Source organism: Delphinus delphis, chromosome 3 (assembly GCF_949987515.2).
Source record: "Delphinus delphis chromosome 3, mDelDel1.2, whole genome shotgun sequence".
NCBI classification, from domain to species: domain Eukaryota; kingdom Metazoa; phylum Chordata; class Mammalia; order Artiodactyla; family Delphinidae; genus Delphinus; species Delphinus delphis.
The window spans coordinates 60,391,404-60,462,093 of record NC_082685.1 but is presented as its reverse complement, the minus strand read 5'-3'; the positions used below and the strand labels follow the sequence as shown (position 1 = coordinate 60,462,093).

The 70,690-nt window shown below is 49.6% G+C and overlaps 1 protein-coding gene across 7 annotated transcripts; it reads left to right on the top strand.

Annotated features, from left to right (window-relative positions):
- The first annotated feature begins 19,138 nt into the window (after nucleotides 1–19,138).
- SLC25A48 (solute carrier family 25 member 48) lies at nucleotides 19,139–62,499 on the top strand. 7 transcript variants are annotated; one of them, XM_060008803.1, is made up of 8 exons: nucleotides 19,139–19,342; nucleotides 23,784–23,827; nucleotides 27,270–27,341; nucleotides 29,325–29,583; nucleotides 45,053–45,310; nucleotides 47,841–47,974; nucleotides 57,972–58,101; nucleotides 61,272–62,498. In XM_060008803.1, exons 1-7 carry the CDS (start codon nucleotides 19,297–19,299, stop codon nucleotides 58,092–58,094), a joined length of 936 nt encoding a protein of 311 aa, XP_059864786.1. In that variant the 5' UTR covers nucleotides 19,139–19,296; the 3' UTR covers nucleotides 58,095–58,101; nucleotides 61,272–62,498. The 7 variants fall into 7 exon arrangements, with proteins under 7 accessions (XP_059864786.1, XP_059864781.1, XP_059864782.1 ...); XM_060008800.1 differs by lacking the exon at nucleotides 19,139–19,342 and adding an exon at nucleotides 26,488–26,626 and having other exon boundaries at nucleotides 23,793–23,827; nucleotides 61,272–62,499; XM_060008798.1 differs by lacking the exons at nucleotides 57,972–58,101; nucleotides 61,272–62,498 and having other exon boundaries at nucleotides 47,841–54,113.
- The last annotated feature ends 8,191 nt before the right edge of the window (nucleotides 62,500–70,690 follow it).

The following is a 70,690-nucleotide window of genomic DNA, read 5'->3' as shown; positions in this document are numbered from 1 at the left end:
TATGGGCCCACACATCTATGACTGAGCTTTGACAAAGGTGCTGAAGTATTTCAATGGGGGAAAGGAAAATCTTTTCAACAAGTAGTGTTGGCATAATGGATAGCCGAATGGAAAAATCAATCTTGATCCCCACCTCAAATCATGTCAATTAACTCAAAAGAATCATAGCTCAAAATATAAAAGCTAAAGCTATAGAGTTTCCGAAGAAAACAGAAATAAATCTTCACAAGATTGGGATAGCAAAGATTTCTTAGGATTCCAAAAGCACAAATGAAAAAAAGTAGATTTCATCAAATTTAAAAACTTCTGTTCCCTAGAAAGACATTGTTAAGAAAATGAAAAGGTGAGACACAGCTTGGTAGAAAATATTCACGATACATATTTCTGACAAAAGACTTGTGTCCAGCATATATAAAAGCTCTTACCACATAACAATAAGACAGACAACCTTACAAAAAAGATATTTTGAAAAGGAGTTTCCTTTTCTAGTGTGATAATGTAAGGTCACTATCGTTCATTCCTCCCATTGATTATGACTAAAGATTCTGAACAAGATACAAAAACCAACTACCTGAGAACTCTAAAAAGCAGATGAAACAGGTTGTGGAGGAGAGTCAAAACTTGGACAAGTGATCCATGCAGGGGTAGTTTTACTAGGTTCCTTCTTTTTCTCTCTGTGTCTCTGTGTCTGTCTGTCTGTCTCTCTGCTTTGCCTAGAGGGCCAACTCCATGGCCACAGTATCAAAAGCAACAGTGGAAGGAAGGGGACCCTGGAAGGACAGAGAGTGTGGGGGAAATCCAGGAGGAGAGAGAGCCAGAAAAGAGGTCCCTTAACTCTTCAAACCTGCATACAAGTGTTGACCTAACCCCTGAGCTACACATGAGTGGGACAGACCCAAACCAGCACAGCCAAGCTTTGAGAACCAAAATCAGGTTTAAACCGTGTGCATAAAAACTTTTTTAAATGAGTTATATGATTTCAGAGACCCATATTTTTAGCCTAATCACTAAATAATGTAAGTTCAGGACAGACCCAAACCACCACTACAACACAACACAGCAAAGGCTTAGAAAACTGAACTCAGATTTGAACCACTGCATACAGAAGGTAAGACAGAACGTGCAGCTTGAACCTAACAGAGTTGATTGCCTTCTAAAACAAAAACATCGACTGTCTCCAGAGGATGCTATACAGGACCCAAATCTACACAACGTAATAGTCACGATGTCCAGGACATTTCAAAATTACCCAGCATACAAAGAACCAGAAAAATGTGGCCACTTCTCAAGGGAAAAGACAAGAGATGCCAGCTTCAAGGTAACCCATATGTTGGAATTATCAAAGACTTCAAAGAAGCTTTAATAACCATGCTCCATCAGGTTAAAAAAAAAATTCAGAATGAATAAAAGGGTAGAAGTTCTCAGCAGAGAAATAAAAACTATAAAAAAGAACCAGATGGAATTATTAGAACTGAAAAATACAAAATCTGAAATTAAAAAGTTCACTGGATGATTTCAACAGCAGACTGGTGATGACCAGAGGAAAAACCTGTAAACTTGAAGAAATGAATAGAAATTACACAATCTGAGGATCAGAGAAAAAAGAAAATTAGAAAAAAAATGAGCAGAGCCCCAGGGATCTGTGGGAAAATATATATTTTAAAAATAACATATGTGTCATTGGAGTCCCAGAGGGAGAGGAGAAGTAAACTGGGAAAAAAATACTTGAAGAATATTTGGCCTAAAGCTTCTCAAATATGGTGAAAGACATAAATTGACATATTCAAGAGGCTCTACCAACTCCCAAAAGGGTAAGGATATGAAAAATAATCTCTAGTGACAGCAGGTCATAGTTGCCTGGGGATGGACCTGGAGGGAAGGAGAGATTACAGAAGTGCCAGAGGAAATTTGGGGGGGTTGATAAAAATATTTGTTAACCTGACTGTGGTAATGGCTTCTCAGGTGTGGACATAAGTGAAGACTTATCAAATTGTACACTTTGAATAGATGCAGTTTATAGTACTTTAATGATAATGAAGTTGTTAAAATGGGCAAAACATTTGGACGCTTGCAAATGAAGATACATAAATTGACAACATGCACGTGAAAAGATGCTAAGTGTCGTTAGTAATTAATGCAAATTAAAACCATAATAACATACCACTATATACCCACTAGAATGGCAAAAATTTTAAAGTGATGGCAAGAATGTGAAGCAACTAGAATGTTCATACATTGCTGTTGAGAATGTAAAAATGGTACAACCATTTTGGAAATAGTGTGGCAGTGTCTTATTTAGTTAAACATGCACTTACCATGTGATCAAGCTACGCGATCCAAGGTATTTACCTAAGAGAAATGAAGACTATGCCCACATAAAGTCCTGTACCTATTCAGAGCATCTGTATAATGGAAATGACGGAAACGCCTCTACACAGATGACTGGATAAACACACTGTTATGCCGTACAATGGTGTACTGCTCATTGATAAAAAGGAGCGAACAGTGCCACAACAGGGATGAATCTTCAAATGTGGAATAAAAAGCTTCACACAAAAGAATACGTATTGTGTGATTCCAAAATGAATCAGTAGCATCAAAAAGCAAATCAGTGGTTGCTTGGGGTTGGGAAGCAGAGAGAGGATTACCTGAAAAGAAGTACTTCTGTATATTAATTCTGGGGTTGTTACATTAGTGTATAGATTGATTGGTATTGGTGAACCATATACTTTTTAGTGTATGTAAATTAGACCTTGATAAAGTTGATGTTTTAAAAGATGACTGTATAACATGAATTGAAATTATGATAAAACTAAAGAGATCAAAACAATATGGTATTGGTACAAAGAGAGACAAAGAGAGGGACAGAGCAATAAATTCGAGAAACTGACTTGTGTTTGAAATAGTTAAGAACTTAGAATGTGGGTTTACTTTGGTATTTCAAATCAGGTTGGGGGAGAAATAAATTATTCATAAATGATGTTGAGTCAACTGACTAACCATTCAAAAGATAAAATAAAATTAGAGCCTTATCTATTACCACTTACAAAAAATCACTTCCACATGGATTCGAGAGTTAAGTCTATTAAAAGAGAAAAGTGGGCTTAAATGGCCCAGCAGCCCATGGGTCCCAGGGCAGAGAGATGGGGGAGACCCGCCTGGGCCCCGGGGGGTCTGCTGGGTCACGCTTTGCCTGGAATCCTGCACTGCGGAAGCCTGAGGTCCTGGAGACGCCCAGACCTTGTGGCTTCCCCATGGTGGGCTGGGGCTCTCCTGTCTTGAGCCCTCAGGCTAAAGTGTAACTCTGAAGTCCTCTTCTCCAGGCTGTCCTAGTGCTGAGGCTCAACTCTCCAATCTGTAAAATGGCCTAACAGTGATGCACTTTCTGACTTGAAAGTCTGTAGTGAGGACTGCATGTGGGAATCACCCAGTGGGTGGGACACTTGGGAGGCGACCTGGGAGAGAAGCCAGGGCTGCTGGCTCCATGGGAGAAAGCAGGCATTTGGCGTAATCAGTCCTTCCACAGCCGTCTCACGTCGTGCTCACTGGTGACCAGGGAAGGACAACACAGGAGGGGCTGCTGGGATGGAGAGCAGAGATCCAGGTCTCGGCTGCATCCCCGAGGGGACTGGGGCCCCCAGGTAAGGAGACGTCCAGACGCCCTGGGCGGCAGTCCTTGGGACTCCTCCTCACCTCCTGCCAGAGGCCCTGGGGGACTCCACAAGTCTCGGGGCACAAGTCCCTGAGCAAGCTCACTGGCCCCGTCGTGGAGAACTGATCTGATTACAGAAGATGTCCGCCTTCCCTTTGTCCCCCTGAGTCTCTGGGGGAGAGCTGGATTAAGCTGAATTAAGAGGCAGGTGATGAGCCCAGGTGTTGGGCGCTTGGGCAGGAGTCTCCATGGTAACAGAGCCATCTGGCTTTCTTGCCTGGCACCAGGCCTTGTGACTTCACGATGGAATCTTCTCTGACAGGCAGAGGGGGATTTGCTAGGGGGAAGGGGAGGTCAGGAGGAAGGCACCTGCTGAGGAGGCTCTGTCTTTTCAGCCCGACTGTGAAGATGAGACTTGATCTTGTCATGACTTGGGGCTACTGCTGACTCTGGAACGGCCTCTGGAGGCGGTGTCCCAGGGACAGGGCAAGCAGCATTGTGCGTGTGCCATTTTGCCGAGCCCCTCTGGGGACCTGGAGGCACACCTGGCCTCCTTCAATCCAGGCCTGGATGGTGAAGTGGAGCCAGGACCCAGGCGGGAAAGGCTGCGGTTCAGGAGAGCTGCTGGCCCCCGGCAGGGAGGTCCACGCTGGGCCAGCACTACCACATGGCAGGAAGGGTAAGGCCTAGGTGAGCCCAGCCCACAGAGGGGGCTGCCGTCATGGCGATGGGCCTCTCCCCACAAGCTGCTCGCCAGGTGGGGCTGAGAGAGTGCTGCCAGTCTCCATCCTTAGGCCAGATCCCTTTATCCACGCAACCAGCCATCCAGCCAACCTGCGTGAACTAGTGTCCTAGGGCTGCGGAAGCAAGTCACCACAAGCTGGGTGGCTTCACACAACGCAGATTTATCCTCTCACAGTTCTGAGGTCTAGGAGCGAAAATCAAGGTGTGGGCGGGGTTCCTTCCTCAGGGCTCAGAGGGAGCACCTGCTCCTTGCCTCTCTCCTGGCTTCTGATGGCTGCTGGCGATCCTTGGCATTTCTTGGCTTGTGGCAACATCTCTTCAGTCTCTGCCTCCATTGTCACGTGACATTCTCCCTGTGTCTGTGTCCAAATTTCCCTCCTCTTATAAGGACACCAGTCATTGGATTTAGGGTCCACTCTAATCCAGGATGACCTCATCTTAACTGGGTTCCATCTGCAAAGAGCCTATTTCCAAATAAGGTCTCATTCACAGGTACCAGGGGTTAGGACCTCATTTCCTGTGGGGGACACGGTTCAACCCACGATACCGTGTAAGTCACAGTGAGAAGACCACAGGCTTCAGAGCAGGGCAGACTCAGGCTCAAACCCCAGCACTGCTGCTAGTCTCTCCTGTCTCTTTGGCACAACCGAGCTGGAAAGGCAAGTCTCTCCTCACAGGCCTCTTTAGGATTCCCGGAGAGAGAGGACTGCACAGCGCAGTGCCCATGGGGTGTCTGGGGAGTGGTAGAAACTCAGCAAAGGTGGCGTGAGCGAGACACGTGGAACTCAGAAGAGGGCCTGGTACCCACTCTCCAGGAAGTTGCAGTCAGCAGGACAGCAGGCATTTAGCAAGGGTTAAGACTTACGATGGGGACCGTGGGCTCAAGCTGCCCACAGGAGCGTGTGCCACCACGTGGCCTGTGGCGAGGGAGGGGCACTCAGGCCCGGAGTCCCCATCAAGCATCAAGAAGGCCTCGGCCAGACCACAGTAGGTCCTTCCTATTGGGAGGGTCCTCCAATAGGGGCCCAGAGGCCACACATATACCCCACGGACCCCACCATGTACTCGTGGCCCTGACAGGCAAAGGTGGAGCATGGGCTGGCTTTTCACTAACAGGTGCTCTGGGTCCCTATGTTCCCTCAGGGCCTGGGAAGTAATTCCTCGTTCTCCACCCCACCCTCCCCACAAGAAATGGCTTCTCCCTCCTGTCGACATTGAGTCTGGCAAAGACTTTGTTCCTGGCCAAGCCCAGTTCAGTACTCTTTCTTTCTTCCTCTTTCCTTCCCTCCAACCTTCCTTTCATTTCTTCCAATATCTGGTATCTACTGTACGCCAGGGCTCTTCTAGGCTCCAGGGATATGGAAGACAGATGGGCTTTGCCTTGGTGGACTTTATAAATTGTAGGATGAAAGGCATTAATCAAGTAATCATGCAGACAAATGTTTCACAGCAGAGGACTGGGTGCCTTGAATGAGAGGAATCAGGATGGGGGGAGTCAATGGTAGAGTGATGCAACCAGACCAGGGGACTACAGGAAGAGACCTTAAGCCAAGAGCTGGAGAAGTTGTCAACTAGGAAGAAGGAGAGGGGAGAGATTCCAAGCAGGAGCATTAGCAAGTGCAAAGGCCCTGTGGCAAGAGGATGCTTGACAAGTAAGAAGCACCTAGAGAAGATCTATGTGGCTGAACTGGACAGAGTGAAGGGCATATGAGATGCATTGAGAGCAGACTAGACTGATCATTTGTTGGAAAAGCATAGGCTGAGTGCCTACAATGAGCCAGGAACACCAGACAAAGACCACCGCACACACGGAGCAGGCAGACCACTGACTAAGAGAAATGCTTCAGTGCAGAAGTGAAGGGCGAAGTGATCCGGAGTCACGTGGGGGAGGCAGGGGCTGGGAAGGCTCCTCTGAGCTGAGAGTCTAAGAGAGTCTTTAGAGCACAGGCTCTAAAGCGGGACCTGCTTGGTGTGACTGACGAAGGGCAAGAAGGCTGGTGTGTCCCGCGGGCACCTTGCAGGTGAGGCTTGTGGGTAAGCCGACCCTGGATGGGAGCCACCCTGGGTTGTAACGAGGACAGCCGCATTTGGAAAACCCCTCTGGCCTCCAATGTAGGCAGGAGCTGGGGTGGGAGCTGGAGAGGCTGGGGGAGTTGGGGGCAGTGACAGACGGAACTCCCTTCTCTTCCCAGACGTCCCAGAAGAGCTGCGAGGCTGAGCCCAGAGTCTTGCCCTCTCAGAGCCTCCTGCAGGAGGACGACCCAGAGCCCCCGTCCCAGCAACTGCAGGCCACCGGTTCAAGGGGCAGTGAGCCCCGCAGCAACCTTGACCTCTCCCGTGGGCCCCTGGTGGCCTTGGAGTACCTGCCGTTCTTTCGCACCTACGGGCAGCTCCTGGCTGAGGAGGAGCTGGCCCCGCGGCCCGAGGTTTGCAGGAACCGAGGAGGAGACCAGAGTATCAGAGCGGAGGACTCAGAACCACCCAGTGGCTTCTTCCCTTACTACCGCTCCAAGGAGGAGCGTTTTCCCAGCCTGGCCCTTCCTGGCAGGTGGTGTGCAGGCTCCCGTGACCCGCCCGCCTGGAGGGAGCTGCAGGCTTGCTGCTGCTGCAGGACGACAGTCAGCGGCAGGTGTTCCGTGAGTTGGGGAGGCCACAGAGGGTGCAGGGTGCACTGTCCCAGGGCCCCACTCCCCAGGAGGCTTGACCAGGCCCCCGAGGTCGGCTGGGGCTCCTGGAGCAGCGTGTTGTTAGGTAAGGGCACAGAGCCTGGAGGCAGGCTGCCTCAATCCCAGCTCGGCCACTTGCTCAGAGAATGTGTTTTAAGCCTCATGACCCTCAGTTTCCTTATACGACAGAAAGTAATAGTAGCTACTATTTGTTTAGTCCTTAGGCTCCCAGACAAATGATTCGTGTGTGTCATTTCATTTTTCCTAGTAATAGTCCTATGAGGTAGGTCTTGTTATTTATTCCCATTTTATGGAATGAGCCTTAGAGAAGTTAAGCGACTTGGCCAAAGACATTGCTAGCAAGAGCAATCCTGGGATTTGACCCAAAGCCCGTGCCCTCCAGAGTTCCTAAAGCCACTCCAGCCCCACAAAGCCGGCAACTTGCCCTGTGACTGTAGGATGGAGGAGGTGGGATGCGTGGGTTCTAATCCCAGCTGGGAGCCCTGGGAGGGCTGAGTGACATCACATCGCCGAGTGCTTCCCTTCTGTAGAAGGTACGGCCCTGGCTTCTTCCCCTACGCTACTGTGGAGTGGAGGCACAGGCCAATCCTGGGAGCCTGGCTGACCATCTTGTCTCCTGCTGACCCAGGCTGGCCCGGCAGGCCCAGACCTCATCTCTGGGCTCTCTCACTCGCCGACTCGCTGCCCCACCCTGCTGGCCTCAGCGGGGCACTCCTGTGACAGCGGCTTGGATGGGCTTGTCTCCAGCGACGTCGCCTTCGGGGGCCAGGCCCTGTGTGCTCCAGGATTCGTGCCTTACTACAGAAGCCCTGAGGAGTGTCTGCGCACGAGCCCTGGGCCTCCCGCCTGTCCACTTTGGGGCCAGGAGTCCACAGGGAAGCTGCCCGGGCCTGGTGCAGCCTCACTGCGCCGGAACAGGTGCTGGGGGTGGCAGGGACGACCGAAGAACGGCCCCCAGCACCTGATGATTAGCACACAGGCGGTGAAATGGCTGGCGGTGAGGTTACCAGAGCTCAGTTCGCCCTGGACCTGGAGCTGGCCTGGGACTGCAGACTTCAGGCCTTCATTTTCCCCCCGGCGGGAGGACTCCAAGCCCCGGCAGGCTCCCCTGTTGGGCTGGAAAGAAGACCCTGCACCCTGTTAGCCAGTGGCTCTACCCTGGGTTGTGACTCAGCAGAGGGGAGACCTCAGCCTGTACCCTACGTTCAGCCCCACCCCCGGGAAGTGACCCTCCCACCCCAGCTGCTTCCACTCAGCTATCCTAGCTGGGATACCTGCCCAGTGGAGAGCAGCTGCCCCAAAAGTGCCTCCACTAAGCAGAAGGGGCAGGGCTGGCTGGACACCTGGGAGGCGCAGAGAACAGAGACGAGTTTGTAAATAAATCATTCGACTACAAGGGTTGGCGTTGGTGCACTAATTTGATGCTTTGAAGTAATACCTGTGGCTTCCGTGTATTGAGCATTTACTATGGACTAGGCACCTCACAGAGACCGTCTCCATAATCCTTAGGGGCATACACTTGTGTCATCGCCATTCTACAGTTGAAAAAACAGGCTCAGAGAGGTTAAGTAACATGCCCGAGCTCACACAGCTCACCAACAGAGGAGCTGGGAGTCACACCCAGGTCTGTCTGACCGGGGGTGGGGTGGGGGGGCTGAGTGCTTGAGCCCTTCCCCACATGCCCCTCCTCCGTGAGTCTTTACACGGCAAGGACAGAGCCAGCTGCTGCCTGCCAGGCTCCCTTGGACCCACCCCCAGCTCTCCTTTCCTCACTGCCCCTCTGCCTTTCCTTCCCCAGCTTCCTCCTCTTTGGAGCAGCAGGCAGGACACAGCGACACAGCACACATCTACCGAGGCCCTGCCTTCTTGGACTTCGCGCATGTGCTGTCTGGTGCCCCAACTCCAGGTTCCCCCCACGCACCACAGCAGAGGGCCCTGAGGCTGAAGCACATGGGATGAGGACACATGGGTGTGTCCGCCCACCCCACCCACTCCTGGGACTGAGCACACGGACGTCAGCTTCTGTTTGACACTGTCCTCGAGTGCCCAGTCATACACGTCATGTCCCACCTTCACAGCCAGTCTGTCCCGCGGCGCTGATTCCATGACCCACACGCCCCTGATGGCTGATTCCTGTTCCTGCACCAGGGCAATGCCTGCACCTCCTCCCCACTCTTCCTGAGGATGAGGAAGTTGAGGAGGAGGGGAAATAAATCAGTCGGTCACACTTCAGGTACGTGGAAGAATTTCTTCTAAAAAAATCCACTTTTTGATATTTCCTGCGACTTCCCTTTGGGCTGGGGGACTTGGGGTTGGGAGTATGATGGACGAAATCTAGGTGCCCTTGCTGGAAGACTCCTTGGCTTTGCTCTTGGAGTGGGGGAATTGGCCTGGTCCCTTGTGAGTTCCTCAGGGCCGAGTCTGGGCTGGGTCTGTGCTGGCTGGCATCCTTGAGCCCTCACTGCCCTCAAACAGTTGGGAGGTGTCTGGGTGTGAGTTAGAAACCAGGGCGGGGTGCCACTCTTTCTTCGTGTTCTCCGAGCTGGGTCCCAGGTACGGCTCCCTCGGTCCGTGTGTGGGGCTGGTAGAGAGCACAGGTAGGGCTGGGAGCCCTGCAGCCAAGCGCCAGGGCTGAAGAGACCCTGGAGCTTTGCAAGACTGAGAGCTCTCTTGAGGGAGTGGTTTGCAGGAAGGATCTGGGGCAGAGAGGTCCTGGGTAAGCGGATGGGCTTCTCTGCAAGAGCAATTTGCTTCTCATCCATTCAGCTGGCACTGGCCAGGAGCTGCTCTGTGCCGACTCAGACGTGAGCACACGTGAGGACGCAGAGGCCGGAACAATGGTGAGAGTTAACTTCTGTTGAGCGTTTACTGTGCACCAACCACAGTGCTGAGCACTGTACATGATTTAACACACTGATTTTGACTTTGCTTAGGTACAGTTAGCAGCCCCATTTTACAGAGGAGGATGTCCAGGCACAGGGAGATTAAACGGCCAACCAAAGACTACAGAGATGAAAAGCTTTAGAGCTAGGATCTAAACACTATCTAGCTCTGGAGTCCATGCTCTTCACTATTATGCTTGTATTAGATGTCTATTTCCTTGTAATAAATTATCTCAAAACTTGGGGGCTTAACATAACAATGAACACAATTTCTCACAGCATTAAGGTTCAGGAATCTGGGAGCAGCTTGGCTGGGTGATTGTGGCTTGAGATCGCTCGTGAAGCTGCAGTTAAGGGGTTGGCCAGGGCTGCAGTCATCTGAAGGCTTGACTGGGCCTGGAGGATCTGCTTCCTCCCTCACATGGCTGGCAAATCGGTGCCGGTTCCTGGCAGGAGGCCTCAGCTCCTCACCTCGTGGGCCCCTCCACAAGGCTGCTTGAGCAGCCGCGCAACATGGTAACTGGCTTCCCCAGAGCAAGTGATCCCAGAGACCAAGACAGAAGCTGTAATGCCTATTAACAGCTGAGCCTCAGAAGTCACCTATTTCTACCTCTGCCATATTCTGTTGGCCACACAGGTGAGCTCTAATTCAGTATAGAAAGAGACCCCACAGGGCATGAATGGTGAGAAGCATTGGGGACCGTCCTGGAAGATGGGCTACCATATGCTCTAATATAAGGTATAGTGCCAAATTCTGGGGGTTCGTGGGGAGAGAGGGCTCATTCACCGAAGCAGGCCCTGGAGTCGGGGTGCGGCATCAGAGGGAAGTGGCATTAACACTGTACTTGGGAGGGATGTGCTAAGATAACACATAACCCAGCATTATGCCTAGTTCACGGAGATACTCAAGCATTCATGGTTGGATGAATGGATGAGGCATCAATAAGGGCAGAAAAGGGGCACATTCTGGTTTTATGGGGCCTAAACTTAGGGGAGGAGTGGAGGAAGGGGGATGGAAGCCTCCTTGGTCATTCTGAGGCAACTTCGGAGGCTGCATGCAAGAGGAAAAAGGTGGAGCTCCTCAGGAGAAGGTGGAGAGGGGGCTGGAAGAAGTGACAGGCAGGGGCAGAGCCGGAGCTCGGCTGCTGTGCTGGGAGACCCGGCTGCAGCAGAACCGTGTAAGGCATGAGGCAGTGGGCAATCTCCCTTCTGCACGCCCCTCCCCAAGTGGACTGGTACCTCATTTAAGGCTGGTTCTCCTCAGCCTTCTCCCTGGCTACAGATTTGTCACATAGGAAATCTCTACTTTGGAGAAAATTGAATCCACATGGTTTTGAGATTTTGTTCTTTTAAGTTTTTGCTTTGTACTTGCATCAAAAATGAGATGTCCTTGGAGTCCTTTAAATCACCCCTCTCTTAAAAACAGGAAGTTCCTCTTTGCCATGTTCACACTGACCCTGGAGCAGAGAGCAGTGGTTTGGGGTGGGTTCCAAGCTGAGAGTTTTGTCACCCCGTCTCTTTCTTTGAGGTGTGGGGTCTTAAGTCTGGCCTTTCTTTTAATAGATGGAGAAACTGAGGTCGGGAAGGAAGAGTGCATCCAGAGACGCAGAGCAAGTGGGAGGACCTGTGCCATCTCTGCGGACGGAACGTGTTGCTGGTTCTCGTGCCCACGCCCCACCCTCACCCAGAGGCTGATGAGTGTGCTGTGCGTGTGCTGGGTGAGGGGAGCGAAGGGACACCACAGCCCTTCTGAGAGGCTGGACCAGCACAGGCCTCAGCCTCCCCAGGCAAGCCCGCCAGGTTCCCACAGAAAGCAAGGCTGGTGTGCAAGGAGCCCAGGCCTGCCTCGGGGTGGGCCAGGGAGGTCTGTCCAGGTGAGATGCAGCTAGCCCCCAGATGGGTCCTCCGTCCACTCACAGGGGCAGCAGGAGGACTGCGGACCGCCGATAGACAGCAGATGCCACCGCCCACGGAGGCACCTGGCCAGCCAGGGCCCTGGAGCTCAGACTCCAAGCCTTCAGCCTCCTCTCCCACAGCAGGCGAGCTCTTTTGGCTCCCGTGCTCTCTCCTGCCTGGGGTCACTCCGCTCTGCCCTCTGCCTGTGATGTGATGGATGCCCTCTCTACTGCCTCCGCAGGCCAAAATCCAGATCGTCTTTTTAGGACCAGCTCCTTCCTGAGACTTCAGAGTCTGGCTCCTTTTCTTTTCAGCTCAGGCATGAGAGGAGGTTTCCTGGTCTCCCTAGAGTTCTGCCCCTGAAGTTTGAGCCGGCTGGTGGAGGAGACTCGCCACACAGCGGCAGAGATGGGGTCGCCATTCCCAACACAGACTCCTCTCTCACCATCCGAGTCACCAGCTCTCTGCGCCCCAGGCAGTTCAGCACACAGCTGTGCTCAGCAGGGGCCACTGGATGTGACCTCAAGAGCTGCAGTGGAGTCCCCCGGCCATCGCCCACCTCACGCCCCTCTTCTCCTGCGGAAATCCCTCAATCCCAGATTTCCTGGTCCCCGACTTGCCCAGCCTCCGCTTGTCCTCAGCACAAGCCCGCTTATGCCCATCAGCTGAGAAGGAAAGGGCAGGCTTGCCTTGTTCTCAGATGTGCACAGAGCCGTCTCAGGCCACAGGACCCTGGCAGGGAGGCAAAGACTGAGGGCAGCCCGGGGTGCTCCCCTTGATTCCTGAGACATCTGCTCCAGCAACTCTAAGAATGTGAGCGTAGTTGGCAAAGGTTAATACCATCTCCCTGATGGTGGAGAAGCTGAGTCAGAGAAGTTAGGACATTTATGCACGGGGGCCAGGGCAGGGAGGGGGCAGGGCTTTGGGGAGAGTCACCTCCACTTTCTGAGGCTTGACCAGGAGGCAGCACCTCGGTTATGAGCCGGGTCCTGGAGTCAAACAAAAGGTGTGAAGCCTTAATCCTCCACTCACGGAGGTTTTGTGTGGTTTTGGAGAAATTGCTTAACTAATCTGAACTTCATTCTTCTCACCTGCAAAGTGGGGAATTGCCTCACAGAATTTGATGAGCTAGTGTAGGAGGAACATATAGCACTGGCCCAGCTTGGAGCCCTGAGGTGGAAAAGAACCTGGTAAATCTGAGGCCTGGATGAGTCAAGGCAGGTGAAGAGATGGAGGTGTCACCTCTCCTTACTGGGGGCTCTCCCTCCAAGTACAGAGTCAGCTCCCAGGAAGCCTCAGATGGGTCCACATCAAGCCCCTCAGAGGTCCGCTCTGGCACCCTCAGACTCCTCCTGAGCCTCCCGTGTCAGCGCATCTCCCGTTGCCCAAGTGTATACTGGCTCTGACTCTGCCAGCCCAGTGCCAGGGAAACTGGGCCAGGAACCTCTCCCCCTGCTGCAGCCAAGCCTGTCCTTTCCTCCTGGGAGTTCCAAGTGCTGTGCCGCAGCGCCCTCTGCTGACAGATCTTAAGAAGACACCCACAGCCGGCATCTCCATGGCCCAGAATTTTAGACTTCTCTGGACACTGAGGAGGCCCGTCTCTACTCTACAAAAAGCAGAGGGGAAATTGAGCCCTGGACTTGCCCAAGGTGCCCAGTGAGCAGCAGCACCAGAAGCAGAGCCCAGGCAGCCCAGCCTCCCAGCAGCTGCTTTGCCCCCTCACTTCACAGCCACTCGCCTCTGTTACTTGACTTGGAGCATCAAATTGAAGGGGCACTGGACCAAATACAGAACATGCTCTGAACAGACTCTCTCAAAGAACTGTCAGTAAAAGAAGGAATCCTGCCCCAAATGAGAAACTCCAGCGGCACCTTCAAAATCACTCATCAGAGTCAGGGAAGGGACCCCAGAGCTCCCATTGTCTGAGGCCGGCACAGGAGTGATGCAGCAGGTACAAACACCCAAAGAAGAAAGACAAGACATGCATGTGTCCCACTTCATTCATTCATTCGCACTCAATCATTAGTCATTACCGTTCATCTGCTCTGCAGCAGAGGCTTAGAATGCAGCAGCAGTGGACAAGGCGGACAGCTCCTACCCTCCTGGGCCTCCCAGGCATTGCACAAAGACTGACCAACACGGTGAGGGCTGGAAGGAGAAGCAGGGAGCCTCGAGAGGGGCAATGAGAGAGCCCTCTCTGCAGAGGATGTTTCAGCTTAGTCCTGAGGGAGGTAGAGCTGGCCTTGAGGATGGCAAGAGGAGGGAGCTGCAAGCAGAGGGAGCGATTAGTGCAAAGGCCCTGAGCTGGAAAAGCATCTGGAACTTTTGAGGGCCTGCAAGGAGCCGGGCTTCTGTGACATGCCAAGAAAGACCCTGGTCTCTTCTGCTCTGCCTTGTATCTAGACTCCTTCTTTGACTGCCAGCAGTCAGCAGACCCTTCAGACTTGGTCTCCATGGCCTCCCCTTTTAAGTCCCGCTGAGCAGTGATGTCCATCGGGCCTCTGCCAGGCTCTGCAGGTCCAGAGGAGAATAAGGCAGTGCCCTCTTCTCAGTGTGTCCACAGTCCTGACGGGAAGGCAGACTGTAATCCGTAGAGCGTGACGGCAGTGCTATGCATATGCCTGGAATGTTCTGGAAATACAGTTGAAAGATAGCAGATCCAGCATGGAGTGGGCCGTGCTTCAAGGAAGGCCTATCAGGAGAAGCTGAGCTGAGTTTCAAAGGAGTAAGGTGTGAGGGTTAGCTAGAGAAGAAGTGGGGAAAAGGGCGTTCCCGGCAAGGGAACATGTGGGCGGGCACACATGTGAAAAGCATGTGGGGCGCCCAGCACATACTACGCAGCTGGGGCTTTGGCCCGAGGGGAGGGCTGGGGTGGTAGGAGGTGAGAAGTGGAAAGGCAGCCGGACCCAGGCCCACAGACCCTCACATGCCAAGCTAAGGAAGTGGAAGTAGACTCAAGGCCGTGGGGAGTCATTGGAGGTCTGTCAGCCGGAGAGCAGGAACAGATTCAAGGTCTCAGAAGCTCACTGTGGCAGCTGCTGGAGGGACAGAGGATCGGGGCAGAGGGACCCAGGGGCTTCTGTCCACCATGATCCAGACAGGCAGAGGCACAGGGCTGGGCTGAGCCACATTGGGAGACGTCAGAGAGGGATGGATGTTGGGGCCAGGGAGGAGATGGACCCTGGACTTCACAGCTGATGGAATGAGGCCTTGGGGGAGAGAGCTGAATCGAGGGTGATGCCCAGCGTCTGGTTTGGGTGGCCAGCTGGGTGGGGCACTGGAGGGATAGTTAGAGAGTTAGTTAAACAGAGAGTCCATAAAAGGATGTGCTGAGTTAGAGATGACGTGGGGCCATCTACTCCTCAAGTAGAGGAGTTGAGGAGAGGAGAGACAGGTAGGAGATGAGGTGTCGAGGTTGTGATCTGAGAGGTGATGGGTGTGGCTGGGAGAGGGTCCAGGTGAGGGCCCTGAGAGTCCCCAAAGAGAACGAGGGGTGGGAAGTGAGTACTGTGGACAGAGAGAAGGAGGGAGAGCGCAGTAGTCAGGGAGAAAGGCCGCCCCACCGGGTGAGGGCAAGCTTCCAGAAGACAGAGGAGAGCAGGGAGCAGGGCCGGGTCTCTGCCGTTGGGGTGTCAGTTGGGAGCACCTGGCCCAGGTGTAGCAGGTGGGGGACCTGGGCTTGGCCAAGGAGGTGGAACCATGGGGCTGGAGAGACTCAGGGTGCAGCCAGGAGGCTGCAGGCCGGGAGTCGGGGGCCGGGGGGAGTGGGGGGCCTTCCCTGACTGCTGACTGACACTTGACTCCCCTCAGTGCTCTCACAGCCGCCCCCATGTGGCATCTCAGGCAAACGGTCCCCTCTCTGCCAGAGCCCTTCCCAAGAGCAGAGACTGACACAGAGTAGGTGCCTGGGAAACTCTTTACCTGAAAGGGCAAATGAGAAATGGGAAATGCGCCACTCATCATCAAAGACTGTCAGCATCGCCCATCTGCCGATCCCCACTGCGGTGGAAGATGCTCTGGGGGTTATCTTTGGGGAAGGAGCTGAAGGAGAAAGGAAATTGGGTTTCCTTCTGACCCTAGCAACCGAGGGAGTTGATCTCCTGTGCCTCCGTTGCTTTACCTGCTCTCTCCCAAGGGCGGAATACAAGTGTGCATGGCAGGCAGCACTACAAATGCTGCTCCAAAGCGGGGAAGCCAGGCACACGTAGCGGCTCAGAGCCCTCCCCAGAGCCAGCGTTCTGCTGGGTCTAGGATTCTCTGGCCGGGCCGTTGGCTGCCACGAGACCAGACCTGGGTCCTCCCCCTACCTCCCTTGTAGGTGTGCCTGCTGGGCAGATCTGTGGCCCACATTTGGGAATGGAGCACAGAGATGCCTTCTGGAAAGGAGCCCACACCCTCCGCTCTGCTGCAGCTCATTAGCAGTTCAAGCAGCCGCTCTCTGGGCCCGGGAGGCTGTCCCAGGGCTCCGGAGCCTCTGCCTGCCAACTCAAGGCTTTCTTACTTGGTGCCAACACAGGACTGAGGGAACGACAGTCCGCCTGGCACCCTCTAGGTGGTCCTCCAAAAGAGCAGGCAGGCCTTGGTGAACTGGCAGACTCTCCACCTGTGGACTGGCTTCAAGGTGAGTTCACACAATGACCACTCTCTGGAGACCTTTCATTTCTCATAACTGTCCTGGCACACGTCCCAAGCATGGCAGGGCACAGCATGGTGAGGGGGGAGAGGTGCTGCTGGTAGCCCCACTCCTCTCAGCCCTTTTCAGATCAAGCCTCAGTGGCAAACTTTGTCTTGCTTTGGAAGAAGGAGCCCTGGGCAGCTTCCACACCATGATGGTCTTGATGATGTGACATAAATGTGCCAGTGGGAGAGGCCCCTTCCTTCAGACATTACCCCTCACCATTTTTTGCAATCCCAGGTGCTAAGGCTGGGTCCCTGCTGGAAACTAGCAGGACACTGAGGTACACCAGTCCTCCTCCTTCTTGGAGGGAGGCCAGGGAGCTCTCACTGGACCAAAAGCACCTCCACGTAGCCAGGTCACATTTCCCAGCAAGCATGGACCTCCAGCTGGGACCTGGCTGGGTGCAGGGCTGCCTACAGAGAGGAAGTCTGAGAGAGAGGTGACCGCCCCTCTGCCTTCCTTCCGGGCTGGCTCAGGCTGAGCCTGGGCCTGGAGGGAGCTGGGCCCCTGCAGAGTCAGACCCTGGCCTTCCAGGTCTTGCCTGCTCTGGGGCCAGGGCCTAGGATGTGGCTGGAATGTCAATAAACATCACTGCCTGGGGGTGAGACAGGGAAGAGAGAGCCCATGGCTGACGGGGGTCAGCACAGGCTCAGGGAGACATGGGCACACCGTGAAGCACCATTTCAGGACAAGGGGCGGGATAGGAAAGTGGAGGGCGGGCTGAGAAGTGTGTGGAGAGAGGTCCAGAGCAAGGCTGTCTCTAGAATTCCTCCACCAGCTCACAGCTGGGGGGCATGAGACCCCCTGACTGGTTAGGGTTTCATGAAACCTCCCTGAGTCTCCTACGAGCCGCTTCGTCTCTATTTTACAGGTGTACACAGTTAGGGTTCTACCAGAGAAACAGAAGCAGAGGGAGATTCTATGTTACATAATTGTAGGGTCCGGCTGGGCAAGTGTGACATCTGGAGGGCAGGCTGGCAGGCTGGAAATGCTCATCCCACAGGTGGCATTTCTTTCTCAGGGAAACGTCCATTTTGCTCTAAAGGCTTTCGGCTGACTGGACGAAGCTGACCCAGATTATCAAGGATGAGCTCCCAGACTTAAAATCAGTTGGTCGTCACCTCCACAGCATCCCTTCCCGGCAACACCTGGATGAGCGTTTGATCAAATCACTGGGTAGTGTCACGCAGCCAGATGGTCACACATAAAAGTGACCATCGCCGGGATGACCCCCAGTGCCTGCTCACAGCTGCTGTGAGGGGGAGTGAGGAAGTAAGACTTGGCACAGACTCTGGCTTGAAAACATCCTCAGGGCGAGGCAGCTCTGGCTCCCTGTGCTTGTCTGGGGCGTGCAGGGAGTGCGTTTGCAGGCTGGTCAGAAGTGTTGGAGCCAAGGAGGCTGAGCTGGGTTTGGGTCTGCTTGTCTGCAGGGGGTGGGGACTGGCTCAGAGAGCCCTGGGGGCTTTGTGGGTGGGGCATCAGCGGCTTCGGGGAGCTTCAAGGCAGGCACTTCCAGGGGCACAGCGTGCTGCCTGGCCACCCAGACCTCACGCCGAGGCAGCTCTCAGAGGAAATTTCCAGGCTAGCCTAATCCCTCCTGAAAGCCTGGCCAGGGGCAGGCTGAGAGTTTTCAGGGCTCTGGAAATTCCCACCTGGCCCGGGGTGCTCTCAGCAGGGGGCTGTGTGCCCTCAGCCGGGGGTGCTGCAGGACCTTCAAGTCTGGGTGGGGTCTCCCCTGGGCTCTCCACCGTGGCAGCTGGATCTCCTGGGAAAAAGCTCAAATCTGTCCTCACACAGCTAAACCTACAACTCATGTGCGACAAGTTTCGTCTCCTAATCTGGACCAGTTTTCTAAAAGATTAAAATCTATGTGTCATACAATCATTTCCCTAGGAATGAGGATAATAATAATACCCATCTCACAGGGCTGCTGTGAGGGGTTAGCCCAGGTACAGTGAAGGGGGCCCGATGTCAGTGCCCAGGAAATGTTGCACATTATTAAGAGCGAGTACTTACTTAGCGCTGATTTGGAGACTGCCCCTGGGCTAGGTGCTTTCCACACATTATTTCAGTAATTCAGGAATAGATAGGGTCTTGAAACCTGGGGGCTAGAGAAAGGTGTGGAGTGCAGGCGGAGGAAGAGCCCCTGACCACTAAAGTTGTTATGGAAGATTGTGTGTCCTTTGTATTTTATAGAGAAACTGTCCATGGCTTTCAGTCAGCTCAAAGAATTGAGAACTTCTGGTTTAGTTGATAGTTGGACATTCAATTATAATTATTTCAGCTCTGTTTTCGCTAAAAAGAGGATGTGTCCACCCAGCTAAATAATCCTATCACAGAGAGACCTTGGTGTTTGTAATCAAATACTTCTGGACTTCGGATAAAGCCTTCCTCTGTACCTCTTGTCATGAACTTTGAGAAATGTCCCTGAAATCATTTCCAGTGTCTCGGAGGAGATGTGAAGAACTACCATAACTACCGGTGCACACTCCCTCGCCTGGCCCGCGCGCTGCGCCTTTAAGGTCTACTGGGGGCGTGATGTCAGCTGCCCGCGGGCACTTGGAGCGCGAGCCCGGCGGCCCGCGCGCTTCGGCGATTCCGAGCCATTCCGAACCCGTTGTGGAGAAGGACCTGCCTGCCGGTAGCTCCGCGTCCCTGACTTCGCCCGTCCGGCGCGCTCGCCCGTGGGCCATGACCAGCAGACCCTGAACGGGCACCGACCCGGCTCCGGGAACGCGAGGCTCCGCGGCCCCGGCCATGGGCAACTTCCAGCTGGAAGACTTTGTGGCGGGCTGGATCGGAGGTGAGCGCATCCCCGGATGGGAGGGACCCCCAGAGGTGAGTGCGCTGACGGGACAGCCCGGCCCGAGAGGAAGAGAGCGAGTCAGCCGGGAATTGCGCAGGCGGAGTTTCCACGCCGTGCCGGGTCAGGGAGCTCCGCGCCCAGGCGCTGCCCACACGCGCTCTGGGTGCTCGCTGCCCGCCGCCCGGCTGGTCTTGCCGCTTCTCGCCTGCTGCCGCGACCCCGGGGGAGATTCATCCCGAGCCTGCGATTTGCCTCAAAGTTTGGGTCCTCGGAACTTGATCCTGTAATGATTAAACCAATGGTCAAAGCGGACAGCCAATGGAACGTCCCGGCGCGTACACACCCTTCGGCGCCCTGGTGCGCACTTGAGTCTGGGGACTCTGGGCTCACAGGAACTCGTGTGTGAGGGTGGCGTTTGACCGCCGCCCGCCCCCGTGCGCGGGATGCGGAGCCCGGCCTGGCGGTCAGGCCGGCCCTTGTGGCGTCCGGCTGCGGGGAGCGGAGCGCAGAGCTGGGAGCCCAGCACCGGCTGCAGGTGTCCGCTGCCAGATAGGAGGAACCCTTCACGTTTTCAGCCACAGCCAACTGTCATGCCTCTCCTCGGGCACTGCTGGGCCCGCCGGTCCCTTCCTACCACTCCTGGAGACGCTCTCTGCTGAGCCTGGGGTGTGTTTGCTTAGGCAATAGTCGCATCCATTGCCTTGCTTCTCCATTATTCTCTTTCCAATAGGTCTATCCCTCCTCTTTGCTCAGCTATTGGGGGGGGGGGCGGGGGTGAGGGACTTTGCTTATTGTCAGATATAGCCTTTCTTTTGGCTCCATCTAAGAGGACCATCAGAAAAGAGCTGTTGGCGAATGCAGTCCCTCCCCAATGTAAAATCCTGAGACGCTCGCTCAGGTAGAGGCTATGGCTAGCATGTTTGTGCCCCACTAAGTGTTCTAGGTATGGAGACCAGGAGATTTGTAGGAAAGGAAAAAAAAACAAAAAAAGCAACTAACCAGCTAGGATCCCGGGTGGTTCCCCTTCTGGTGGCACCCTCCCACCTCCTAGCAGGAGTCCATGTCTGTCCCCCGCAGGTGACAGGTGGCTGCAGGGCCCCTGCTTCTCACCCTCCCAAGCAAAGGTGATTCCTCTCCCTGGGGGCAGTTCCATTGCACAGGCTCCCTTGGGTAGGGCTGAGACCTGCCTCTCCTAACTTTGCCAGTCAGGGGACTGTGCCCAGGGACCTGCCAGGCACATCCAGACCCTCTTCGGACAACCTTTCAGCCGTCCGGAGGGGGAGGCTTTCCTCGGCTGCCCTTTAAATAGTCAGACCAACTTCAGTAGGGCTGCCAGGGGCTTGGTTTGAGAAATGTCCTGGAGGGTAAGACTGTCAGAGCAGCTCAAAATCTCTGCTGACACAGAGACCCTCCCCAACTCACACAGCAAGTAGTGGGTTGTCCTTTATTCTGAGATTGCCCTTACTTTGTTGATGTCAACATGGTTTTGTTTGTTTTTGTTTTCGCTTCCATGAAATGAACACGAATGTAGTAGCAGTGAATGCTTCATAAGTGTCAGGTGCTGTTTAAATGCTACATGGATACTTTTAAAGCAACTTTATTGAGGTTATTTTACATATCATAAAATCCACTCATTTCAAGTGTACAATTTAGGGATTTTTAGTAATTTTACCAAGTGTTGCAACCATTACCATAAACTAGTTTTAAAACATTTCATCCCCCAGTAAGATCCCTCATGCCCATTTACAATTAAACCCCATCCCCTCCCTCTCTCTCTGGGCAACCACTTTCAGGCTCTATAAATTAGTGTTTTCTGGACACTTTATATAAACAGAATCATACAATATGTGGTCTCATGTCTACGTATATTTCTTTATAGCTCTAATGAGGTAGCTACTATCATTACATCCCCATTTGACAGATGAGGAAATGGATACTCAGAGAAATTCAATGACTTTCCCCAAACCATACATCTAGGATGAACATGAGGATTCCAACCCAGACAGTCTGGTACCAGGGCCATTTTAAGCCCTGTACTCATCTATAGCTGTTTTCTCTCTCAGTGACCTGTCATGATAAACTTTCACCATTACATCCTTCACATCTTGCTTGAAATTTTACTGGTCTGTAATATCCTAAGGTCTGGAAACCACTGACCTGATAATTCTGTTTCTTATCTTGTATCCCTGCTTTCAGATGGGTGGACTAATGAGTGTGCAGGGAGATAATGGCCCAAGGCTGGGTCTGGGGCTGCTGCCCTGGGCTGAGGGATACAGCCAGAGCCTGAGGACCAGAGCTCCTTCCTTCCCCTGAAGGGAGGGGTTCCTGTAGAGTGAATGGCCCGGCTTTCCGCCGCCCACCATCTTTCTGCCTCTGCCCCGTTCTGCGGGAAGGAAGGGTTGAGAGGGGCCTGGAGGTTCTAGACCAAGGGAACATTTGTTCTGGAATAGCTGGTTTCTCTGCCCTGTAGATATCTAATGTTCCAGGACCCCTGGTCTGCCCTACCTGGTGCAGTCACTCCTGCTAGCAGAGACACTGCTTCCTCATCAGCACGGGGAATGGGTCTCAGAAGGATGGCTCCTGCTTCAATCTCACAATCATTGCCTTCTGCGGTACGGCCTCAGGGCGGTCTTGCTTGCCTCCAAAATCGTTCTGGCCTTGTGAAGGTGTGTGTGGATGGGCATTTTTCATTGAAAAGATCCAGAGATCCATCACCTTTTCAAAGAGGCCTTCTTAAAAAAAAAATCGATAGGGATGGCAGCCCCTTTGAGCATCCTGTAAGTGCCAAGCTCTGCTGGCCCTTTACCTTTTCTACTTCAGTTCATTCTTAAAATGGAACCGTGAGGTAGGTGCTAATGTTATTCCCACTACACATGCTACAAGGGAGGCGTAGAAAAGCTAAATAACCTGCAGGTACCTGAAAAGTTTCTGGGTTTTCTCTTCATACCCTCCCTCTTTTTTTTTGAGGTGAGATTCACATAACAAAATGAATCACTTGAAAGTATACAATTCAGTGACATTTAGTACATTCACGGTGTTGTGCAACCATCTATCTAGTTCCAAAACATTTTTCTCACGCCCAAAGGAGTTTCTGGACCCATTAAGCAGGTACCGCCATTTCCCCTCCTCCAAACCCTGGCGATCACTAATCTGCTCTCTGTCTCTATAGATTTACCTATTCTGGATAATTCCTATAAATGGGATCATACAGGATGTGACCTTTTGTGTCTGGCCTCTTCCGCTTTGCGTAATGTTTCCCACGTTCGTCCACACTGCAGCACGTGTCAGTACTTCATTCCTATTTATGTCTAGGAATAGTCCATCGTATGGATACACCACATTTTATTTAGCCACTCATCCAGCAGTGCACATTGGGCTGTTTTTACCTTTTGGCTTTTTTGCATAGTGCTGCTATAAACATGTGTGAATATGTACTTGTTTGAGGGCCTGTTTTCAGTTCTTTTAGGTATATTTCTAACCGTGGAATCCCTGGGTTATAGGGTAATCCTATGTTTAACTTTGTAATAAGCCAAACTGTTTTCTACGGCAGCTGCACCATTTTACATTTCCACCAGCAATATATACGAGTTCCAATTTCTCTATATCATCACGAATACTTGTTATTTTCCTTTTCTTTTCTTTTCTTTTTTTTTATTATAGCCATCCTAGTGGGTGTGAAGCAGAATCTCACTGTGCTTTTGACTTGCATTTCCCTAATGACCAATAATGTTGAGCATCTTTTCAGGTACTTGGCCGTTTGTATATCTTCTTTGGAAAAATGTCTATTCAAGTCCTTTGCCCTTAAAAAAGTTTTTTTTTTCTTTTTAGTTGTTAGAGTTCTTTACATATTCTGGATATCTGACCCTTATCAAATGTTCGATTTGCAAATATTCCCCCCCCTTCTCTAGGTTTCTTTACCTTCCTGAGAGTGTTCTTTTATGCACAAACGTTTTTAATTTTTATGACATCCAATTTATCCAGTTTTTCTTATGTTGCTTGTACTTTTGTTGTCATATGTAAGAATCTGTTGCAAATCTCCATTCGTGGAGATCTCCCCCTATATTTTAGCATATGATTTCTGTAGTTGCAGTGCTTCCATTCAGGTCTTTGGTTCCTTTTAACTTTTGTATATAGTATGAGGTAGAGGTCTATTTATTCTTTTGCATGTGGGTACCCAGTTATCCCAGCACCTTTATCTCCCTTTTTTTAGGGTACTTGTTTCTTGAGGCAGGACCCAGGTTTTACTCCATTTTCTTGCCTTCCTCCATGCGTGAGCCTGTGCCTAACACACTGGGTGGGGGTTGTCCCCTCTGGTGACTGGGCATTGACTGAATAAGTGAATGTAAGCGTCTGAGTCCTCTGTTCTGTCCTAAGAACCAGCCAGTACAAGCGAGGAGTCCAGGGACTGAGTAACCAGGACGTCCTCTTTGATCCACAGGTGCAGCGAGCGTCATCGTCGGCCACCCTCTGGACACAGTCAAGGTACGGTAGCCATGTTGCCATTACCTTTTGGAAAGGGGCCTGGAGTGAGTCTGACTCCGGGAATGTGCCTGCTGTTTCTGACCCCCAGAAAGCCACCAGCGCAGGGCAGGCTCTCTGTGCCAGTCCACGGGGGTGGAGCGCTAGGAGGCCCAGCTGGAATGCTCCCCCGTCCTTGCTGGGCAGTGATTTTGTTTTTGTGAAGCTCCATTTCTGCCTCCAGGCTCTCATGAGCTGCAGGGGAGGGATGGGGCACTGTGAGTGCTCTCCTGCAAGCCTCTATGGAGCGAAGGAACCAGAATCTGGGCCCATAATCTAAGCTTGGGCCATTGGAAAAGATACTCCAGGCACAGAGACCGGCACGGGCAAAGACAGTGAGGTGGGGACACCACCGGGGGGGCCGTGCTTTGGAAGGGCCAACATGGCCACTTCTGCTGATGCATCAGGTTTCTGAAAGCAGCTACGGATCAGAATCCAGGACTGGTAGGTCGGCACTCAATCCTTGGAGGCCTTGACCTTCAGGTTAGGACTCTAGACTTAGGTTGGGAATGGGAAGCTGTTATAACTTGACGGAGCCAGCAAAGCCACCTGGCATTGGGGTCATCCACGCTTCTTGTTCTACACGTGTGGAAACTGGCCCAGAAAGGGGAAGGGTGTCACCTCAGGACATACAACAAATCGAAGCATTGAGGAGTGAGGTGTTACAAAGGGACATTCTTTGGGTCCACCCCTACCCCTGCCACCTGTCCCCATGGTGACCAGCACTCACAGCTGTACCCTGAGAACGTGGCCGCAAATAGCGCCTCCTCACCCTGACTTCCGCATTTGTATCTAACGCTGTGCCAGGGTCGTGCACAAAGAGGACCTGCCAGGCCCTTCTCCCGTGGTCACTGTGGTCCCCTTTCTCCCCATCTTCCTCCCTGCGTGGCCGTGGGCCCCTCCTCAGTCAGAGCCCAGGCCTGCTCTCTTCTTGATGGGGAGGTCAGCCTATGTGTCTAAATAGTTAAAGGTACTTCCTGGCCCCTCACACAGGCCCAGCCTTCTGCTCATACCTCAAATGCATCTTGGATGCTGTCTCTGTGCAGGCACTGTGGGGCTGGCAGGGCAGCAGTGGTGGACAAAGCAAGTCCAGTCCTTCCCCGGCAGGCCTAACAGCCACATTTCTGACCCAGGCAACCAGTGTCTCTCCCTGGTAGAGCATCCTTCCCTCACCTGCAGCTTGGTTAGGGGAGGGTAGAGCTTGTTGGAACCCCCATCCTCATCCCCTGCCCCTGGCACAGGAAAGCCTGGCCACCCTTTGCCTGGCGACATGTCACCTGTAAAGACCAGGACTCTCCTTCTTTTCTCCACTCTGCCCCCTGAGCCTCTGCAGGGAACCTTTCCTGATACATAAAATCTTGTCTCTGTTCAGCCCGAGAACCTCCCTGCTGAGGGTCCCAGCCTAAAGATGCTGGCTTACATGGCTGGCCTCTGGGTCCAGCCCGGGGCTGTGGCCTGGGGCCCTTGTTTCTCTCCAGAACATCCTCCTTCATTCTGGCTGGCATTTTCTCTAGAGTTCCTGTTCACTGAGAAAGGTCTGGGCAATAGTCTCAGAGTCAGAATAACCTGGAGTACAGCTCCAGCCTCCCACATACTCTCCTATGCCTAGGGCACAGCACTTAACCTCCCCAAGCCTCGATTTCCTCGTCTGTAAAATGGGCAAAGAGCACCTCCCTGGTGGGGCTGTCATGAGGATTGTCAAGTGGCAGTGAGGATAGAGCAGTGAACGATCCCCTCCTGTCCTGAAGAATACACACATTAGAGTGTGGGGAGGCAGATGAGTGACTTGTTCCTGGTTCCCAGGGTCGCCCCTGGGAGAGCCAATCTAGAAGGATCTGGGCTGCTGACCTGGGTCAAAGACTCATTCCCTGCCTGCAGCTGCCTCACCACAGGTGGGAGAGCCAGCACTGGCTACTTGGTGGCAGTAGAGCTGGGGTCAGGATGCACTGCTGGCTCCAGGCACAGCTGGTGCATTTAAAGTTTATGTTTGATGCAATGTGACCAGGGTTTTCTACTCAGGGCTCAGCTCTCTACAGCCCAGCTAGAGCACTATAAGAGAATACATTTGCATTGTTTTAAGCCACTGAATTTATCGTAATTTGTTACAGCAGCAATCGGAAACATGTACAGGGAATCAGCTTTCTTCATCTGTGAAGTGGGGATAGTATCCATGCCTCAGAGCATTTGTGGGATTCTGTGAGAAAAGTTCCATAAGATTTCCAGTGTTTTCCCAAGTATGCAGTTGGTGCATACTAAATGCTAGCTCCTGTTGCAATTGGAGTCCTTAGAGGCTTGAGCTGTGCTGCTGGCCTCGGTGGCAGCTTCCTCAAGAGCTGACAGACTTTTGCTCTGGTCTAGACCCAGAGTGAGGTGTGCCCTGGGCTCTTCTGTGGCTTTTCTCAGACCCTCTGCCGGTCTACGGATGCCCCCAGTCACCAGAGCCAGCCTCCATTAGAGGATGCCACAGTTTCACCTTCCGGCCCCTCGGTTAGCCAGTGCAAAGGGCCGAGTGCCACAGCCACGCTCGGCTCCGGGGACGAGAGGGAAATACAAGACGGCCCTGCCCCAGAGGGAGAGCCCAAATAAACCCTAAGTAAACAGACAAACAGATCACATCATTGCAGCATGTAAGCTCAGACCCAAGAGATGAGCAGAAGCTGGAGAAAGAGCCTTCCAGGGGAGGAAAGCAGGTGGAACGTTCTGGAAGTGAGAAGCAACGGATGCTCCAGGGTCCAGGAACGTGCCGCGTGGCAGGCCCAACGGGTGTGGAGGAAATGACCTGCAGGTGGTGAAAGCCACGCTTCTGGGTGCTGGTTAAGGGTGGAATTTATTCTGAGTTTGGTGGGAGGCCACTGGAGAGCTTGAAACAGCAGTGACAAACATTCATCGTTGTTTGGAAAAGATTAGTCTGACTGTTGTGTAGACACAGGCAGAGGAGTTGGGGTGGGGGAAGCAGGAGGCCAGCGAGGGGCCCAGCCCATCATCAGGGTGAGAGATGCAGGGGTTCTGGAGATGAGAAGAGCAGGTTGCTCCTGGGAGTATTTAGGAGGGCAGACTGACGGACAGCAGGTGGGCCAGAGCCACGGGTTAGCTTTTTGTACTCAAGATGCAGCAGCATCATGTGTCCCCACACAAGCGTTGTTTTTGCACACCAAACTGGCCTTTGTTCTTCTCTCAGACCGAGGGGACTCCTGCTGCATTCAGCAAGGTGAGAACGGGACTTGGTGCAGGGAGAGGATGCAAGGCCAGCCAGGCCGGGACTGAAGTCCAGGCCTCCTTCCTGACGGGGTCACTGGGGCAGGGCCTTTCCTTCTCTGGGCTTCAGTGCTGGGAGCCCAGCGCCGTGAGGGAGGTGGGGATGTAACCTGTCTCCGGCTGGCCCTCACGCCCTTGCCTTTCTCCGCAGGCTCGCCTGCAGGCCGGCACTGGCTACGGGAGCACCCTTAGCTGCATCCGCACTGTGTACAGGAGGGAGAGTGTAAGTGCTCCCGGGGTGGGGTCTCCTCCTGGGGACCGAGGTCACAGCCCCTCACACCGGCACGCCCAGCAGGAGGCCTGTTTATTCCGCTCATCACCTTCGGCTCAATTTTCTCTCTTCATCTCACACCATCCTCAAATATTATGTGTTACCTAAACTTAACCCTGCCCCCAAGTGGGATGTTATTGAGGAAAAAAACTGGTTTGGCGTCACCTCTCTGGAGAAATTCGGAGGCATTTAGAACCACAATGTGGAAAATTCCTACAAAAACAGGAGGACCTGCCAGGTTTTCAAAACCTAATGTGTGGCGGTAAACCATGTGTTCACAGGCTCCCTTTATCCCAGCATGGGGCGGCGGGTGCGGGGAGCAGGCTCTTCTGATCCCAGACACCCCGAACGGGCTTGCACCCCAGGTCGCTCCAGACCATGGACCCAGGGGTTTTCTCTGCGAAGGGGAAATTCTGAATAGCATTTTGTAGAAGAAGCATCAGGTGACCTTCTTGAGAATGAGTATGTGCTTTTGGAAGACTCCAAGGCTCTTCCTTGGGGAATTTAAAATAAATTTTAAAATTTAGAATGAAATGACCTGTTGGTTTAAAGAAATAGTCGGGTGTAAGCCCTGTGGCAGCCCTGGGCTTCTCCTTGAGTCACTGGAAATGTGGCCCCGTTATTGACTGCTGTCCCCGCCCAGGCTCCATCCTAGGAAGTGCCCTGGAGCTCGGGAGCCTCCTGCCTGCACCTGGAGGTTCTTCTCTTCAGTCAGAATATGTCTTGTGTCCTGGTGTTGTTCTGACTCTCTTGATCGTCTGCTTTAAAATCAGGGGGAGCGCTGTAAACCCAGCACTCGTTGCTCCGGGGTAATGTTGTCCGATTCCTGTGTCCCCTGAACGGCAGCTGTTGAGCCTCCTTTTTGGCACATGTTCTCCGCAGTGTCTGCCAGCCTGCATCTCCGCTCTGGGGTTTCTGTGGGGACTGTGGGTGTTCCTCTGACACACAGCAGCTCAGAGCTAAGTGATGTCTCAAGTTATCTGAGGGACCTTGTTGTAGAGGAGGAGGCTGAAGCATGGTGCGTGCGTGCATATGTGTTTGCGTGCACATGCGTGTGTGGACGCCTGTGTGAGGAGGTGTCCTGCCCCTTGCAAACAGGGGGCATGCGTTCAGGTCGGGATTAGTGGGTTTGAGCACAGCCTGGAGTTTTTACAATGGCTTCCTGGTGCTTCTTCATCTTTGGTGTCATGTGTGCTGCACTGACTCCTCGAAGAGCCTGTGGAATTTTCCAGGTTCAGTGGAGCATCTGTGGTGTTTGCTGAGAACGCAGTGTGTATGGACAGAAGCCACATCGTGCTGTTCATCCGGGGACTCCCCCTCTGGCTTTTTTCCAATAGACTCCCATGCTCGGGGCACCCAGCTACATGCTGGCCCAGGTGCCCCTGGGATGCTGGGGGACCCTTCTTACCCCATCACTACAGGCTTAGCACATTATATTTTAATTGCCTGTCAGTCTGTCTGGGTCCCCCCTCCCCTGCCCCCAGACTGTGAGCTCAGTGAGAGCGGAGAGTGTGTCTTTCTTGTTGTCCTCCAGGGCCTGGCACGTGCCCAGAGAATGCTTTTGTTGGAGTGACACATGAGGAAAGAGTGTGTGGTGCTTGGTAAGCCCACTACCCACTGGGGCTCCATGGGCTGCCCTCAGCCACAGCCCAAGAACACTGCCACTCCAGTGACAAATGCAGGTTCCAGGCCCAGCACATCACGGCTCAGGAACCAAAGCTTCATGCAGAAGCCGGTTCCTCCTCGGGTTAAGGATGCTCTCGCCCTCCCCTGTCTCTCCCCTCACATCAGCATCCTCTTTTATTCTTTCCACCAACGTACTGGTTTGCTTCTCCTATGGTGTCTCCCCTGCCAGCCCGCAGGCTCCAGGAGGGCAAGGTCTCTGCCAAGGGCAGCATAGGCCCTCATGCTTCCTCCCCCTGGGTCTCCCCACAGGTGTTTGGCTTCTTCAAGGGCATGGCCTTCCCCCTCACCAGCATCGCTGTCTACAACTCAGTGGTGTTTGGGGTCTTCAGCAACACACAGAGGTTCCTCAGCCACCACCGGTGCCAGGAGCCCGAGGCCGGCTCACCCCGCGTGCTGTCTGACCTGCTCCTGGCCAGCATGGTGGCTGGCGTGGTCTCTGTGGGGCTGGGTGCGCCCGTGGACCTCATCAAGATCCGGCTGCAGATGCAAACACAGCCATTTCGGGAAGGTAAGCGGCCAGGGGAAGTGGGCTGGCGTCTGGGGACCTGTGACCCTTTCCTGGTTTCCCAGGTCTGGGATTTGATTAATAATCTTTTTATGGAGCAGGGCATCTATGTTGAATCATTTTATCTGTAGTGGTAACTCTCACTGGTTAAGGATTTTCTACGCGCCCGGTGCCTGCAAAGAGCCCCGCATGGGTTCCCTTAATTCGTCTTCAGCACAATTCTCTGAGGCAGGTGCTGTGATTTTTTCCATTTTACAGATGAGAAAACTGAAGTTCCCAGAGGTTAAGATGCTTATTCAAGGACACACAGTTAATGACTGGGCAGTCAGGACCAGCTACATAACTTGCAGCCCCCCAGGGTGAAATGAAAATGAGATCTTTTGATCACAAATTAGTAAGAATTTTAAAAGGGCGACAGCAGAGCATTGAGGGGCCCTGTGTGACTGCCCAGGTCTCAGACCCACACCTGCCCCCCCCACACCAGGGAGTGCAGCCAGGGAGGCCTCAAGCTGAACTGGCTGCAGGGCCATGAAGCGGGCCGCCCCTCCCTCACCCTTGGTGTTCCATTAGAGCTTCATTTCTTTTTTTCTTTTTTTTTTTTTTTTTGCGGTACGCGGGGCTCTCACTGTTGTGGCCTCTCCCGTTGCGGAGCATAGGCTCCAGACGTGCAGGCTCAGCGGCCATGGCTCACGGGCCCAGCCGCTCCGCGGCATGTGGGATCTTCCCGGACCGGGACATGAACCCGTGTCCCCTGCATCGGCAGGCAGACTCTCAACCACTGCGCCACCAGGGAAGCCCAGAGCTTCATTTCTTATGTGCTGCGTAGCTACTCCTGCGCCGCGAGCTGGAGCTCTCATCTCCTCCCTGCTGGGAAAGAGGTTTCTGACTCCTCCTGGAGCAGTTTTGATAAAGGAGGATGGAAAGAGTGGGAAGGTACTTGCTGTGCAGAGTAGATAGCGCCAGCTCCAGAGGAGGGATGAGCTGGGGGTCTTGGACAAATTTCAGTACCTTGGGGTTTGGTCCTTGGCTCTCATTTTACTCTGTCTCCTCAGGGAAGATATTATCCCTTCCTGGGCCTCAGTCTCTTTTCTGTATAATGGAAGGATTGCATCCCAGGTCCCTCCTTCACCTCAGATATATACCTGACAGATCTCATGGGTAAGACCCCTCTCCTCGGCAGCCTCCTGAACGGCCTCCGTGTGAACCCTCTGCCCACAGAGGCGGGGGGGGTCGGCTCTGCCCCATGGCTGAAGCCCCAAAAGCTCGCTCAGGAGCATCCCAGGCCAGTGCCTCTCCCACCCCCAACCCAGGTTCCTCGATTCAGCCTGCACTCCCTGCTCAGCCGGGGAGGGGTCTAGGGCAGGTCTGCACACACTCTGAGCACAATGCTAATACTCCTCACAGGGGTCCCTGCTACCCCAAGAACATGAGTCACACCTGCTGGGTGCTCAGGGCCCCTGTCAGCATGAGGGGAGATGCAGGGCGACAAGCGGGTTGGCTCACCCAGAGGGTCACAGAGCATACTCCCATGGGGGCCGCCCAGGGAGACACGGGGCAGGCAGGTCCTTACCTCCATCCATCTGACATACTGAATCGTGTCTTGGTACAGCTCAGTTTGACCAAAGAGGTCACACCTCTGAGAAGAGTTTGGAGCTCGCTGATCTGGTCCTATCCCAGAGGCAAAAGCAAAGATGTAGAGAAATGAAGGGCGTCGTGGACAGGCCTAGAACCCAGGAGTCCTGGCCCCCAGGCTGGTTTTTTGCGCTATCCTGTCTACTTCCAAAAAGCTGTGTTAGTCTAGGGTGCAGAGGAAATCTCTCCATAAGCCTTAAAGCTCTTTGGGGTCCAGATGTTGCAAGAGTCTCGGTGATGAGGCTCCTGGGGGCAGCCCCACCTCCTTCACAACCAGGGCACCTTGTCCATGGAAGGGGAAGAGAGAGGAGTAGGCATGCTTTGTACTGTGAGGGGGCCCTCAGCCAGCCTAGACACCAAGGAAGGTGTTTCTCAATAAATGCCGGGACGTTTGGAGGCAAGTTAATGGGTAAACTTTCTTCACCGTGTTTGCTTCCATTCTCTGTTCTGTCCTCGCCCACCTACACTTTTCCTGCAGAGGGTTCTAGAATGGTGGCTGACTTGGCAGGCTAAGGCCTGAGCTGCAGGGGTCCTGAGGCCAGGCTAGAAGCCTCCGGAGACTGGAGGAAGGATAGGAGCAGAACAGCCAGGGCAGGAGCCTCACTTTTAGGGAGCTGAGCAGCCTCCATGAGCAGCTGCCTAAGTGTTCATCGTGTCCTGACACTGTGTTAAGCGCTGTGTGTGCATCATCTCATTTAATATCCACCCGACAGTGGGAGGTCAGCATGACTGTTAGCCCTGTTCATCTACCCAACGCACAATAGTTATGTACCTGCTGTGTGCCAGGCTCAGGGCTAGGTGCTGGGGACACAGCGATGAACAGAAGGCTCCGTGCCTCTTGTAGTGCTCTGTCCAGCAGACGGGCAGACAGGAATTGGGCCACTCCAAATAGGGTGGGTGGCAGGGAGTGGGTTGGGCTCTCAGCCAGGCTGGGGGTCAGGAAGGGCTCCGGGGCAGGTGGTGGGAGGGGTGGAAGGAGAGCGTAGAGGTCAGGACGGTACACCTGGTTAGGGCAGCACCGAGGGCCACCCATGCCTGCTCTCCTGGGCCATGGGAGTCTGAGGCACAGCCCACCTGGGCTGGGACTCTCTAGAACTGCCCGTCCAGGAAGTCGGGACACTTCTGGAGCCTTGTTTCCTGGAGAAGCCCGCTGAGCAGGGAGAACATGGGGATGGTGTGCCCCGCCCCTCCTCCAGCATCTGGGCGGGAGGCAGTTCCGTGAATCCGCGTGGCGCAAGAAGGAAACCGGTTCTTAAGTAAACCGCTTGAGGCAGCGACAGAAAACGAAAATGTGTTTGTTCTGTCTTCCCCAGTGTGTGCCAGGAAGCTGATCTTTGGGGAGCTCAGGGAAGGCTCTTAATAAGAGACCAAGGGAGGTCCTGCACACAGATTTTTCTCAGCCCTGCAAAGCTCCAAGTCATTAGCGCCTGATCCCAGGGGCTTAGCTGGCAGTGCGGACACAAAACGGTTGACCTGAGTGGGCGGAGGGAAGGTAGAAACCGAGACTGGAGGGTCCGCCTCAGCTGTGCCCCTAGAGCCTCTGATCTGGACTAACCCAGAAGAGTCACAGCCATGGGGGCCGAGCAGCCAGTGTTTACTTAGCCCTCACCACGTGCCAGGCACTGTGCGAAGAACTTGGTGTGTGTTTAATCTTCACGACAACCCAATTCCTAGACATTTACAAAGGGGAGACTGAGGCACAGAGAGATTCCATCACCCGCCTGAGGTCACTGCCCTAGTGGAAGGTGGAGCTGGGATACAGACCCAGGCAACTGACTCAGAGCCCACTGATGCTGTTTCTGCTTCTGCCCCAGGGTTCTGTAGAAGCTGAGGCTACAACAACTTTGGTAATATCTGGGCCTTTGCACAAAATCATCATGTACAAAACCAGTTGCAAACTTTGCGGGAGGAAAGGGGACTTGGAGGATGTCTCCAAAATGACAGTGTTCAAGCAGTGGACATAGCTTGTGGGCTTCGAGGGATGGGTCTGAATTCTGTGGCTTTGGGCAGCTCCGCTCTGTGTGGCCCACTCTTCCTTACCTTCCCCTGTCCCCCAGATGCATGGGGAAAGGGCTTTGGCGACTACAGGTGCTGGTCAGGATCAACTATTGGGGATAAAGCATGGGAGGCAGGCAGTGGGTCATCAGGCAGTACTTTCTGCCAGGAATCTCTCCAGAAGATGAGGAAGGGTGTAGTTATCTTTCACTTGTTCCTCGGGAACCCTCTTGGCCAGAGATAGAAAACTCAAAGACTCGCTGGGACCAGGGAGGTAACATAAGTAAGCACAGGTACCTGGAAAATGTACCCTTTTCCATTTTTTGGACACCTACAGCCCTCCTAACCTGTGTTTCGTTTTTCCTCTTTTTATTGAAACACAGAACATACTTCACTTTCCATATCACTCTGCTGTTAGAAACACAGCAGTTCAAGCACATGTGTCAGCCTTGGTTCTGGGAAGGCAGTCGGGAGTGGTGCGCACAGTTGCAAGCTGCCCAGATCCTGTGGGAGGGGTGGCTGCAACCCAGCTCTGGCTGACTGTTGCCATGTGGCCTGGATCTTCTTTTTAAGAGAAGGCAGAAAGCTAGATTTTCCCAGGATCTTCCAACTGGAAATTGTCAGATAATTCAAGTAAAAACAAAACCAAACACAAACCAATGTAACACCATGCAGCCGAAAGCATTGTGTGGGCTGGACAGTGTGGGGCTGTGGTTGGCTGCGAGCTTGTGGTCTCTGCTCTGAGTCAGGCCCGCTCTCCCTGATAACTGGGCTGAGATGGGTAATTGCAGGCTACCCTGTGCAGGGCTTGTGGGATTGCTCATGGCTTGTGGCTTTACCCCAGAATTGCCAGTCCACTTCCCCGGGTGGTGACAACGGGTATGAGAGACTACGCCACGTTGGAGACATGCAAATATAAAGCCATTGAGTTCATCCTCACTGTCCGAATGTGGAGGGAGAAAGCGCCCACCCACCCAAATACAGTCACCGTTAACACATTCATATGTTTCCTTTTTCTGTTCTATATGCATGGATTAAATGTTTTAAGAGGTTGTACTAATGTTATATAGACAGTTTCACATCCTGTTCTTAATTCAACGTAAAACAGAAGCATCTTCCATGTTACTAAAATAGAATTATAAAATTAAAATAGATGGATAATATTTAAAATAGATGTACAATATTCCGTCAAATAAACACACGCACACACGCACACACGCACACACACACTTTGAGAGGGATGATACAGTGTAGTGAGAATTCAGTTTCTGGAGTTAGGCCACCTGTTTCTAATCTTACCCCCACCTGTTGTCGCCAAGCCTCAGTTTACTCATATGCATAAAAGGCGTAACAGGAGTAGCTCCTTCATAACTGGGATGGGATGGGATAACATGTAACACAGGAAGATCTTAGCACAATGTCTGGTACGTTGAAAACACGAAATAAATGTTAGCTATGCAAGTAAACTTATTAGTTAGAAGTCTTCCTACTAGTGAACATTTAGGTTGTTTACAGATTTTCCTCTTCTAAAAATAGTGATGTGATCAGCAAATTTGTCCATAAAGAGTTGCCTTCATTTACAGTCATTTCCCCAAATGTGTGGGCTCTTTGATTCGTGACTGGGCCAAAGAGTACAGTCATTTTTAAGATGCTTGGTACATATTGTGAAATTTGTTATACAGAGGGGTTTTACCAAATTACATAGGCAGTTGCTAAAGTTTAAAGGGAGTGTCCGTTGGGCGCTGCCTACCAGTACATGCTAGACGGCAGTTATCCTCGTGAAAACTCTTCCAACTTCACGGAGGTTTTCTCCTGGGGCCTCTGTCATTTGGCCTGAACTAATTCAGGTCTGGCCTTGACAGTAAGGTGCCTGTAAAGGTGCCATTTTCAAGTTATCATTACCCTTCGCCCAGGCATGAGCCTCACTAGGCACCCTGCTGGGCCCGAGCTGGAATTCAGGGGTGAGGTCCCTCTGCTGCCTGGGCCAAGTCACATCCTGGAGCCCGGTGGCCAATGACATTCACTCCTCCCCCATCTGGGAGCTTTCAGGTCTGTGTTTTCATTAAGAGCCTAATTAATGTGCAGATCACAAAGCCCTCAACACCACAGGAGGCCAGAGTTTGCGGAATCAGAGGAGGACTCAGCATTAACTCTGTGCTGACCATCATAGTAATTTCACCAGGCCCAGCTGGAGGCAAAGGGCTGAGGGTTACACTTGATTGAATTCACTCTTTGATTCATTCATTCACTAGCGTTTCCCGAGGCCCTGCTCTGAGCCAAGCAGAGTAGGTAAACCAGGTATCAGACACGCACAGCCCCTGCCTTCATAGAGCACTCAGTCTGGTGGGGAATCAGCTGTGCACCAGAATGAGAAGGGCCCCAGGAAGGCTCTGGAACCTCAGAATCTGGCTCTGCAGACCGGGAAGGCTCCAGAGAGGAAGTGGCTCTTCATTGGGTGTTTGAATACTGGCTAGGATTTGGAGGTGGGGATGTAGGGAGGGAGAGCTGTTTCAGACTGAGAAACGATGTAAGGAAAGAGTCAGTGGCAAGGGACTTCCCTGGTGGTCCAGTGGTTAAGACTTCACCTTCCAGTGCAGGGGGTGCGGGTTCGATCCCTGGTCGGGGAGCTAAGATCCCACATGTCTTGCAACCAAAAAGCCAAAACATAAAACAGAAGCAATATTGTAACAAATTCAATAAAGGCTTTAAAACTGGTCCACATTTGAAGTGAGAGAGTGGCATGGACTTATATATACTACTAAATGTAAAATAGACAGCTAGTGGGAAGCAGCCATATAGCACAGGGAGATCAGCTCAGTGCTTTGCGACCACCTAGAGGGGCAGGATAGGGAGGGTGGGAGGGAGATACAAGAGGGAGGAGAGATGGGGATATATGTGTATGTATGGCTGATTCACTTTGTTATAAAGCAGAAACTAACACACCATTGTAAAGCAATTATACTGCAATAAAGATGCTAAAAAAAAATGGTCCACATTAAAAAAAAAATCTTAAAAAAAAAGAGTCAGTGGCAGGAAAGGCAAGCATGTGGCAGGATGAGGGGGGAGGGGTGGAAGATGCAGGGTCAGTTGTGAAGAGCTTGGATTTTTAGCCGAGTATGGGTTTCCCTTCTGTTCTGCAGGCAGTGGAGCGTCTTGGACAGCAGCATGACCTGAGCACAGCTGTGTGGTAGGAAGTGAACCTGGCCTTCAGAAGGGGTGGGAGGGGGTGGGAATAGTAGAGGTGAGGAGTCTGATTTGGAGGCTGCTCCACAGACCAGGCGAGAGGCTGGGAACGCCAGACCCGGGGCCGTGGGCTTTGGGAGTAGAGGGGAGCGGCAGATGGAAAAGGCATTGATGACGTAGAACCAACAGGCCCAGCAGGAGAGAGGAAAGTGTCGAAAATGACCCAGGATTTCAAAGTTGGGTGGCGATGAGGGAGGTGGTACCTCCCACGCAGGGAATTCACCAGCAGATGAAGCATGCAAGACAGAGCTTGGCGTGGAGTGGAGCACACATACTCATTGTTGCTGCTGCTGGTTTGGACGCTGGCTGGAGGGGTAGGCTCAAGTGAGAACTGTGGGGACTTGACCTTGGTTCCTGTCGAGGGAGGGACTGCAAATGGAATGTCAGGGCTGGAGGTCTAGACAGGGGTGCGACAGACATAGAAGTGACAGCTGAAGTCATGGCGTTAGATGCAAATGCCAAGGTGAGCTGCAATAAGACCTGGGTAGACGTCAGTGAGAAAACGCTGTAAAGGGGTTCGGGAGGGAACTATACTGATGCTAATAGCTGTAGTTAACAAGTATTGCGCCCCAGCCATGTGCTCTGTGCTAACACAAATCCCGTGATTCAGTCACCACAGCAACTCTATGAAATCCGCACATTCTCCATTTGACAGGTGGGGAAACTGAAGCTGGGCTTAAGTGACTGGTCCATGCTCCCTGGGCTCTTCCGCCCCGGGCCATGCAGCTCCACACCCTGGGAACACAGTCCTGAGAGACTCGTGTCACCAACGTGGGGAAGGAGAGGGTAGAAGGGAGAGTTGCTGAAGTCAGGGTGACAGTGGGGACGGAGACCAATGGGCAAAGAAGGAAAAAGACTTTCTTTTCCAAGTTGGGAGGGGAGAAGGCAAGAGACGATTGCGAGAGAATTTTGAGGCAAGAGGAAGGAAGTTGAGGAAGCCTGACTCTACCATACTTAAGATAATCTGATGGAATGAAAGGGACAGAGTGTGGCCAGGATTCGAGGAGGAGAAGGTCCTAATATCTGGACATGCCGAGAGGAGACAAGCTGGACTGGATGGTCACAGTGGTCAGATGGTCACAGCTGAGGGGTGATCTGGGCAAGTAAGATCGTCAGCCACACACCTGAACACAAAGCCCGTTTGAGCTCAAGAATCTGCATGATGACAGAATGGGGCAAAACCATTTCTCCCTGGATCTTCTGAAATGTCTGGCTGAGAAGGTCAACAGCTGTGCCTCAGAGGCCCTGACTACATCAGTTTGTCTCTTTGGCAACACAGTTTTATTGCTCCCATAAAGATGTGTGGCTGCCAAGAAGGATACTTATCTCCAGGCAGGTTAGCCTTTTGATGCAGTGGACTTTCTAAGAATTTCCCAGTTCAGGGCAGGAATTATTGATGCTAAGCTCCGTAAAGAGATACACATTGATCCATTCAGTTCCTAAAGAAGGAAGCCTCTGGGAAGGCAGGAACCCTTGGAATGTGATAAGGGGCACAAAAACCTGGAGACTAGCCAGGACCATACAGTCGGGGCCTTCTTCTCAAGTAGGCTGTGTGCCAGTAGGAAGTGAGGGCTGGAGCAATGGCAGCCCAAAAGTGGAGGGAGGAGGTCTGTGAAGAGGCCAGGCATATAGCCATGCAGTTCAAGAGGTGCCCTTGAGTTCTGGGCAGTGTGACTGAATATTTTTCAAACTGTGGTCCCACTTGCTTGCCAAGATTAATGAAGGTGTACACAACATAACACACCGTTGTATAAGTTACATACAGTGAGGACACATCCATTTGTTCTTTCAATCAATTGACAAGGGCAAATATTGTCCTGATTTCTAGACTTGACACTAGTGTTGGTAGTTCTCAGAGCTGGGTCGGTATCTACAATCTTTCCACAGTAGGCTTGGCAGGTCATGGCAGGTGACAGCAGGGCATGGCTGCCTGAGATTAGCAAGTCCAGCACTTCCGGAATCTGAAGTCACATCAGGGCAAGGTAATAAAGACAGGAATGATAACTATTTGCCTAAAGTAAAGTACATTTGCACAACACACATTTTAGTAAAGTACATTTGCCAACATTCTCAGTTAATTTTCACAAAAGCCGAATGATGTGGACAGGCCACTGATTCTTCCCCTTTTGTGTATGATGAGGAAACTGCAGCCCAGTGTGGTTGAGTCCTTTGTACCAGGTTGTACAGTAAATAGAAACTGAGAAACAGAGCAAATCCCAGCTGCTCCTAATCCAGGGCTCTTTCTACTAAACCATCTGCCTATCATGGACTCTTCAGATCATGAGAAAACTGCTGGACTCTTTAGAAACAGGAACTGGGCCAGAGCTTCCCAGTTGGTAATACCCTGGGGAAGTGAACTGAGGGGTCCCTCAGCTTGTTGAAACCCAAACCACAGAGGTTATACCCAACCTGTTTGTTGGAGGATGTCCATCCACATTACTGGATGCTTCCATAACATCTTCGACAAGTGTGGCAGCTTATGATTTGGAAGTTTCTTTTAGCATCTATAGTCTCTGGCACAAGGACCAGACAGGGCTGGGCTTGGAGGAATGCCGAACACAGGAGGTGAAGCTTTGGGAGGCCCCGGTGCTAGAGCTGCCGATCAGATGCTCAAGTGTTCACTGAACGGATGTTGAGGCACATACGGCCCACAGTGTCAGGCACAGGGCCACAGTGCCTGGGACAGGCCACAGTGTGTGATTCCTATCATCAGGAAACTCACTGAACTCACGGTTAAGGCAAAACAACGTGCTCAGGAAACAGCGGCAACCAGGACAGACCACGGCAGGGGGCACAGCCTTGGCATGGACTAAGGGTCCCAGCTTTTTCTACAAGTACCTTTTACATATATACGATGGAGACCAACCCATAGAACGGCTGTTCACTTTGTGTCCACAGATTAAGAAAACACATATGACAAGAAGCTACCATGGATCATCAGTGTACTTAAGTAATTGTTATTGTGTTCCCACAATAGCACCTACACATATGAGAAAAATGGCCAGACATGTATGTGAGATATTTCAGGAATTCTGTCAATCTATAATGCTTGTGGATGGGTGGGTCCCTTGAAATAACCCCATGCTGCCCACTTCCATTTGAGAGCCTGCTGGCCCAGAGGCATTCGAGCACAGAACACTTGGTGAGCCTGCATGTCGTTAACTGGGGACCAGCAGGGCCTCATCAGTGGGTGGCGGACTTGTTAAGGATTTTCTGGAGAAAGTGACCTGTTGAGAAATGATGTTGTATTTCCACCCCACCCTAACATAGGCACACAGAGGAGGATTGGTGGCGCTCTCCCTTCCAGAGAGGCTCCTGAGGCCTGGGCCCTCCTTACCTCAGTGGATCAGTGACCAGTCACTGTGTTTCAGCTGACTTTCCAGTTTCCAAGGTCATGACCCACTGAAGAAATTGAACAGCATTGCCTGAAAAAGAAGTGAAACTTGTTCGTGTTTGTGTCTGGGAAGGGTACAGCGGGATGCAGTGACAGGACCCTGGGTTCTGAGAAGAGGGGCACTAGTGGCAGATCTGTGGGGACCTCAGCCTGCATCTGGGCCAGTGCAGCCTCTCTGAGGTAGGAGGACCCCCCAAGGAGTGGCTGCACGTGTACCTGTTAGAACTGACCAAACCTGGACACCCGTACTCTCTGCAGAGCTCCCTGCAGAGGCACCTGCCTACAGAGGGACCTCCCGGCCCAGGCAGGAGCCAGCGAGCAAGGCACCAGACACTGCTGCTGAGCGGTGGAGCCAGACAGCCACAGTGTGTGCTCCGAGGAGCGATGGCGGGGACTGAGCTGGACAAGGCAGGGGAGCCCAGAGGAGGGGTCTTTTTAGAACTGTGTAGGCCTTCCTAAGCTCCTAGGTGAAGGTTAGGAGCAGGGTGGGGGGCAATTTTATCAACTTTGAACATCCTGCTCATCTCGGTGTAGGGTGCTTGAGTTGACCCTAAATGAATTTGGGAAAACAAAGAAAACCACAGGCATCCTGAGTGTAACTCTACCTATCATAGTAAAAGACTCTTGATTTAGCGAGTACAGCAAAAAATGGCCTTAATGACAAAGTGCTCATGATAAGAAATAATCAGAATTTGATTCATCATCTTATCCTCATTTTAGAACAAAAAATTCTCATTAGAGAAACTAAATACATTTCATTCTAGAAGGAAATATACCTAATGTGAACCCTTCCCTTGCATGTGTGCACCCCAAGCCAAAGCCCTGAAGGTTCTAGAACAACAGGCTGAGGGGCAATGGTTCAGTGTGAGCAGGGTGCCTACTTCCTTCCTTGGGTTCCTTGCACAAAGACAAATCCACATGTATCAGATGTGCATATTTCCAAGAGCTGCTTGCCAGCAACCTCCCAAGTCAGTTCTTAAGGGTCACCAAAATTTGTTTTACACAAACTAAATTTGGTCCACTGCTAGAGTTACCAGAAGCTCTGATTCGGTGCTTTTCTAAGTCTAGCTGCCAAGGCTCCTGGGCAACTCCTTCCCCAGCTGAGCCACAGAGCATCTTGTGGTCTGAGCAACTGATCAGAATCCCAGCGGTCTTCTGCCTTGTGGTCCCTTATGAATTGTCCATACCACTATTGCTAAAGTAGGTGGGCCCATAACAGAGATTTGCTTCTCATTGAGTGACACGTCATTGATGTCACAGAATCCTTTTGCCTTGAAAAGCAGGAGAGGCTAGGTAGGCTTCTTTGCTCTGCCTGAGTAACCAAAACAGTTTATTTCAAGTCTAAGACGTCATTTTCTCAGTAGGATATGGTGTCTGGTGCATGCCATGGTCAAAACTCACCAACTGTGCACTTACAAGCTACACCTTTTATGGAATGTAAATGATACCTCAGTTAAAAAAACAAACTAATAACAACAGGCAGAGGAGGCCAGAGGAGAAGACAAGGGCTATTAAGAGTGATTGGTCTTCATGGGAAAAAAGGTGAGACTTAAGAACAGGAAAGAAGTCCAGCCAAGAATGCATCATCTCAATGTAATAACAAGGACACATCAAACAAGCCTCAGATAAGGAAAGTTCTGTTAACAAGAAAGGGAGTGGTGTGGTCTTGAACAGTGGCAGTGTCATAAAAACAAAACCCAAGAAAGGCTGTGGAAATGCTCCAAATGAAAGGAAGCTAAAGAGAACTGACAACTAAATATAATACATGATAGACTGTATCTTGTCCTGGGGGTTGGGGAGGAACACTCTAAAGGTCAGCACAAGATCACAGGAAGGTATGAGCATAGACAGTACATTAGATACAAGTATTGTCCATGTAGATTATGAACCCGGCTGTTGTCCCACAGTATGTAGAATGGTATCCCGAGTCTTAGGAAACACAGACTGAAGTATTTAGGGGTAAAGGACCATTTTGTATGTAACTCACCCTTAAATGGGTCAGAGAATAAAATTATGTATGCATGTGTGTGCAAAAGAATTTCCTTATTGCTTATTTTGGGAGAAAAAAATGAAAGTACAGATTTGGTTCTGGTTTGGGTCTTGATGTCAAGGCTGGTTCTCGTTTGGCCAAGTGTTTTTCCAATTTTATCAGATTCTCTCCTTCTATCAGTAACTCCTGAAAGCCACATTGTACCCACAGCTGATTCGTGAAAACCCTGACTCCAAGTCAGGTCACTGTTACCTGGAGATGAGCATGGCCCAGGCAAAGTTTAGGCACTGGGACAAAGGCATCTGTTCAGTTTAATTGCACACACGTGTTTGAGTGAAAAGTGAGGGGGCGGAGTGGGAGAAGAGGGGGAGGGAGGGAGAGAGCATACAAACCATAAAAAAAAATAAGGTAAAATGTTAACAATAGGTGAATCTGGGTAAAGGTGTTCTGTGTACAGTTTTCCTTTTTTGTACTTTTTTTTTTTTTTGCAAATTTGAAATTATTTCCAAATAAAAAGTTTCTTTAAATATATTGGGGTTGAGGGAGCTGGAAGGAGTTCCAAGGGCTTCACAGTATCAACTTGTGTCCAGAAGGCCTTGGCCACCAGTTCAGACTCATGTCAGTATTCCAGGTCACCATGACAATTCTTTTGCTGTAATAATTGTAAATGGATCATTTTCAAGCAATAAAAGCTAGATCACTTATGTTACAACCCTGGGAGAATGTGAGAGAATTTCCTTATTGATTATCCTGAAAAGAAAAGGAAAAAAGTACAGGTTTTTTGTTGAAAAAGTCAGTTGGAGGTTAGACAAGTTTTTTTTTCAACATCTGTCCCCCACACAAGCAGAATGTTATCAGGACATTCTCTTTCAATCAGTAACTTCTGAAAGCTACATCATACCCACAGTTGATTCATGAAAACCTTGACTCCTGGGACAGATCACTGTTACTTCGACATGAGCATGGCCCAGGCAAAGTTTATATGTTGGGACAATTAACATCTATGTGGGCTAATGTCAGAATTTCCCAGGATGACCCTGGTGGTATCATAGTGGATTTGGGAGAGAAAGGGGTGTTCAGTGTCCTCTCGGTGGATTCTCAAAGACCACAGTGTCTGATCTTGCTCTGAGCTCAGCGGGCCATGTGCCCCTAAAATTGGCCACCACTCCTGCTCACTCCCTGCTATAGACTATAGAATGAGACTCAGCCTCCTGCCCACGCTGTAGTTGGCCTAATGTACGTGACCAGGATGCCTCTGTTCCCCCAACATAGAAAGAAAATACGGGATTAGTTTATTCAAGCATACTTTCCAGGCAAATAGGAACCTCCCCCTGGACCTCGCCTACTTCTGGGTTGAGTGAAAAGGACAGGTTGTACTTTACTCCTAAATCTCCGGTTTGGGCTGTGGCATCATGAAGCTGAGTATTTTTTCCTAATCTTCATTTGATAAAGATGGGGCTCTGTAGGGGGCTTGGATGTTCACCTATATAGCAAAAGTGATCTGTCTCTTAGCCAGCATGTGTAAAACCCCATTGAGAGGGTGATTACAGGGCATTAAACCCAGGTGGCAAAATACGCATGTGGTCACAGGCAAGCTTCATTCTGTTTCTGTCCTGGCCATGTCATGTTAGTTCTTCAAGAAGGGAAAGTTGAGAACATGAGTCCGCTTTATCTGCACTGGGACTAGGAGGTCTCTCTGGCCATGAGTCAAAGCTGTGCTAAAAGGTCCATAGCAGGGGCCTCCCTGGTGACGCAATGGTTGAGATTCCGCCTGCCGATGCAGGGGACACGGGTTCGTGCCCTGGTCCGGGAGGATCCCACATGCCGCGGAGTGGCTGGGCCCGTGAGCCATGGCCGTTGAGCCTGTGCGTCCGGAGCCTGTGCTCTGCAACGGGAGAGGCCGCAGCAGTGAGAGGCCTGCGTACCGCAATAAATAAATAAATAAATAAATAAATAAATAAATAAATAAATAAATAAAAGGTCCGTAGCAGAGTAGACAGGCATGAGGCAGGGAGATGGAAGAAGCCCGATGGAAGAATTAGAGGGACAGACAGAGTCACTACTTGCTGTCTACACACGGCCTGTAAAGAAGCTACTGATATAACAACAGATGATCTGCCAGCAGAGACCCCAGAGGTCAGCTAAGGAGACAGCACCCTGTGCCCCTGGACTTTGAGGGCCAATGGCACCAGTACTGCCCTACAGCTGTTTCAGGGCACAGCCTGGCCAGGGCTGGAGAGAGTCAGTGAGAACATGTCCAGCCCTCCAGCCAGTGCATCCTGCACCCAACTCACACCAGTCAACTTGGTCTCAGTAATAATCTGGTGATAACATTGCGCTCCTACAGTGTTCCTAGCGCCATGCTGAGCTCTTTATAGGTATTACCTTGTTGATACTCACAACAGCCTGTTCTCTTTTTTATTTAAAAAATACAATTTTCCAACTTTATTGAGACACAGTTGACATACAGCCTTGTGTAAGTTTAGGGTGCACAATGTGATGATTTGGTACACGTATGTATAGTGAAACGATTACCAAGATGAGGTCAGTTTACACATCCATCACCTCGCATAGTTACCATTTTGTGTGTGTATGTGGTGAGAATGTTTAAGACCTGCTCTCTTAGCAACTTTCACGTATACAATACGGTATTGGCCTGTCCCCTTTTCAAAGGTAAGGAAACAAAGGCTAAACAGGTGCCTACCAAGGTCAGAAAGTTGGTAAGCAGGGCCAGGATTTGGAACCAGGACAGTCTGCGTCCAAATCTCATACACTTTTTACCACACTATGCATGAGTACACACACACACACACACACACACACACACACACACACACACACAGGGTGTTGGATTTTCCAGCCTCTGCTTCAAGAAGGAGCTTGGTATGCCTCAGCATATTTGATCCAAGGCATCGTGCAGTCACATTTACTTAAAAAGACATAGTGATGGTTGACCGAGAACCTCTGGGCATTCTAAGGCAACAGGTGCTTTATCACCTGGCTGGGATTTTGTCCAGTCTGGCTGAACATGCTGGCAGGAGCTCCCTGCTGGGACTTCAGAATACCCATTTGAGTTGCCAAGACGGTCAGAAGTTTTGGTAAAAATCAATTGGTGACGTGAGTGGGAACTGTCAATGGGCTGGGCTGACTCCAATGCCAGACAGTGGTCATTCTCTTGCCCCCAGGTCACTTGCTATCTTTTTGCACTGTCTTTGCAGCCAACCTCGGTTTGAAGCCCAGGGTGGCAGCTCTTGGGGAGCAGCCAGCCTACCAGGGGCCTGTGCATTGCATCATAACCATCGTGCGGACTGAAGGCCTGGCAGGGCTGTACCGGGGCGCCAGTGCCATGCTGCTGCGGGACGTCCCGGGCTACTGCCTCTACTTCATCCCTTATCTGTTCCTGAGTGACTGGATCACGCCCGAGGCCCACACAGGCCCCAGCACCTGTGCTGTGTGGCTGGCGGGAGGCATGGCAGGTAAGGGCGGCATGGCTGATCCCTGCCCCCGTGCTGACCATGGCAGCAAGACAGCTGGGGAGCCTACCATACCCTTCTCAGCCCTGGGGAAGGGCAGGGTTCATCCAGCCACTCATCCAACAATTCTTTGTTAAGTACCTGCTATGGCCAGACCTAGCCAGGCAGACAAAGGGCTAGGAATGGGGAATGGTCCCCCCTCTTTCTCCCATCCCCTTCTCTCTGAGTCCCTATTTGGACTCTTACAGCTTTCAGCTGGAAGGTATATTTTGAGCACTTACTCTGTGTCAGGTATCACTGAGCTTTGAAAAGAAACTCTGTTATCATGGCTCACCTTTTTTGAATACTGGCACCCTGCAAACCTTTCCAATGTGAGATTTTCATTGGCCCCAGAAGGTAGGAATAAGTCTCCCTATTTTTCAGGTGAGAAAACAGGTTCAGCGTGACCAACTCAAGGTCACACAGCTAATGCAGACAGTATAGTAGGGACTCTGCAGTCAGAAAGATCCAAGTTCAAATCCACACTTAGTCATTCTGTGACCATGGACTGGTTACTTAACCTCCTTACTCAGAACCCACGCTGCATGCCCATTTCACCTTGGGTAAAAGTCAATGACCTTGCAATGGTTTCAAGACCATCAGCATTCCAGCTGCCTGTTACCCTTCCGCACTCATTTTTTTTGCTACCGTCCCCTTACTTTGCTCTGCTCCAGCCACGCTGGTCTCTTTCCTGAAACTTGACTGTGCCTGGCTCTCTCCCCACCACAGGGCCTTTGCATTGGCTATTCCCACTGCTTGGACTTAGCAATGCAGTAGGTCACCAGGGACTTTGACAAGACCCATTTTGATGAAGAGAAGGGTGTGAAAACCTGACTGAAGTGGGATCAAGAGAGAATGGGATGAAAGAAACTGGAGAACCCAAGGACAAAAAACACTTCTGAGAGATTTGAATGTGCTGTATCGGGAGAGAGAGAAACACAGCTGTAGTCAGAGAGGGGTATGGAAGTCAAGAGAGGACTGCTTCTCAAGAAGGCGGATAACTGATGAGAACGTACTGTATAGCACAGGGAACTCTATCTGATGCACGGTGGTAATCTAAATGTGAGGGAAGTCCAAAAGGGAGGGGATGTCTGTATGTGTATGGCTGATTCATTTTGTTCTGCAGTGGAGGCTAACACAACCTTGTAAAGCAACCAAACTCCAATAAAAAAAAAAAAGGCAGATAACATGGTATGTTTGATGCTGATGGGAAGGATCCACTGGACAGAAGAAAATTGTCATCCCTCCTCCTCATTATCTAATCAGCTGTGCTTGAAACTTAGGAAACACATAACAGAGCCCACATCTTAGCCACCAGACCCCAGTGTTCCCATTCCCCGCCTTGTGCCTGAGGCCTGGCCTGTGCCAGCTCCCAGTAAGTGCTCAGTAAGTACTTCTTGACTGAGAACGCAGACAGGCCCCGGCTGCTCTCATTTCTGGTGAGAGCAGATGCGTGTAGCCTGGCAGTCAAACCTGGTTTTGTAATACCCTCGCCCATGGGCTGAGAACAGGGGAGTGTGCCAGGGCAGCACCTGGGCTGACTCCAGGGGAAAAGCGGCCCCATTTATCCTGGAAGAAGGCAGGAGGGACGAGAGGTCCAGAGGGCTCCCAGAGGACCAAGGGCAGGAGGCTGGGATGGGCAGGGGGCTGGGGACAGGCTAAGGCCTCTTTTGGGAGCCGCTGGGCCGCAGTTACAAAACCTTGCAAACCAGCTGCCTTGGACTTTGGCATCGGTTTGTTTTTCTCTCCCCATCAAAGAATGTGCCAATTTCTCTGTTTATACAATAACCTGGCGTTGTTTTCTTAGAGTCCGTTAAAGTCACAAAGTACTCAAACCAGGACACCTGAACTTATCCAATGAAGATGACCCAGTGGCCCATGGTCCTAAGGCTTCTATTCCACATCACTGGAAAAGATAAGAGCTTTTTAAAGACCTGACCCTGCTCTTCTCTGCAATCCCTAAGCTGACCCTTCCTTGGCAAGCAGGCTATGGGAAAGTGTTTGTTTAGCGTCTTCTTCATGTTCAGAGTAAATCCTGCCTCTGGGGAGCTGCCAGCCTTCAGCCTCAGGCCTCACCCTGATCTCCCTCCCCTGTGCCCGGAAAGTACTATGGGGCCTGTTCCTGTTCCTCCAATAGAAGCTGCTGATAAATCCTTCTGCTTAGGAAGCACTAGCGATGGACCTGGCCCTGTGCTACATGCTTCACATGCCTCAGGTTATTGGTCCTCATAGCAGCCCCACGAAGATAGGTGCTGCTGGCCCATTTTACAGAAGACAAACTCAAGGCCTAGAGGTGGCAGGAGACTTCTGCAAAGTCCCACAGCCAGTGGCGAGGGAGGATCAAGAACCCCCTTCATAGGTCCTGACCTTGAGCTGTTTCCACGTCCCCCAGCAGCATATGAAGCCTCTGAATGGTGGAAATCTGCAGGGAGCCGGGTCCCCTCCAGACCCCAACCAGCCAGCCCCTGATACCTATTTGTCTCTCTCTTAACAGGAGCAATTTCTTGGGGGACAGCAACTCCTATGGATGTCGTGAAGAGTCGACTGCAAGCTGACGGGGTTTATATAAACAAATACAAAGGTGTCCTGGACTGTATCTCCCAGAGTTACCAGAAGGAAGGTCTTAAAGTAAGCCCCACAGCAGTCATGCAGGGTCAGTGTCAGTCCCTGGAAGGTAGGGTCAGAGATTTTGGAAGATGTGAGACTACAGAGAAGAGAATCAGGAAAACGAGGTGCTGGCTTTTAAATTATGAAGCACTTGTTTCATCCAGTCCTTGCCCCGGCCTGGAGGAGGAAGTGGGTGTGCACCCAGCTGATGGGTTCAGAGAGGACTGGTAACCTACCTGAGGTCACACAGCTGGTATGTGGCAGAGCCGGGGTCTGGACCCACATCTGTGTTACCAAAGCTGGCCTCCTCATCCAGAAAGGCTAGGAGCTCCTTCGTCACTCCCTGCTTAGCACCTCAGCCTCACCCCTCCTATAAGTGGGAATTCCCAGAACCACTTCAATCATCACATCTTGCAGGTTCCAATTCCCTGATCTGTCTTCTGCTTTCCACCCCACACAAGTCCAGACCCCATCACCTCTGGTCTCGGCTACTGAGGCAGCCTCCAGCCTGGCCTTGTCTTCCTTCTCCTGAACCTAAAGGGCTTATCCTAAACCCAAGCCTCTACTTGCCTCTAAACTATCTCAGAATGAAGATCAGTTTTCCACATCTAGTGTCCAAAGTTATAAACATCCCCATCTTTCTTGCCTCCCACTATACCCCCTAGTACCCTCATGCTTGCTCTTCCTTGAATGGGCCCCTGGCTTTCTTGGCATGCCTCTTAGTCAGCAGACTTAAGTGCAAAGCCAGGTCTGGCTACTTGTGAACTGGGGGAATCCAGGCAAGCTTCCCCTCTCTGGGCCTCAATTTCTCCAATGATAATCACCCCTACCATGAGCAGCAGAGATATTTGTAGGTTAAATTAAATTAGGCATATAAAAAGTGCTCAGTTTAATGTATAACACATAGAGAACATTTAGAAAGAGTCATCTGTTTATCATTAGCATTAGTATTAGTAGTTTTATTAGTGTTAATGTTACTATTGACCTATGAGGCCTTGCCTCATCCCAAGCCCTCCAATCCTTACTAACTGCCACTCCAGTGTGTCCAAACTTCTGCTTTTTTGCTCCAATGGAGTGCCAGAGCTTGTCCTCTGGAAAACTGGACTTCCACAAAGGCTCTCTCATCTGTGTGTGACCTCCCAAGTCAGTGTTCTCCAGCTGCTCCTGGACTACAGCCAAGAGTGGCTGGAGCCAATTCACAGGCTACTGCAGGTTTCGCTGCCAGTACTGAGGTCTGTCTGACTATTAGCTGATGCACAGGTGGGAAAGACTCCTCTTGGGTCCCTTGGTGTATGGTACTGGATCCCACAACTCCCACAGAGGCACTTTTGTTCATGGATGGATGCTGAATTTTTGTTGTTGAACTGAGGACAAAATAAGGGACATTTGGGGCTGCCATGATGCTAGTGTCACTCTCCCCATGTATTTACCTTTTGTGAGATTTTTACAATATCTCTTCATACAGCTGCAAGTTAACTGTCTAGTGATTTTATTTCAGCCTGCAGGGCTCTCTTGAGAATTTCTTACCAGGTAGATCTAGTGGTAATGAACTCCTTCAGCTTTTGTTTATCTGGGAATGTCTTGATTTCTCTCTCACTCTTGAAGGATAGTTTTTCTGGATATAGAATCCTTTCTTGACAGTTTTGTTCTTTTTCTTTCAGCACTTTGGATATATTCGCCCATTGCCTTCTGGCTGCTAAAGTTTCTGATGAGTAATCTGCTGAAAGTCTTACAGAGGATACTTTTTATCTGCTTTCAAGATTCTCTCTTTGTCTTTCAAAAGTTTATTATAATGTGTCTTCTTGTAGGTCTCTTTGAATTCATCTTGCTTGGAGTTCATTGAGCTTCTTTGATGTTTATATTCATGTCTTTCATCATATTTGGGAAGTTTTTGGCCCTATTACTTCATATATTCTCTCTCTCTCTCTGTCTCTCTCTCTCTCTCTCTGTCTCTCTCTCTCTCTCTTCTCCTTGGACTCCCACAATGAATATGTTGCTCTGTTTGATAGTTTCCCACAAGTCCCTTAGGCTCTGTTTACTTTTCTTCAGTGTTATTTCTTTCTGTCACTCAGACCCAATAATTTCTCTTATCCTATCTTTAATTTTGCTGATTCTTTCCTCTGCCTGTTCAAATAAACCTTTGAATCATTCTAGTAAATTTTTCATTTCAGTTATTCATTCATTCATTCAGTGCTTTTCAGCTCCAGAATTTGTTTGCTTTCTCTCTGGGTTTTCTATTTCTTTATTGATATTTCTATTTTGTTCACATATCATTTTCTTGACTCTCTTCACATCTTTCTTTAGTTCTTCAAGCATCTTCAAGAAGGATATTTTAAAGTCTTTGTCAAGTAGATATGCTATCAGGTCTTTTTCAGGGACATTTTATTTTGATTTTTTTTCTTTGAGTGGACCACACTTTCCTGTTTCTTATATGCCTTGTGATTTTTTATTGAAAACTAGACATTTGAATCTAATAATGTGGTAACTCTAGAAGTCCAATTCTCCCTCTTCCCCAGGGTGTGGTGGGTTTTGTTATTATTTTTGATTGCTGTAGACTATCTCTGTGCCAATGATCAATCTGAGGTGTAAACTTAAGGTTTTCTCAGTGTTTTTCTGAGCCTGTGCCTTTCCCTGGGCATACGCAGTCACTTTCTAATTTTCCTCATACATGCAGTCGCTTTTGAATGTCCTAGTCTGGCTCCCAAAAGAGGAAAAAGAGAGAAATGAAGGGAAGGGAAAGGGGCACCATCCCTTTAAACTCCCTGGAAGTCACTTCAGCCAGTGAACAAGGGGGTTGCAAGATGGAGGGGGAGGTTAAACAAGAATGACTGCCCTCCTCTTTGCACCTCATGATCAGAAACAGCAATCAGTGACCAGAACACAGATGTCCAGTATTTGGAGGACAAGGTTCTCATTGCCCACCCTGGTTCCCACAAGCTGTGTGCAGGTTACTCCAGGAACATGTGCATAGATGCCTGCCAAAGGGCTTGGGATGGGGGATGGGTAGCTGCTACTGTGCTAAATGCTGACATTGACTGAAATTAACCACTGCCCAAACCCTCTCCTGGAAGTTGGAAGCCTTCGGTAAACTCCAGAGTTCTAAAGTAGTTACATCAGACAAATTCTGTCTGTGTAATAGTTATCTAGGTGAGGAGACAGAGTCCTGGTATTTTCTACTCTGCCATGTTCCTAGAATTCTCACCTCAGTTGTTTTTTTTTCTTTTCCAGTTTTATTGAGCTATAACGGACATATAGCACTGTAGATGTTTAAGGTGTACAGCATAATGATTTGACTTACATATATCATGAAATGATGACCACAATAAATTTAGCGAACATCTATCACCTCATATAGATACAACTTAAAGAAATAGAAAAATACTTTTTTCCTTGTGATGAGAACTCAGGATCTACTCTCTTAACCACTTTCATACATAATGTACAGCAGTGTTCATCATATTTATCATGTTGTACATTACATGTTGTACATCCCCTCCCACCACCCCTCACTTCTGGTAACCACAAATCTGATCTCTTTTTCTCTATTTGTTTGTTTTAGAAGTATAATTGACCTACAACACTTTGTTAGTTCCTGGTACACAACATAGTGATTTGATGTTCCTATGCATTTCAAAATGATCACCATGATAAGTCTAATTACCGTCTGTCACCATACAAAGATATTACATAATTATTGACTATATTCCTCACACAGTACATTTCATACCGATTACTCATTTAGTTTGTAACTGCAAGTTTGTACCTGTTAATTTCCCTCACCTATTTCTCTCCTCCTCAACATCCTTCCCCTTTGGCAACAACCTGTTTGTTCTCTGTATCTATGACTCTGTTTCTGGTTAGTTATGTTTGTTCATTTGTTTTGTTTTTTAGACTCCACATTAAAGTGAAATCATACAGTATTTGTCTTTCTCTGACTTATTTCACTTAGCATAATACCTTCTAGGTCCATCCATGTTTTCACAAATGTCAATATTTAATTCAGTCTTGGCTATTGTAAATAATGCTGCAATGAACATAGGAGTGCATGTATCTTTTCTAATTAGCGTTTTTATTTTCTTTAGGTAAATACCCAGGAGTGGAATTGCTGGATTGTATGGTAGTTCTATTTTTTATTTTTTTTGAGGAACCTCCATACTATTTTCCATAGTGCTGCACCAATTTACATTCCCACCAACAGTGTGCAAGGGTTCCCTTTTCTCCACATCCTCACCAACACATGTTATTTCTTGTCTTTTTGATAATAGCCATTCTGACTGGGGTGAGGTGCTATCTCATTGTGGTTTTGATTTGCATTTCCCTGATGATTAGTGATTTTCAGCATCTTTTCATATGTATGTTGGCCATCTGTGTGTCTTCTTTGGAAAAATGTCTTTGCAGGTCCTCTGCCCAGTTTTTAATTGGGTTGTTTGGTTTTTTGATGTTGAGTTATATGAGTTCTTTGTATATTTTGGATATTAACCCCTTATCAGATATATCATTTGCAAATATCTTCTGTCATTCAGTAGGCAGCATTTTCATTTTGCTGGTAGTTTCCTTCACTGTGAAAAACCTTTTTAGTTTGATATAGTCCCATTTGTTTATTTTTGTTTTTGTTTCCCTTACCTGAGGAGACTGATCTCAAAAAATATTGCTAAGATTGATGTCAAAGAATGTATAGCCTATGTTTTCTTCTAGAAGTTTTATGGTTTCAGGTCTTAGTTTAAGTCTTTAATCCACTTTGCATTTATATAGGGTGTGAGAAAGTAGTCCAGTTTTTCCAACACCATCATTGAAGCGGCTTTATTTTCCCCATTTTATATTCTTGCCTCCTTTGTCATAGATCAATTGCCCATATAAGCATGGGTTCATCTCTGGGTCGTCCATTCTATTCCATTGATCTATGTGTCTGTTTTTGTGCCAGTATCATACTGTTTTGATTACTGTAGCTTTGTAGTATAGTTTGAAATCAGGGAGCATGGTACCTCTAGCTTTGTTCTTTGTTCTTAAGATTGTTTTGGCTATTCAAGGTCTTTTGTTTTTCCATCCAAATTTTAGAATTATTTGTTCTAGTTCCATGAAAAATGCCATTGATATTTTGATAGGGGTTGCATTTCATCTGTAGATTGCCTTGGGGAGTATGGTCTTTTTAATAATATTAATTCTTCCAATCCATGAGCATGGTATATCTTTCCAACTGTTTGTGTCATCTTCAGTGTCTTTCATTGATGTCTTATAGTTTACCAAGTACCTTTTACCTCCTTAGTTAGATTTATTCCTAGGTATTTTTTATGCAGTTGTAAATGGGACTGTTTTCTTAATTTCTCTTTCTGATAGTTCATTGTTAGCAACAAATTTCTGTGTATTAATTTTGTATCCTGAAACTTTACTAAATTCATTGAAGAGTTCTGGTAGTTTTTTGGGGGCATCTTTAGGATTTTCTATGTATAGTATCATGTCATCTGCAAACAGTGACAGTTTTACATCTTCTTTTCTAATTCAGATTCCTTTTAGTTCTTTTTCTTCTCTGATTGCTGTGGCTAGGGCTCCCAATACTATGCTAAATAAAAGTGGCAAGAGTGGATCTTCTTAGAGGAAATGCTTTCTGATCTTAGAGGAAATGCTTTCAGCCTTTCACCATTGATTAAGAAGTTAGCTGTGGGCTTGTCATATATGGCCTTTATTATTTTTATCATAAATACATGTTGAATCAATTGTCTTTTGTATTTTTTTAGCAGAAGCACAGTTTGTGATTCAACCAACAAATACAGAGTGACACATAAGAGAGATTCAAAAGAGATGCTCAGTTTTTATTTGAGATTTTTTTTCTATTTCCCCATATATTAATGTATCATTTTTCCAAAAAGTCCTGTAGAAGCAAAATATATCGCTGATATTATTTCCTCCAAAAATTTACTGTGTTCTGTTAAAAGCAAAGTCCTAGAAAACAACTGAGGTCAGATGATTGATTTCTTAACCTCAAAAGTGTCTGACCCAAAGTTTATAGTCAGAGACAGGTTTTAAGCAGAGATAGCAATATTCAACTTGATTAACCACATCATTGACTGAAATTATTTTTTATTAGTTGCTTAAAAAATGTGTAGTATGTAGGGCTTCCCTGGTGGCGCAGTGGTTGAGAGTCCGCCTGCCAATGCAGGGGACACGGGTTCGTGCCCCGGTCCGGGAAGATCCCACATGCCGCGGAGCGGCTGGGTCCGTGAGCCATGGCCACTGAGCCTGCGCGTCCGGAGCCTGTGCTCCGCAACGGGAGAGGCCACAACAGTGAGAGGCCCGCGTACCGCAAAAAAAAAAATGGTAGTATGTGAACATAGGAAGCTTCAAAAGGTATAAGAGGATATACTGTCTAAATGTCCCTCCTGTGACCCCCTGCCAGTCTTCTCTCAAAGGCAATCACTGTTATAAGTTTCTTGTGATATATTTTCAAAATATTCACAGCCTATGCAAGCATATATGTGTGTATGTATATTTATGTATGTTTGTATATGTGCTTGCATATAAACATATATAGTAACATGATTAAAAAGATAATCTTATACAGCCCTGGAAAGTTGGGTGGTCTCACAGTCAGATCCCCAGCTGCGGCAGGTGGAGCATCTTTTCCCAAGGCCGAGGGATGGCTCCAATCCTACTGAGCTTGAGTGCTGGCTTTGTGGAGTACGCATTCCCAAACAGTTTTACTGCAGCTCACTGAGGCTGCAACCTATTCTCACTTCCCTATGGAAGAAGAACTCAGTGATAGTAAAGAACTGGAAAGGAGTGATATAATGGCAGTGGTACCCAATCTTAGTAGCCCCTTGTAACTCAGTGATTACCAGTAAAGCAGTCTTTATGGTAGGGGAACTAGTAAGTCCATGGACTTCTGGGGCATTCCCAAGTCAGAACGGAAGAAAGGTGGAGTAGTTTTGGATCCATTCTCTGCCTGCTGCGAGGATCGTCCTAAACCACATGAGCCATGGCTCACACTTGGAGAGCTGTCATCTGCAATAAGGAGGCTGGAGGAGTGACTTGATGTCCTCTAGCTCCACAGAGGTGACTGTTGTGAGGGGGTTTGTGACAGTGGGATGAGACTGGATGACTCTAAGGAGAGATGGAGGGGACCATTTGTAAGTAGGCACCAGTGTTGGTTACTCTTTGGTTCTGCCACTTGGGGGATCTGAAGGCCTCCCTCTACTCCAGGAATCCCCCACTACCACCAGCATGCTTTCAGCCCAGAGACCATTTTTTTTTCACATCAAGGAGTTTGTTCGTTCACGCATTCATTCATTCATTCACTCCTTCATTCATCTGCCTGTCCATCCATCCATTGATTCATTTAATAAGATTTATAGAGGATCCTCTAGTCCAAGCACCGTGCAGATGCTGGGGATTCAGATGTGAGCCACGCACACAGCCCTGTTGTCACTACTCTGACTGGGACTTTTTTTTTTTTTTTTTTTTTGGTACGCGGGCCTCTCACTGTTGTGGCCTCTCCCGTTGCGGAGCACAGGCTCCAGACGCGCAGGCTCATCGGCCATGGCTCATGGGCCTAGCCGCTCCATGAACCCGCGTCCCCTGCATCGTCAGGCGGACTCTCAACCACTGCGCCACCAGGGAAGTTCTGACTGGGACTATTAATGAAGGGATAGACAAGTCATAGGTGATTGGAGGATGGTGTGAGAAGTGCTGTGATGGCAGAGATACTGAGGGCACAGAAGACGGCGGGCCATAATCCTACTTGGGGTGGCCATGGCAGGGCTACCAGAGGGTATAGCCGAGTCTGGGGAGGATTCCAGCAGAGGGGACCAGAAGAGGCTCAGTGGTGAGAGAGAGCTGGCCTGTTAGGAGGAATGAATGGCAGGCCAATATACTGCCCACAGTGTCAAGTGTAAGAGGCAGGTCAGAGCAGTGCAAGGAGAGAGCATGTGGGTCCTGGCAGGCCAGGGAAGGGTATGGACTTGACCTTGGGAAGTGGGGAGCCATTGAGGATTCATGAGGAAAGACTCTGTCTACTGTTTTTGTGTTCCAAAAGCCAAGGTGATAGCCAGTAGCTCTGCACTATTTTTGCCATCTTTGGGCCTCACAGCAGAGCAGGCCATAGCTAGGGGTAAGTAGGCACCAGTGTTGGTTACTCTTTGGTTCTGCCACTCGGGGGATCTGAAGGCCTCCCTCCACTCCAGAAATCCCCCACTACCACAACCACCACCAGGATGCTTTCAGCCCCAGAGACCATTCTTTTTTCACATCAAGGAGTTCGTTCGTTCATGCATTCATGAACTCTGGCTGCCTGAAGTGGCCCACGGCTCCTGCACGGCCCAGTGCTATGGGAGAGGAGGGTCACATTCCAAGCTGCGTCCTGCCTGGCTTGCCTCGCCTTGCAGAGCCAAACCCCGGTGCACACGGGAGCCTCTCTGTGCACCCGGCATGGAATTTTCCTCTCAGAGGCTGACCCAGTTCCTTGCTGCTATTCAGTCACCCTGGCTGAGCCTGTGGAATTCCATAAAGGTTAGACATTAGAGAGGAGTCCTAATGTTACAAGGAGCCTTCCTGCCCCCCTACCTGAATTGCTCCAGGGTTAGGCTGGGCCACTTGCTCACCTCTGGGGATCTTAAGCTCCCTTCCCTGGGGCCAAGTCTCCCTCACCCCCCAAGGTACACTGAGGGCCTTCTCTCTCCTTCCTGACAAAGCTGCATGTCCCAGGCTGCCACGAGTGCCATGGTGCAGGCTCCTCTCCTGAAGGGATGTCTGTCACCTGATGTCCTGGCCCATGACAGTGGCCTGCACCTACCCTGACATCACAGTGTCCAACAACTAAGAAAATTGGGGACATGTAAGGGATTTCTACCTTCTGAAAATTATAGTACCAGGTCTAGTCCGTAAACAGTAAATCATACAGGCATCAATAAACAAGTTTACATCTTACACCTGACAGTTCTCAGGTCATTCACACTTGGGTAGTGATTTGCCTTCAGACACGTGATCTTTTCCCAGAGAAGACATTTAATGACAGCTCCTCCCCATTCCACCCCTCACCAAGGCCTTTATTTATTCTCATCATGTTCTAGGTTATGCTGTAGTTACTCCTGAATGGGGCTTATCTTCCCTAGTAGGTTATCAACTTCCCAAGGGCTGGAACCACATTACAGAGATCAGTGTCTACCCAGCACCAGGCAGGAAGATTCAGGGTGGAAGGAAAGGGTCTTACCATATTCCCTAGGGGTGAAGACAAGTACAGTCTTCTTGTATTAAAGGCTCATACTAATGAGCGAAGTGGAGTGCTTACTCTGTATGAAGTGGTGACTGCTGATAATAAGGATGGTGGTGTGATTGTCAACAGTTAAGGAGTGCTTTACTGCTGGACAGGCACTGTGAAAATGCCTTTAAAAGCAACGTCTCATCTAGTCCCTCAAAAACTGTAGGAGGTCAATAGTATTATCACCCCCATCTGACAGTTGGGAAAATTGACTTCTAGAGACTTTGCTATTTTCCCAAGTAACACAGCTACTAACTGGCAAACTGTACCTGGACTCCAGGTGTGTCACCTTGAGCAGGGCCTGAGTTCCCCCTACCCTGCCCCTTTGGGGACACCTGTGAAGCACCTGTCACAGTTGTTGGTCATGGCCGGGTGCTCTACCACTGCAAAGCGTGTGGAGCTCTGACTTGCAGAGTCCCGAGAACCAAGCATGTGTGCGCATGCTCACGAGAGAGCGCAACAATTAAGCAGAGCGTATGTGGTGTTCGCGGGACTCACCTGTTGGCGCATAGTATGCAGCGCATGCGTACCAGGCCTGCAAAGGAACGCGCCTTCAGAAGTGACGTGGCTGAGGGCGGGGGCGTGGCTGGGGTGTGTGTGTGCTGAGCGGGGAGGGTCTCCACCTTCCCCGTCCTTTGGGCTCTGTAGGGTCCAGCCTGGGACAGGGGGCTGCGTGGGTGGGCAGCAGCGCCGGCCCTGGCTCTGCCCTCGGTGGCAGCCCTGCGGAAGGTGCAGGTCAGTGCCCTGTGATAACGCCGCCTCCTGCCAAAGGTGTTTTTCAGAGGCATCACGGTCAATGCCGTGCGGGGCTTCCCCATGAGCGCGGCCATGTTCCTTGGGTACGAGCTCTCGCTGCAGGCGATCCGCGGGGACCACGTGGCGACCAGCCCCTGAGCGCAAGGTCAGTGCACCTCCTGCCCAGCCACTTGTGCCCTCCTGGAGCTTAAAACTTTGTTCTTTGAGGTGAAAATGGTGTGGCCTTCTGAAATATCCCTCTGTCATTTGTTTCCTGTTTAATCTGTGTTAATTCTGGGCTAGAATTGCCACCCTTCTTGTCATCAAAAAGCCCTTCTGAAATGCCCACCTGTGGCTGATGGTGAGCTGGACGCTCAGTAACTGAGGTCGACACAGAACTTACCTGTTTATAGTGAGCTCACCTATCTTGTTTCCCATTCAGTAGCTTCAACAGCCCTTGAAGAGACGCGTGTTTAGCTTCACTGTACAATTTAAATAACCCAGGCTCAAGACTGAGGACTTGAACCAGGGTACCCACAGCCTGTTACACAGGCAGCATCTCCCCACCTCCCTACTGAACTCAGTCTAGGTCTGAGGACAGGCTCCCAGAGCTCTAGAGGACAGCCTCTGCTATACCATCCCTGCCTCCCTCACCCTCTCCTTTTCCTGTTCTCATTGTAGAAAGGTCACTGCAGCCAAAGGGATCTAAAAACAGAAATCTGAACAAGTGACTCCCTTGCTCCAGTGTCCTCAATGGCTTCCCATTGCCCTCTAGGTTATGTTTCAGTCCTTAACAGCCTCGTTCTCACCAGCAGCTTAAACATACCATCCTCACTCTCGCCTCTGGGTCTTTGTGCATGCCGCCCTTGCCTGACACCCTCTTCTCAGGCCTTCCTCTTATTTTTGGCCTCACCAACTCCTCTTTGTCGTCCAAGGCTTGGTGTAGGGGTCTCCTCCTCCAGGAAGGAGGAGATGCCTGATGTCTCAGCCAGGAGGATGTGTGCCTGCTATAGGCTCTGCTGTGTCCCTACCACATGCCCTTGCATTATAACTGCCTGCCAACTTTCCTCACTCCCCAGCCAGCACGAAGGTCCCAGGAGAGCTGTAACTATGTTTTCACCTCTGTATCACTAGTGGTTCTCACGAAGCCTGGCACACAAATGGCCACTCAGAAACACCGTTGAGTAGACGGATGATCAACTTCCAATATCCCCTCAATTCCTCCCCTTCTTTTCCTCCCCTGTTTCTCCTTCTCTAGCCCCAAACTAGTTGTGTGCAGAGCTCAGAAGACAAAGTGGGATGAGTCACTGAATTTTCTAGAAAACAAGAGACCATTTTGCTTCAGTCGTGGTGACTGCAAATTCTCTCAGAAAGGATTGTCTTCATTAGGAAGGTCTAGCCAACCTCCCTGTTGACTGCCCTGGGGCATCAGAGTCTGGCTAGGATGCATGGATGGGGCCAGACCCTAGAGCCAAGGGAAGGATGGATGAGAATGAGCCCAGGCCCAGCCCTGGACGCTGGCTTTAAATCCCATGCTTGAGCTTTTCACTAAAGCACCTATATCCGCAGCTTTTGCTGGCATTTTGCCCTCTTACTAAAGGAAAAGGGCAGCAACACATTTTGCATAATTAAATATCCTGGGTAAAGAGTCACTGAACTTGGGTTATGTCCAAGACAGGGAAGAGAAGTCTGGTTCTTAAAGCTGTGCTCAGATACTGGCCACATCCCCCTTTTAACAGATGAAAGTGACTTTAAAACAATCCTATCATAAAATCAATGCATTTTTATTGTAGGAAAAAATAGAAAATACAAATAAACAGAAAGAACAAAATAAAAATACCTGTAATCTCGTGACCTTGTTAATATTCTTCCAACTTTTTTATCCCCCAAATGGGATCCAACGTTACTCAGTATTTTATAACTCACTCCTCCCATTTGCTAGTTCAGGACCATTTTTCCATGTCATTAAATCTTCAGCCGCAAAGCGGGTTTAATGCCAAGGCTTCACAGATCCCAGAGTCACTGGACGCTTGCCTGAGCCGTGGCACCCTGCCACTTGTGGCCACCCTGGTGATTGGCTGCTTCAGGAGGGAAGAAGGCGTTGCTAGCAAGCCCCATCCTGATTGTCCTGGATTTGACCTTTCAGAGCAGTGCCCCAACTGGAAGCTTTTGCTTCTGAAAGCGCTCTGATAGGACAAGGGGCACAGTTGTCTGTGTGCCTTTTCTTTGCTGTGGTGGCAAGGGGGCTGGTGCCTCTCAGGTGGAGGAGGGCGTTCCCAGTGACTCTTCCGGAGCCTCGTCTTGAACAAGCCTCACCCAAGGAGTTCAACTTCCTCCTCTAATCCAAGAACACCAAAGCCCTTTAATGAGTCCTGGATCTGAATTTATCAAGTCGCGCTGAGGTCTCGGGCAGGTCATGCCCCAGGCAGCAGTAAAACCCACTCTTTGAAGACAAGGCAGCCAGTGCCCGCCTCGTAACCTAGACTGAGGACAGAGTGGGATGAGGTAGTTAGAGAATTAGGGAGCCTAAAAAGTGGTGGGACGCTGTCTATCGCGATTCCTGGGCACAGGTGGTGGGAACGGCGTGGAATTGTTTCCAGGTGCCTGCAGGGAATAGAGTCCAGCCCCAAACAGCTCCAGCCCCCTTCCAACCACCGGATACAGAGCCCTCCCCCGCCCCCCCCCCCACCCCGCTCCCACGAAGTCCTGGGAAGGAAGAGCACTTCCCTCTCACTCATCCACTCAGTTATCTCGCTCCCAGATCACACATATGAGTGACCCAAGGATCATTGGAAACCCAGTAAATACCGCACAAGGTGGTGGTTTTGTGATGTGGTTAGTTTTGTCTGTTCACATGGAGAAACCAGGATCAGACTGTACGAGGAAGATGCCCTTTGGTGGTAGAAGTGGGGTCCCAGCCACTGCTCAGTGGTCAGCGCTTGTGAATCCAAGTACTGACCTGAATTTTCAGGTCCGAGGCCTGTGAATCCAACTGCACCATCCCTACCGGCCCGCCAGCATCCCCTGCCCCCAGAACTTTCCTGGAATGATGCTGGCCCGCCCTCTGCTGTGATATGCAAACTTCATTGGCCCGCTTTCAACTTCAGGAAAATTCATGTTTCAAGGCAGGAAGATACATGTTTTCCTACAATATCTTTTATCGAACTTTTACAGATAACCCCGGACAACCTCATAGCCTTTCCCCAGTCTGTTCTCATGGCGATACTTTGCCCAGTGTTGCTTCACTAAAACAGTTTTCAGATGGATTGACTCCTGGATCTCGCTGACTGATAATCCCAGTTAGATGAAAGTCTTACCTTTCCTCTTTCTTCCCAGAGCCAGCATCACCTGACCAGGGCCTCATTCTGCTACAGCTGATACTGATGGCGGCATCTCTAGAACCTGCGGTAGCGAATTTACTGAAGAGAAAGAACGCCTCCCCGCCGACCCTCAGCCAACCGGTCTCACCTCCGGAATCCCTGCTTTCCCAGTTGCAAGCACTCTTCCTCACCTCTGGGCTGGGGCCGCTGAGCTGCTGCCTTGGAAGGACCTTTGATTCATGACCATCTATTGCAGATCCTCACTGGCACCTGATATCAAGCAGGATCAAATGGACCCTGCCCCCAAGACTGCTGTAAACTCACTGGGAATTCACAGAGGAGCTGGAGTTGTCTCGAAGCTCCCAAATAAAAACATTTCTGTATCAGATGCTTCCGCCTGGCTTCCAAGAGACTGACCACCCTCATTCTTCCCTCTGCTTAGACCCCTGTGGATGTCACCAGCCCAGAGAGCAGCCCGCTCGACAGGTGAGGCGAGGAACTCAGATGGCGAGCTCGCTTCTTTTTCCTCAGCTGCCTCAGGTGGGCAGGGCGGCGGGGAAGCCTTGTAGCAGGTTTCTCTTCCCCGGACAGTGACATGCGCGGCTGCAACATCTCCGGGATGGCGGCGTTGAGCGCAGGTCGGGTGGGTGTTCTCTGGGCCTTATTTTCACATGGAGGACAAAACAGAACAAAATGAACTCTTTGTCTACAGTCTGATTTCCATTATGATGTCACTAATCTAAATTTTACTTCTCCCTGGGACCACGTGGGGAGGCCACTGCTCTTTTGCTGTTATGTGTCCATGATGTCACTGCCACTTCCACGCCCCCAAGAGCGTCCCTAATCAGTCATACAGCCCCTTCCTCGTGAGCTGAATGCAGCTCCCGAATCCTTCTCAACACAGGGCCCTGGGAAGCCGCCTCCAGCCAGCGTGATGCATCTATTCCGGGCTTAAATCCTGGTGGGGAAAATATCCTTAGATTTCCCCCCCCCACCACCCCTTTTTTCCCCCTTGAAAGGGTCTTCCTTGATTTTTCCACTGTCTCCCATCCCCCTTGAGTGATTTGGAGAATGTCTCTGAAAATGCCATCCCCCAGCAGACCCAGCACCAACACAAAGCATGGCTCTGGCACCGAGTTGAAAGTGTTCAGTCTCCTCAGCTTATGCTGTTACTGTAGCAAAGGGTTCCCTGCTTGAAATAAAACCCTCAGTGTGGTCTCCTTGATTTTTCTCCTTTACTATCCCTGGCACTGCGGGGTCCCCGGGCAGCTCTGTAGGCTGTGGTCTGAACTCTTCACCCCGCTAGCAGCAGGATGTTTGCTCATTCCTTCGGTCATCGAACATTTTTGAGCATTTACGACATGCAGACGCTGTCCTTGATGTTGGGGACAGCCATGAAGGGCCCCTGTGGTACTTCCATTCTGGCGTGTTAGAGACGGTTCTGTTTACATGAGAGATGGGTCTGCATGCATCGCTGGGCCCGGCGGGCACTATGGATGCTGGTGAAGAGAGGCTGACTAGCATCTGGTTCATTCCCGGGGGAACCTGAGATGTTTTGTATAGCACAACCCAGAACATGTTTCTTAAGTCCTCCTCAGCTAGACCATTTCCTGGAGCTGCTGCTGGTTGCCAGTTTGTTCAGAAGAGTGTTGTATTCACGAGGCCAGGTGGGGTCTTCTGCTGGGTGCTCCTGATGAGCTGAGATCCACAACAACCTTCTGCAGGTGTCAGAACCTGTCCCAGTTTCTTTTGATCATCTTGGCTCCTCTGCGTGATTTAAGGAGGTAAGTTAACATGGAAATACGATGCTGGCCGTATATTAAGTGCAAAAATGAAGTGGAAGGGTAAAATGTGTGCTGTTACTCCTTTAAATATATACATGTTGGGGCTTCCCTGGTGGCGCAGTGGTTAAGAATCCGCCTGCCAATGCAGGGGACACGGGTTCGAGCCCTGGCCCGGGAAGACCCCACATGCCGCGGAGCAACTAAACCTGTGCGCCACAACTACTGAGCCTGCATGCCACAACTACTGAGCCCGTGAGCCACAACTACTGAAGCCCGCATGCCTAGAGCCCATGCTCTGCAACAAGAGAAGGCACCGTGAAGCCCACACACTGCAACGAAGTGTAGCCCCCTCTCGCCGCAACTAAAGAAAGCCCGTGCACAGCAATACAACACAGCCAAAAATAAATTAATTTTTAAAATATATATATGTTATATAAATATATTCTAATTATGCATAATTATATAGATATTGAAAAGAATCTGGAAGGATACACACCAAACTTAATAGTGGCTATTTTGGGAATATGGAATTGGGGGAAGGCTTTCAATTTCTACTTTGATGATGATGGTGATTTCTCTGTGCACCACTATAGTGTTTCAATCTTTTATAGTGAGCATATATTGATTTTATAATTTTTAAAAATAAAGCCACATCTATTTGCAGAGCTGGGTTCCATGCTGGGCACTTATTTCTCAGGCTCCCGCTGGCTCAGCTGCACAGGCCAACTTCAGGCTCTAAGTAACAGCCCTTCCTCTGCCTGCCCTGCCCACCCCCGTGCCAGTTACACACAGCCTGCAGCACACTTTCTGCACACACACACACACACACACACACACACAGGAACACCTGGACAGCAAAAGGATGGGCCTCAACCTTAATGAAGGCACTCGACCCCAACCCAGACAAACCTCATGTGTAGCCAGTACTGGGAGGGGTCAACCAGCAATGGCCCCTCTTCCTGTTAAATTCTCCTGGAGGAGATAATCTTGTGGAATAATTGGGACCAACAGTTTGGGGGTTTTCCTTAGTCCACACGTCATACACTCAACCCAAAAGATGTGTGTTGAATCTGACTCTGTATCAGGTGCTTGTGCTAGGCATGCTGGGTGACCACGGGAACCTTAGTACAGGCTGATCTGTGTCATCATCAGGAATACGTTTACAGATGGAATTCCATTTGTTTTTCTTTTTTTTTTTTGGCTGAGCCTTGCGGCAGGTGGGATCTTAGTTCCCCGACTAGGGATCAAACCTGTGCCCCCTGCATTGGGACTGCAGAGTCTTAACCACTGGACTGCCAGGGAAGTCCCAGAATTCCATTTTTCAGAGCGGCTGAAGACAGAACAGAATTTCACGCTAAGCACCAGGTTTGGTGCCTGTATCCTGGTCTTGGAGAACTTCAGACTTGCCCTTTTGCCTTTCTGGGGACGGCAAAAAGAATACCAATAACCATTATTCTACAGCAGAGGCTCTCCACAGCAGTCCTTTCACTCTGTAAAATTACGGAGGGCCGCGAGGAATTTTTGTTTATGTAGATTATAACATTTACAGAAGTTTTACAATGTTGTGTTAGTTTCAGGTGTACAGCAAAGTGAATCAGTTATATGAATACATATATCCACTCTTTTAGATTCTTTTTCCATATGGGTCATTACAGAGTATTGAGTTCCCTGTGCTATACAATAGGTCCTTATTAGTTATCAATTTTATATATAGTAGTGTGTAGATGTCAATCCCTATCTCCCAATTTATTCCTCGCCCCCTTCCCCCCGGTAACCATAAGTTTATTTTCTACATCTGTAACTCTATTTCTCTTTTGTAAATAAGTTCATTTGTACTATTTTTTTAGATTCCACATATAAGTGATATCATATGATATTTGTCTTTCTCTGTCTGACTTATCAGTACTTCACTCAGTATTACAATCTCTAGGTCCATCCATGTTGCTGCAGATGGCATTATTTCGTTCTTTTTTGTGGCTGAGTAATACTCCAGTGTATGTATGTACCACATCTTCTTTATGCACTCCTCTGTCAATGGACATTTAGATTGCTTCCATATCTTGGCTATTGTAAACAGCACTGCAGTTGGGATGCATGTATCCTTTTGAACTATGTTTTTTTTCCAGATATATTCCCAGAAATGGGATTACTGGATCATATGGTAGCTCTATTTTTAGTTTTTTAAGGAACCTCCTTGCTGTTCTCCATAGTGGTTGTACCAATTTACATTCCCACCAACGATGCAGGAGGGTCCCCTTTTCTCCACACCCTCTCCAGCAGTTATTGTTTGTAGACTTTTTGAAGATGACCATTCTGACTGGTGTGAGGTGATACCTCATTGTAGTTTTGATTTGCATTTCTCTGATAATTAGTAATGTTAAGCATCTTTTAGCCATCTAAAAACTGAGAATTTTTAAAGTATTTGTTTAAAGTATAATAAGCCCACTACATTTTAGCACACATATTTTAATGAAAACAGTTATTCTTTCCAAACAAAAATAAATAATGAGAAAAGTTGCACTGCTTTACAGTTTTGCAAATCTCCTAATGTCTGGCTTAAACAGAGGACAGTTGGATTCCCATATTTGCTTCTGCTTTCGGTCGGCTGCGATATCCCTTGCCATGTAGTTTTCTGAAAACTCCATTGTTAGCTTGTGATAATGTGAGGATAAAAAAGGCAGATAATCTCGGTGTCATATGAAAATAGTTTTGAGCACGGGTCTCCCTTTGAGAACTCCTGCTCTACAAAACAAAATCAGTCACCCAAAAGCGCTCTCGGCTGATGAACTGTAGAATAGCCACTAGGTGGCAGCAGAGGTCAACTAAATGCACCGCAGGTCGGGGCTTCTGTTACCTAGTGACATTGGTTTCAGTGGTTAGAGCATCTGGGCCCCATGACACTTCTCTTCCTGTTTTTTTGGGTCTCATCATCTTCGTTGTTGTCATTGTTCTTTTACTTCTCTGTGGTGGAACTAACTTCAGACCAGGGAAACCTTGCCTTGGGTTCCAGCTCCGGGTCTGTAATCAGCTACCTGCATGAACTTGGCAAGATTTGGCCCTCCTGGACCTCAGTTTCCTCATCTGTAAAGTGGCCACACTGGGTGGACCTCCCTTACCTATCTTCCAGGGATTCAGTAAGACTCTATTGCTAAAGTGGTTTTCTAAACTGTGAAGTGCTAAACATAGGTGTCAGAGGAACGTGGTGGAGGTTGGGTACTCTGTGATTTTTCCTGTTTCAGTTTCAGGCTGTCTTCCTCTCTCTGAGTCTGGGTTGTTGACGTTTTTCATGGGGTGACACAGAGTGGCTGCATCACCGGTCCCTGAGCCTTGTCTCTGCCTCTAAAACTCTGACTTCTACAGATGCTTGGCTCCTAGGCCTCTGGACCCCCAAGTAGACCTCCGATATGCATGCTTGGGGGGGTGGTGGATGCAGATGCTGATGTGACCTTTCTGATGCCCAGGATATCTGTCGAGTCATTGATTCAAGTCCTCCAGGGTTCTGACTCCCAGTGCCTCTCTCTGACAGGCTGATATCAATGAAGTTTCCAGGAAACATTTGGTCAAGCAGAGGAGTCCAACCTGTGAGCACCTGGGAGTGAGAAAAACCATCCAGAGAATGTCTGCTTTTTCCAGCTGCTGGTGGAGAGTGGGGAGAGGCCAGCGTGCTCTGGGCCCAGTCACCCTCACCAGTCACAGGACCCACCCCTAACTGCCTTGTGCCGGGTGTCACTCTCCTCCACACCTGTAGATTATGAAGACACCACTGTGTCTTACTCACCGCTGTGCCAAGCCCAGCACCTGGCACTCCTTGCGTGCTTTACTGGTGTTTGTTGATTGACTCGGCCACATCCTCAGGTGTACAAAAAATAAAAGAAGCTTGCTTTTTTTTTTTTTAATTTAGTTTTTTTCAAGCTTCCATTCTACCTGGTGGCAGAAAAAGTAATTTTGCCATTTCAGATGTAAAACTCAGAAATTCCAAGTTAAATACAGCCAGTTCAGGATTTTCTCCTTCTTCGCCCTCTCCTGGGGTGACTTTAGATTCTCAGGGTTTGGGGTATAGGGAGAGGCTTCTTGCTCTTGGGAGATGCTCCATCCTGTGCTAGCATTCTTCCTGTCTAGTCCTGGGGCATGGCCTTCCCTCCATGGTGGCTTCTGTGGAAGCATCTTCATTCCCATCTGGTCCTGGCCATATGGTTCCTGTCTGCCATATCTGCCAACCCCGAGGCCCCTCTGGCCTTACCGTGCTCCATGACACATCCATGCCCCTCTCTGTCCTATGGGAAAAGCCTTGCCTTCCACACTGGAACTACTCAAGGGCCTGCATCAGGCCCACCTTCCTGGGGCTCCCTATGCCACACCATGTAATGGGAGACAGGAGACAATTTCTTTTCCGATTGTCATCTCCCAGGGTACACAGGACATGTGGCTCAGGAGCCCTCCCTTCTCAGGTCCTCAAGCCTCCCTGGAGTTCTGCCACCACCACTCCAAGCTCAGCTGGGGGAGAAGCACTCACCAGTGTCTGCTATCATCTTCTCTAACTTCTCTTCCACGGTCCATACGATATTACTTCCTCCCCCTAGAGCTAGGAGCTCTACCTTTGGAAATTCAAAAGCCAAGAATTAACATCTATATTAATAAGTAAAGGACAGTCACCTCAGTCGATGCAGAAAAAGCATTTGACAAACTCCAGTACTTGTTCATGATAAAAACACTCAATGAACTGAGAACAGAAGAGAGCTTCCTCAACCTGATACAGGGCATCTACAAAAAGTCCACAGCCAACATCAAACTTACAGTGAAAGGATAGGTGCTTTCCTACTAAGATCAGGAACAAGACTCTGACCACTTCTATCCAACATTGCACTGGATGTTGTAGCCAAGGTAATTAGGCAAGAAAATGAAATATAAGGCATCCACATTGGAAAGGAGAGCTAAGCTACTTCTATTTACAGATGATATGATCTGGTATATAGAAAATCCTAAGGAATCCACTAAAACCTATTAGAACAAATAAACAAGTTCAGCAAGGTTTCAGGATATAAGATCAACCTACAAAAATCAATTGTATTTCTATATCTTAGCAATGAACATACCAGAAATGAAATTAAGAAAATAATTCTGTTTACAATAGTATTTGAATAATGAAATATTTAGGCACATTTTAATAAAAGTACAGGATTTTTACACTAAAAACTACAAAACCTTACCGAAAGAAATTTTAAAAGATCTAAATAAATAGAAAGATACTCTATGTCATGGATTAGAAGACTAAATATTGTTAAGATAGCAGTACTTCCCAAATTGACATACAGATTTAATGAAATCTCTCTCAAAAGCCCAGATAGCTTTAAAAAACAAACAAACAAAACTGAAACGCTAATCTTAAAACTCATATGGAAATGCAAAGGACCCAGAGTAGCCAAAGCAATCTTGATATGGAAGAGTCAACTTGGAGGACTCACTCTTGCCTATGACAAGGTTACAGTGATCAAGATAGCGTGGTGCTGGCATAAGGATAGACTCGTAGAGCAACGGGATAAAATTGAGAGTCCAGAAATAAACCCTTATATTCATGGTCAATTGGTTTTTGATGTGGGTGCCAAGATAATTCAATGGAGAAAGAATAGTCTTTTCAACAAATGGTGTTGGGACAACTGAGTATCCACATGCCAGAAGAGTGAAGTTGGAACCTTATCTCACACCATATATGAAAATTAACCCAAGATGGATCATAGACCTAGATGTAAGAGGTAAAACTATGAAACTCATAGAAGAAAACAAACAAATAAATCTTGTGACCTTGAGTTAGGCAAAGATTTCTTAGAATACCAAAAGTGCAAGTGACAAAATAGAAAATAGACAAATTGGATGATAACTTAAAACTTTTGTGCTACCAATACCATGAAGAAAAGGAAAAAGACAACCCACAAAATGGGAGAAAATATTTACAAATCTTATATCAAATAAGGGACTTTTATCCAGAAGTACAAAGAACTCTTACAACTCAACTATAAAAAGACAAATAACTGAATTTAAAAATGGGCAAAGGCAGGACAGACAGCAGAAGCAAGAAGAACTACAATCCTGCAGCCTGTTGAACAAAAACCACATTCACAGAAAGAGAGACAAGATGAAAAGGCAGAGGGCTATGTACCAGATGAAGGAACAAGATAAAACCCCAGAAAAACAACTAAATGAAGTGGAGATAGGCAACCTTCCAGAAAAAGAATTCAGAATAATGATAGTGAAGATGATCCAGGACCTGGGAAAAAGAATGGAGGCAAAGATCGAGAAGATGCAAGAAATGTTTAACAAAGACCTAGAAGAATTAAAGAACAACAAACAGGGCTTCCCTGGTGGCACAGTGGTTGGGAGTCCACCTGCCGACGCGGGGGACGCGGGTCCATGCCCCGGTCCGGGAGGATCCCGCATGCCACGGAGTGGCTGGGCCCGTGAGCCAAGGTCTCTGGGCCTGCGCATCTGGAGCCTGTGCTCCGCGGTGGGAGAGGCCACAGCGGTGAGAGGCCCGCGTACCACCAAAAAAATAAAATAAAAAGAACAAACAGAGATGAACAATACAATAACTGAAATGAAAACTACACTAGAAGGAATCAATAGCAGAATAACTGAGGCAGAAGAACGGATAAGTGACCTGGAAGACAGAATGGTGGAATTCACTGCTGCGGTACAGAATAAAGAAAAAAGAATGAAAAGAAATGAAGACAGCCTAAGAGACCTCTGGGATATTAAACGCAGCAACATTCGCATTATAGGGGTCCCAGAAGGAGAAGAGAGAGAGAAAGGACCCAAGAAAATATTTGAAGAGATTATAGTCGAAAACTTCCCTAACATGGGAAAGGAGATAGCCACCCAAGTCCAGGAAGCGCAGAGAGTCCCACACAGGATAAACCCAAGGAGAAACATGCTGAGACACATAGTAATCAAATAGGCAAAGATTAAAGACAAAGAAAAATTATTAAAAGCAGCAAGGGAAAAACGACAAATAACATACAAGGGAATCCCCATAAGGTTAACAGCTGATTTCTCAGCAGAAACTCTACAAGCCAGAAGGGAGTGGCATGATATACTTAAAGTGATGAGAGGGAAGAACCTACAACCAAGATTACTCTACCCAGCAAGAATCTCATTCAGATTCGATGGAGAAATCAAAAGCTTTACAGACAAGCAAAAGCTAAGAGAATTCATCACCACCAAACCAGCTCTACAACAAATGCTACAAGGAGCTTCTCTAAGTGGGAAACACAAGAGAAGAAAAGGACCTACAAAAACAAACCCAAAACAATTAAGAAAATGGTCATAGGAACATACATATAGATAATTACCTTAAATGTGAATGGATTAAGTGCTCCAACCAAAAGACACAGGCTTGCTGAATGGATACAAAAACAAGACCCATATATATGGTGTCTACAAGAGACCCACTTCAGACCTAGGGACACATACAGACTGAAAGTGAGGGGATGGAAAAAGATATTCCATGAAAATGGAAATTGAAAGAAAGCTGGAGTAGCAATACTCATATCAGATAAAATAGACTTTAAAATAAAGAATGTTACAAGAGACAAGGAAAGACACTACGTAACGATCAAGGGATCAATCCAAGAAGAAGATATAACAATTATAAATATAT

Bases quoted from the DNA above. Each gene is read 5' to 3' on its own strand.
- SLC25A48 (XM_060008797.1), top strand. From the start codon at position 26,510: ATGAGCAGAAGCTGGAGAAAGAGCCTTCCAGGGGAGGAAAGCAGGTGG. The intron at 27,342-29,324 runs GTAAGTGCTCCC...GTCTCCCCACAG, and splicing joins CTGTGTACAGGAGGGAGAGT to GTGTTTGGCTTCTTCAAGGG. The intron at 29,584-45,052 runs GTAAGCGGCCAG...CTGTCTTTGCAG, and splicing joins AACACAGCCATTTCGGGAAG to CCAACCTCGGTTTGAAGCCC.